General features: G+C 42.7%; 1 protein-coding gene and 2 pseudogenes across 3 annotated transcripts; all 3 read left to right on the top strand.

Annotated features, from left to right (window-relative positions):
- Positions 1–7,248: 7,248 nt before the first annotated feature.
- PMP22 (peripheral myelin protein 22) lies at positions 7,249–39,004 on the top strand. Of its 3 annotated transcripts, none has more exons than XM_037070941.1 (5): positions 7,249–7,409; positions 11,977–12,088; positions 13,348–13,447; positions 29,425–29,565; positions 37,680–39,004. In XM_037070941.1, exons 2-5 carry the CDS (start codon positions 12,011–12,013, stop codon positions 37,841–37,843), a joined length of 483 nt encoding a protein of 160 aa, XP_036926836.1. In that variant the 5' UTR covers positions 7,249–7,409; positions 11,977–12,010; the 3' UTR covers positions 37,844–39,004. The 3 variants fall into 3 exon arrangements, with proteins under 3 accessions (XP_036926836.1, XP_036926838.1, XP_036926835.1); XM_037070943.1 differs by lacking the exon at positions 7,249–7,409 and adding an exon at positions 10,026–10,234; XM_037070940.1 differs by lacking the exon at positions 7,249–7,409 and adding an exon at positions 10,027–10,239.
- Positions 39,005–52,848: 13,844 nt separating this feature from the next.
- On the top strand, positions 52,849–53,088 carry LOC119004205 (cytochrome c oxidase subunit NDUFA4-like; annotated as a pseudogene).
- Positions 53,089–58,656: 5,568 nt separating this feature from the next.
- On the top strand, positions 58,657–60,380 carry LOC119004216 (rho guanine nucleotide exchange factor 7-like; annotated as a pseudogene).
- The last annotated feature ends 4,812 nt before the right edge of the window (positions 60,381–65,192 follow it).

The following is a 65,192-nucleotide window of genomic DNA, read 5'->3' as shown; positions in this document are numbered from 1 at the left end:
GCTGTGGTGGCTGCTCCCACAGCCCCACGCACAGACTCACCCAGCAGTGCTGCCACCACACTCAGAACAACACTGGCCTTCATAGTAGCATTATCATCGAGACTGATTCACAGTTCATTGTACAACAATGCTTCTTAGTACCAATACTTTTTCTAGCCAATGAGCTGCTATATGTTGAGTTATTATTTTTATTATTCAGTGCCTTTCCCAAGAAAAGGTTCTTTCTACTTGATCTTGCAGCAGGGTTTGAAGAAACACCATTTGGTTCAGTGTTCAAAGAAAAATTGTAATAGTCAAGCTCACGCCCCAGCTGAGAGTGTGTGGTTCTAGGCCAGGACTGTAGCTGGTACCACAGGGCCAAACTCAGCCCTCTCTACAGCTATTAAAAATGTGGTCCACGTTCACAACCGGAGCCAGTTCACAAGCTGTCACAGGGCTGCTGTGACATAATACAGAACTCGAGAGACAGAACTTAGAAATGTTTATAATAATTTTATGTAGCATGACACACTCATGCATGATTAGTGCACATGTCCATCTTGCATGTCTAGTAGGATCATGTAATTGACTGGTGGATGAGGGAGAAATGAAAAAAAAGGGAAGGAGGGAGGAAGAAAGGAGTTTGAGAAGTCCTGTTTCATGCTGCACTTCAGAGCACTCCACAGACATCTAGGACTCTTCACAGACCCACAGGCTTCTCCATAGAACCACAAGGTTCAGAAAAAACCTGAAAGTCTCCACAGAGTCAAGCAATTTCTATGGAACCTCAGGAATCATCTCAATCTCCTTCACCTTACACCTTGTTTGGTATCCCTTCTTGTCTGGGAGTTCAGCTGTTCTCTCCAGGGGTGGTTCACATGTATAGGGCCTCACTGGGTTGGTTGGGTTGGTCAGATTTGCTCTCCACGCTGTTGGTCAAAACACAGCAGGCCTCCCTGAGGCCTCCCTGGGCTTGTCACAATGATGGGGGAACCATCTGCAGCAGCAAAAGTATAGGGAACCAATCAGTGTGGCAATGGCGAATGTAGCCAAGTATTGATCTGGAAACCGATCAATGGGGAATCTAGCTTTCCCATGGGGAATCTAGCCTGCATTGTATCTAGGCTGCTATGAGACTTGCTTTTGCTAAAACTCCCCACTCTGAGTTAAGACTGCAGATATTTAATGTATCTCTCTGAAGCAACTCCCTAAAGTTTGTGCTAAGATGTCCCAAGGACAGAATGCAACCAAATCAATCATTTTTACCATTCCCTTGCATTTGTAACTTTTTCTCCTTTTTTGTTATCTGTAAGAAGTAATCACTTAACTAAATCTAGAAATAATGAGAACCTTCTTTGATGTAATGTGACTGGAAACCAATAAAAGCCTGTCCAGGCAAGGGTCGGCACACTCTCCCCTTGATAGAGTGGCCGTGCCACCCCCTTTTCTCCACAGGACTCAGTAGTCCATGTGGATTTTTTGTATCTCATCCACAACATGCAGACTCTGGGGGGCCAGAGTCTGCATCGTAAGAGGGTAAGCCCTGAGCAAGTGCCATGCAAGCTCTGCTTACATCACACTCTTAATGTCCCATTAGCCAAACCAGGTCACTTGGCCAGGTCCAGATTCACGAAGTGAGGGAATAGAGTGCACCTTTTCATGGAGGAAACATAACAGCCACATTGTAAAGAGGCACACATATAGGAATAAGAGGTTTTTGTAGCTTTTTTTGCATTTGATGAAGACTGAAGAAGCCAAGCGACATTGTTCACTCCTGGCCTACACATAGTAGCTGCTTAATGAATAGTTATTGAATAAATATTTTTTAAGAGGACTTCAATTTTTCTCCCCCTCACATAGTTGAGGTTAAGTTGTCCAAAATACACTTCTTCCAGAGTCTGGATTGGACTGTGGATGGCCTTGGGTGACAAAAACACATAGTCATCTTCTGTTTATTCTGTCATCATAGAGAAGCCAACCCAGTCCAGGGACCTTAGTAAGATTAACTGTATGGCTTTTGTTTCCTTTATAAAAGCAACCACTTGTGCAAACTGGGAACTGAAGCTTCGGTGTGCAGTAGTTAAGACTGCACTGGCTGGTTTCAGCACTACTTCTGTATTCACACATAATTTGTGCATAGAGTAAGGGTTAGGGACCAACTGCAGTAATTGCTGAATGAAAAATGGCTCTGTCAGTCATCTGAGTGGGACATACTTAATTAGTGTAGGGCCCTGCCAGGCCAAGTGTATGTACAGATTTATGTGTAGGTTATTGTTTTCCATTGCTTCATAAATGAGTTGTCCATGCATTCAGCCTCGTACCAGATCTTCTCCCTCAGGCTGAAGCTGTGAAGGATGTCTTCCAGTCTGGGGGTCCATCACTGGCAATTCATGTCTACCACATTCACCCCAGTTTCTCTGGAAGAAACTCTTCAGCTGAATTGTTTGAGGAAGCTGGGAAGGCCTGTGTGATGATACCACCAGGATGCTTCTTTTTCTCTGGGGGATTTCCTTCTCTGCATACATGAATCTGGGCCATCACTGGGTTTCTGTGTACCAGTTCCAATACTCCTCTATATCTTACCTCTCCCTACATGTGGGGGTTTATTAGAGGGTCCTGGGGATGATCTAGGAAAAATATGACCACAAGAGGCAGTCACACACAACTAGCTTTATAGGTGGCATTCAGACAGGGTTGCATGAGGGGCAAGGTGTCTCACACAATGAGATTGTTCAGTGGCCACAGTGAACAGGGGGCCTACCATCCAGAAAGGGAGGAGGGAAAGAGAAGTCCTGGAAAAGAAGGGGGTCTGAGGGGGATCACCTGTTTAGGTGATATTGCTCTGCTGCACAATGGAGAGTCTCTGGGTCAGAGAACCCCAAAGGACTGTAGCAATTTGGGGTCCTATAACCACAGGGCTCTATTTCATCAAGGGTCAGCAGATGTCAGGTTAGGCTTAGTCAGGTATGCAAAGCGTACAGGTTCTAAATGGCTAAAAATCATCTTGTTTGGGCTATTTTTAAGATAATTGGATGTGTATAAATTTGAGTTAGATGCCAGCAGGCTTTTAATGTTATGGGTCTCAGCCTGCAGTGAAGAAATAAAACAATGCCCAGGCCAGTACACAGAGTTCACCTCTGAATCATTCATGTAGCTTTATAATGAGTTGGAGGTGTTCTTCCAAAAACCATGATGAGGCACACCCTGAGCCGAATCCCTGTGGTGCTCCCACAGAGAGAGAAGAAAAAAAAAAAACATTTAACAAGGGAAAGCTTGAGTGGCCTTTGGGAAGTATATGGCACAGTGCAACCTCAGACCATACCCACCCAAATCCTTACTTGGGATCACAGTGACAAATCTCTTCCTACCTGGGAAACGTTACCTGACCTGGAGCCCCTTAGCTGGCTCCTGCCTTCACATATGCCTCTTCATTTCTTGAGGCATCTATGCTCAGTTTGAATAAATGTCATTTCTTCCATTTGCCTTCACCAATAGAGACTAGACTGTTGGGGCCAGAAAGGTCACAGGAAGTGCCCATGTTTCCAGTGGGGAGTTTCATGGAAATGAAGTATTGGAGAAAATCTGAGAACAAAAGTTCCCTTGTCCAATAAATTTAGAGAATGATTCATAATCTAGTTCCCCTCCTAGGGGCCCACAAGACAGGTACACATTCAATGATCCATGATTATATGAGTGAGAGGTGAGACCATCTTGAGTAAACCATCCATGGGAAAACTGTTGAAAATACCTTGCTGGGAAGGAAGATTCAAAAAAGTCTTGAGGTCCCCCTATCATTGAGGAGTTCACAAGGCAGTGAAATTCAGATATTAATGGTATTTTGAGTTTGTTATGCTTGCACATTGAATGAGGTGAGAAAGAGAGAGGGAGCAAGAGGAGTAGGTGATAGATCATTGACAATCATGCAGAGTCTCCCCCAAGGCCAAATGGACCATAATTTTCAGTGTATCATGACTCTTTTGTACTATGTGCCATCATGTTCATGGTGTGGGTTGTAGGGATTCTCGGATTCAAAGTCATATAACTCTGTCAATGAACTGTTGGCTCAGTCAGGGTTCCTCAAAATCAGTAAAGGTCTAGGCTACTCCCTCTCTTCCAAGTCTTCTGGTGCATTTAAATATGCATAAAATAAGGTTACCAAGCTCATGATCCATGTAAGTGCTTACGTTTTACTATCAACATTATAGGATGCACAGCTTAATTAGATCCTGGCCTGGACGTGTGACTCCACTTGGAGACAGCACAAAAGATGAAGCAAGGCCTGGCTTGTGACTGCCCGGCCCCTCCCTGAGGCAGGTCCTGTGTCTCTTTCTTCCACTTAAGCCAGGAAGTCACAGATTCATCATGATGAAGGCATGAGGCTAACAGGTGTGTTTATTAATCCTGATTAGCCCCAATGATAGGTTCAATTTCCTGCAAATTTATTTTCCCCTTCTATGTTGAAAACAGTGTTTAAAAATTATTTTATGCTGTATCCTCCAAGCTGTGTAGCCTTTCAGGTTCTGCTTTAATTTTTGTCACTGGAACTTGGGCACGGCTCATAGTGGAGTTCAGTGGTTAAGAAGACAGGGTCTTGGTCTCAGATGTCAAAGCTTACATTTGGCTCCACAATGTGTCAGCTGTGTGCCCTTGGGCACTACTTCTACCTCTTGATGCCCAGGGGGCCACAGGAGCACACTCCTCCTGGGATGCTGTCAGTGATAAATGAGAGACTGAGCATAGTGCCTGGGGAATATTGCTAGATTGCAGGTATAGTAATCTGTAACATTTTTCTAAGTAACCACATTGTTGATGTTCTCATTTCATTAAATTATCTTCCTCAACATTATTTTTAGTATCTACATAACATTTCATCTTATCACTATCCCAAAATTTACCCAATCATTTTCCTATTGCTTAGGATTTAGAATGTTCATATTTTTCTTCATCATAAAGAGTGCTGCAGTAAATACCTTTAGAGCCACATTTTTGCATATCCATGACTATTTTAAGATACGTTTTAAAATTTCAATTTTGAGTCAAAATTCTAAGGTAATTGTGCCATGAGGCCCACGGTTACCACTGAAGTCTCCTGGATTGGTATTTCCTAGTTCTTTTTTTAAAAAAGATTCTATTTATTTATTATTTTTATAGAGGGGGGTAGGGAGGGAGAAAGAAAGGGATAAAAACATCTGTGTAAGACACAAACATTGATTGGTTGTCTCTCTGAGGTGCAACTGAGGCATGTGTCCTGAATGAGAATGGAACCGGCAACCTTTTGCATTTTGGAACATCACCCAACCCACTGAGCTACGTGGGTTGGGGCAGGTATTTCCTAGTTTTTAACAATAAAAAGTAAATGTACTTGACATTTTGCCCAGTGTTGCTTTGAACCTCATAAAGGGATTTGGCTTTTGTCTCTGAACCTTCCTGGCTTTGGCTGAGGTTTCATACTTGATGAGTGGTTCAGGGACTCAGAGACAAAGAAAACACCTGCAACTGCTGTTCCTCTAGCTTAGAGCTGTGCTCAAGGGACCACGGGCACAGTGGTGCATCATAGGAATTGTTCTCCCAGGTTCCCTTCCAGAACAGGTTTTAGGGGCCTTCTTTTTGCAGGAGATTAGTGTCCTAAGACATCAGAGAGGCCACATTCAAAGCCAGCAGGTTCTCCAGGGCTTCGCTGCCAGAGATGGGCAGTTGAAGGAGTTCCTAAAAGATGGGGTTCATGGAAGGAGGAAGAGCTGATCAGAAGCAAAATGCATGTATGCCACCCCCACTCTACTCCACCCTTCTTCCTCTGGGCAGAACCAGTCTTCTCAAACGTCTCCAGGCTTAATCCTGGCCTGCAAGGCAGCAGCCCTCAGCATCTCATCGTGGGGGGCACTGTAGAAAGCAGCTGTCTGGGGAGGCCCCCAAACCATGCTCACAGGTCTCCTCCATGTCAGGGTAGGATTGAGGGAGGCTACTCTCTCTCCCTCCCAAACACATACACATACCCCACTGTGTACATACCCTTGATTTGCCTAACAGGACTGTGAACTATAACTTATAGAATACTGAACCCCACACTGGGCTTGCCTCAATTTGGGCTTCACAGCAGAAGGCAGTTGGAAGGAAACCAGAAACCATGTGACACCATATGACAATCTGGCTGGACACTGGACCATCCTGGGGAATGTTAACCACACCTGAGCCCCATCTCAGACCAGAGTGGCACCTGATAGAGGCACAGGCCTAGGAGAGGCCATTTGCAAAGCTCTTGGGAGATTCTAAAGGGCTATTGAGGCCTGAGAACTACTGTTGGCAAAAATAAAAACGACTTACCCAAAAGAAAGAGGTCAACTTCTTTCACTGGGGCTGAGAAAGCTGGCTGGGAGCAGTACAGGGGAGAGGGTCATTTGGAACCCCCACCCACCCCAACTGCCTGAGCAGCCCAATAAAACAGAGTCTGTGGCTGAGGGCACTTCTTTAAACTCTGCAGGATACCCCGGAGTGGGAGTCTCTAACATAAGAGGTGGGGAAATTGCCAGAGTTTCCAGAAACTTGTTTAATAAAACCAACTCCCCTTGTCTTGGAGTTTCTACCCAGAAGAACTTGCAAAAGATGGAGGACACTTTTTGAGAGCCTGAAGGAGTATAAACTACAAAAGGCCTAAGGAATACTATGTCTTCACTTGTCCATGTCTCTATGACTTCTTAATTGCTCTCCTAAGTCTATCCTGCCAGAATGTTTCAATAGAGGATTGCTTACTTGAATTGGACTATCTCATGAAGATCAACATTAAATAATGACTGGGTAGCAGAGATATTTGGTTCTGTGGGGTGTTGCTATGAAAGATAATCTTCACAATGTCTGAGCCCCTTAAAATGATGCTGTTGATTAAAAGTATCTGTCTGTGCACATATAACACTATGGACACGACCCTTCACACAGTATACTTTGCCTTTGCAGAAGTCACTGGGAGTGGGGGGTGGGCACAGAGAACTCAGGAGACCTCTTTGCTATTACATAGGCTGGCACTTCCAGCAAGAACAGCCTCACCATCACAGATTAAGGCATACCCAAAGTTCATCTCTTTCTTGATTTCAGGTTCTACATGCCCTGCAGAGCCTCTTGGGATCACTGAGTTCTGGAATGTGCACAAAGCTGGTCACTGTCCCTTTAAATAGTAGAGGCTGAGACACTCTCAGGCCACCATGACATATTCCAGCGTTGAACCAGCCCCTTAATAACTGGAAGGATGCCTGGTTTGGCTTTCAGTGACAGGGAGCACTACCAGGGAACATCTTGCGCAGCCTGGTTGGAAGCAGCAGGGTGTGGTCTGCCAGTTGCTGGCCTCTCTGTTGCCCTGTGGAGAGAGCCTTGATTTTGCATCTTTTGCATTTGACTACAAACAACACTGCGAGGAGGAAGGGGTAACACTGTTTGGCCTGGTGAGTTTTATTGCAAACTATGCCTCTGGGTGGTGTGTATTTATGCTTCACAGAGTATTTGCTGCCCAATCCCCCACCCGCCAGCAAACCACAAATGGAATTGCAGTGGAGATAGTATATTTGTGTTGAATTGACTGGGAAGTCAGAGAATTTATTTATTTAAAAAAATTTTTAAAGATTGTATTTATTTACTTTCAGAGAGTGGGGAAAGGGGAGAAAGAGAGGGAGAGAAACATCAATGTGTGGTTGCCTCTTGCACACCCCATACTTGGGGCCTGGCCCACAACCCAGGCATGTGCCCTGACTGGAAATCAAACTGGTGACCCTTTGGTTCACAGCCCATGCTCAATTCACTGAGCTACACCAGCCAGGGCCAGGGAATTTTTTTAAATCCTAGGTTAGGATCTGGATAAGCTAGATATGTGTTGAGAATGTCTGAGGGCACCTAGAAAGACCTGTATACCAGATCTGAAGAGATAACAGGGTCTAGATGCTCCTTCCCTGGTGAGAAACACAGCTTTACATATATGCCTGCAGGTGATCTCACAGCGGTAAGCAAGTCAAAGAGAAGCTTCCACCTGTAGCTGAGCCCTGGCCCACCCTGGGTGTGGCAGAGCTTACACCCAGTGCACTGCACTAAGCAACAACATTTTGCTCCCCACCACTTCGGGGAGACAGAGGAGGTATGAGGGATGGAGGGGTTCATGGGTTCTGCAGCCCATGCTGTGGCTTTGACCTGGCATTGATTAAAATGTTGGATTCAAAAGAAAGCAAGATATGTACACTTTTGTAGGTGTATATACTTCATTTAAAAATTTAGTTGGGGGAAAATCCTGAGTTAAATATGCTAACGTTTGTAAAGTGCTTAGAGTAGTACTGGTACCTAGCGACCACATAAATGTTTGTTAAATAAAGTAAATAAAAGTCTAAATAGCATAAAGCAAAGCAGTAATGCTTAGGGCAAACCTCACTATAAAATGACCCCAGGAAAAGAAAAAAACACTTCTGTTTTTTAGTCATGCCACTTGCATGTGCACTTTCAACCAATGGGAGTTTGGAGCTGCTTTGGTCTAGGGGCAGTCAGACTTGCTCCTGAGCTTGTTGCAGCGGTTAAATGTGATATCATAGTAAGGATGGTGACAAGTTACTGGGCACTGGTTCCCTGTTATGTTTCAGATACTGTGCTCACTGCTTCACATCTTTTAAAATAGGCACTTTTTGTCCTGTTTGCAGAGAGTAAAGAGAAGCTCAGTGAACTTTAGCTGATTGCCCAAATTCATAAACCTTGAGGAAGCAGGGTAATCAGGTTTGCTGAGCCCAGGGCCTAATCACTGGACCAAACTACCTCTCACAGACCATGTGTAAAGTCCTGTTAATGTGCCTGTCACATGGGCACTGAACAAATTTTTACTAAGATTCTTCTTTTTAATCTGATAATGTAATATTTTTAAAATGCCACGTTGGAAAAATTCTTTGAAATAACTTATTTTCACTTAAACAATACACAATTAGCAGCTACTTTCAAATAGTAAAATAACGTGAATGTGACTTGAATCCTTTAGAGTAATGCAGTTTTATAACACAGTTCACTAACAGGTAGATGTGTGTTGTGCGTGTGTGTGTGAAGTGCAGTAGTAGGCAAAGACGTCTAACACGCACATTTGGGCTCTCTATTCATGCTTCCAGGCTGGCCTTCCGGAGTGTTTTATTTGAACGCATCTTTGCCACGCCCGGAAAGGCTAGCCTCTCTCCCAGTGACGCTGGGCGGGCCAAATTCAGGCAGCTATGAATCAGCTGATTTCCCTGGCTGCTCTTCCCCGACCTCCAATGGCCAACTCCCCACCTCCTGGCAGGGACGCCAGCCCAGCCTGGGAGCCAAGCCAGGCAAACTTTGCCAGGAGCTTACCGGGTTGTGTTCCGGTTTTGCCCAAGCTAGGAGGAGCTGGACCCCAAGACAGGCTGTCTCATAGTTGCCAGGACTCTCCTTCCGCCGACTGATTCTTATCCAAAAAGTGACCCCTAGATCCGGTCCACTCCAATCCTAGGAACCCTACGCAAGGAACCAGACGCACAGCCTGCTCGCAGACACAGATAACAGCCGCGCTGGTTGCAAACGTGCACTGCGAAGGACATTGGGCAGGCCGGGTGCTCCAGGCCCTGAGAGGATTGGGACATCTTCCAGGGCTGAAGTGTCAGCGCCCTTCCCCTCCTCCTCCACCTGTATAAGAGAAATCCAGCCTCAGCCCCCAAGGGAATTCAGTCTGTGTGAGCCGCCCCCCCCCCACCCCCCAACCCGCAAGCCCAGAGCTGGGCACCCGTGGGGGCAAACTGGCTAGATTTCCCACTTGGGCTGAGGGGTCAGAGGGGCCAGTTTCTTGGTCAATGCTTGGTTTCCACGAACTCGGCGGATCGAGGGGAAGCGGAGGTGAGAAAACTCAGCTGCCTTCTAGTTAGTTTCGAGTAAAAGTCGCAACGGTTTTGCAGGGATCAGCTTTCTCCTGTGGCGCGTTAAAGACCAAGTAACTGTCTCCGGCCCCCACCCGCCACTTTCTGCCCTTTCTCCTCCCAGAGTCCCGCCCTCCTGCACACGCTGACCCAGGGACACACCCTATTGCAGCGACGCAGACAGGGCGTTGTTCCCGTTAAAGGGGATCGCCAGGAGCCTTCCTCTCGCCCCTAGCTTTGCGATCGCAGCCCCGCGGTGCAGCTGTCTTTGTCCCCAAAGAGAACGCGGCGCAGCTGTCTTTGTCCCCCGCCAGCAGCCAAGAGAACGCATCAAGTTTGTGCCTGAGGCCACTCTGAGGATCGCGGACAGCTATCCCTCTGGGCTGTAAGTGCTTTGGTTCGAAAAGTGGAGGAGGTGGGGGAGAAACGTGGGCATCTTCTGTCGATGGTGCCAGAAAGCGTGGAGCAGGCGCAGGCTTGAGGCTGGCCGGGTCCCTGAGCTTTCTGTATCGGGCGCGGGCGAAGAGAACACGGTCTGTCCTGTGTGGTTCCAATGGGGTTTGTAGGGATACAGAGTGGGGTGCCCTGCGGTGTGTAGAACGTAACGGGCGCGGGTGTTGGTCAGAATGGGGGGCAGGGGCGGAGCAGTTTTCGCCTCGCTGGAATGGAGGCTACTCAGGGACTCATTGGCAAACCAGTGCCTGCCTTAGAACTCCCGGGGTACTGTACTTCCCCACTTTCCAGCTCTATGCCCGATCACCCTTCTCTTGCCGCGCCCGGGCACTAGGAGCCACCGGACTTAATTTAAACCTTCTGGGAGACATCAGAAAGCCATGCTTATTTATTCTACATACATTCCTGGATGTATGTATGTATGTACATTCCTGGATTTCTTTGAATGTGTTGCTTGTGGAGGAGAACGGAGGGGCCTGGGACTGGGTACTTTAAAAAGAGAGTTATGAAACGTCTCCCTGGCCCAAGACTCCATCCTGAAATGGTCCCCCAAGACGTAGCTGGTCTCCCAGCTCACACACACTCTAACAGGCCATTCCGGTCTTCCGTTCCCCAAGGTCTGTGAAATGAGGGGCGAGGACCGCACAATTTTTTGCAGATTGCGCCCCACTGCAATTCTGGGACTCCACCCTCCACCCTCCCCCCCACCCCACCCCCCACCCGCCTCTCCTTCCCACCGGACATTAGCTCCTTTCCATCCACATGGGAGGCTTAGTTCACAAGATACCCTTTAGGACTTAAAACTGGAAGGTTAAAATTGGCTTTTTCATACAAGAGTTCCTAGTCCCAGGTCTGCTGGACCGGGTAGCATCCCGGCTCCTCCAGCAGCCGGCCCTGTGAAGCCTCTCGGGCAAAAGTGTTGCGTCGTGCAGGCAGTGAGGGCCCCGCCCACAGGGGTTGCGGGAGGCCCCGGACTGTGGGCGGGAGGAGCAGGGTCCCGGTACTTCTCTCTGACCACTCTTTCCTCCTCACACTGCCCTGCGCGCTCTCCGGAGCTCAGCGTCTCTCTCTGGCTGTTCTGGGGCCAGGACGGCCCGGCTCTGGCAAAACTGAGTTGAAACTTGGAGATTCGTGGAATGATGAGCGCGCGGGGATCTGGGAAACCAACTCCCTGCAGCGCGCTCTCCCTCAGACCCTGCCCTAGGTGACCCCAGGCCTCTTGCAGACTTCTGGGCGCATAGTCCCTCGCACCTACCTTCACTGCGTGAGGGATCGTGCGCTCTGTCTGCTTCCCCAAGTTGGGCTTTCTCTGGGAAGCGCCCGGGGTGCGTGGAGGCGGGCTATGGCCTCTGCTCGCCATTCTGGAAAAACCTCTCCTCCTGCGCTGACTTACCACACTTTTTTTTTTTTTTTTCCAAAAGCAAAAGTTGTTCTGTCGCAAGGGGACACACCCCTCAAAAACCCCGCCACCCCAGCCGCCCTGCTGAGTGCTGGGCAAGTATCCTGTGGTCTGCGGCTGCCTCTTTTTGGCTGGCCTTGGGGAGGTGGGAGGGCGGGCGTGGCACCAGGCCCCGGAAACGTAGGGACCTTTCTCCGCACTGCCCCTCGTCCTGGCTCACTCGTGCCAGTTGGTTGGGCCTCACGTCTAGCTTTGGCTCTCTCCTGACAGGCAGAAACTCCGCTGAGCAGAACTTGCCGCCAAAATGCTCCTCCTGTTGCTGAGTATCATTGTTCTCCACGTCGCAGTGCTGGTGTTGCTGTTCGTCTCCACAATCGTCAGCGTGAGTGCCAGCAGGACAGCCGGGGGGCGCCGGGCACCCAGCACTCACCCGGTGCTGGGGCCTCCGGAAGCCCCAATCCCACTGGTACCCCGTCTAGCTCAGTACAGCGTGGTTATTTGCAGACAAGAAGGCTCAGATGTCCCAGGGCATTTTGCAGTTTCTGGCAATCTTCGCCTTTTCAGTTGTTTTGAGAAAACCGGAACAGATTAAGGGGTAGGAAGGAAGCAATCACTGGACTGGGTTAGCCGTCCAGGCCTCTTTTTAAGACCTGTAATTTCAGTGGAGGTCTAGGGCCCCAAACCTTTATTTGGTAAAGTTGCTTAGCGTTTTTTCTTGATGCAGATTTGTTGAGGAAGAGGAGTATTTATGAAGGTTTGCTTTTTCCAAGTGGCATAGATCAGATGGGTGGCTTAATGCACAAAACAGCCTTTAGGACTTAAAGTTGGGAAGTTAAAATTGGCTTTTTCAGAAAAGAAGTCACAGTCCCAGGTCTGCTTTTTGATGTGGACAAAGCACCTTCTTAGACAAACCCCCACTACATGGACAGGCCAAGAGGATAACTTGATTACAAAGCCAGCAGCATCAAGTAGATTGGATTGTAAACTTATTTTCTTGGCTGCGAAGATGAGCACAACCCTGGGCAGTTAGGTACTGTGACTTTAACTTCTTCATATGAGGTGAATTCCAGGCCTGATATTCTCCTCTGTTTAAAAGATTGAGAAGTAATTTAGTCCATGAAAAATAATTATGTCCCAGATTTGTGAATTTTATAAGCATCTGAGTTTACCATTTATAAGCATTTTACAACATTCTAATTGTGCCTGACAATCTTGTCAGATTGGTAGGGATTATAAATAAGGAAATAGGCTCAGAGAGGTGGTGGGTGGGGAATGACACCCAGAAGACCCAGGGAGGAGAGATGGCTTGAGTACTGGGGCCCTGAGTAACTCCTTCTACTGTAGTGCACACCTCTGCACATAATGGTAACTTATGCACGTGTGTGTGGTACTTTTCCATCGACAAAGTGCTTTTTACTTGCAAAAACTGGCCTCCTCAACATGATGTTTGAGCCAGGCCAACATCTCTCTCCTTTCTCCGGCATGACTGTGGCCTCTGGCTGGGCAGGGCAAGGGCAGGGCAAGGGCAGGCCGGGTAGACAGGTTGGTGAGGCTGCTCTTTGCTCTGCCTTCGTCTTCTCCCTCCCCTTTCTGTCACTCCTCACTACCTCAGCTGATGTATGAATGTCCGGTTCTTTCCAGGAATGGATCGTGGGCAATGGACATGCAACGGACCTCTGGCAGAACTGTAGCACTTCTTCCTCAGGCAGTGTCCGCCACTGTTTCTCATCATCAACAAATGGTGAGACTGGCACTTTGCTCCACAGGCTTGTCCTTATCAGCCCTTGTGTTTGGAAGACATAAGCTTGAAAGTTGTTGCTGGGCTTGGGTGGAATGTGACTGGGGCCGTGAATGAAGACAAAAGGAGAGAGGGGCAGTAGTTTCACTGGCTAAGCTAAGTTCCTGGGTATTATTATTCATTCTCAGTACCTACAGAATGGCCTTGTGGTCCCCATTACTGCTTCGGGTAATGCTTCTTGTGAGTCAAGATGTGTGGACACAGATAAACAATAAAGGATGCATGATAGCAAACATTGGAGTAACCCCTTGGGACTTTGGTTTGGTTGCTGCCTCACTGTAGAAATGTCCTTTCTCTTCCTGTTGTGGTGACAGTGGGGCTGTCCCAGCTTTGGTCCCCCAGGTATTGAACTGCCTCTCCAAGTCTTAGACTCAGTTCATTACTGAGCTATTTGCAAACCCTCAGCTGAACCCAGGAGGGTTCTTTACCCAGAAGAAGATGAGAGGGTTTCTCGTCTGTCCTAGCATCATTGCTTGTGAGATATTGGAAATCGGTCTCTCTTGGTTTCAAGTTAAGGGGCTAATTGGCAGTGGAAAAACCTGCTAGATGCCTGAAGTTCTCAGAGGGGAGAGGAGTGCTCAGCAGGGGGCCTTATGGAGGGATGGGAAAGGCTGAGGTAAATAGGACACATTCCTTTGTGGCGATTGGGTGATGCTTAGTGGCAACATGGACCCTGGAAGGAGCCGCAGTGCTTGGTGCTAAGGACACAGTGAGCCTGACTTGGCATACACTGGTGTTCCAAAGGAAGTGTCCTCGTCCTGGAGAGGGCAGTAGGTACAAATATGACAGTGCTTTGCTGACATAGGTTTAAAAGACCAATAACATACAGATTTTGATATGGCTGCAGTGACTCATAAATCCAATATTTCTGTTGAAGATGTTATTCCATTTCTGTTACGCTCAATGGAAGAAACCAACTTAGATCCAATTCCTCAGAGCAGGCAGTGAAGTAGCCCTTATGTCAGGCTTTGCACAATCCAGTTTCTTTGCTGGACTTTGCCTCCTGTCCGCTCCATACCCACTAGCACCTAAGCTGTTGCTGAAGCATTCCTGAACCTCAGTATAAAGAGAAACTGCTGGAATAGTCATTTGGTAGTTTATATGGGGAGAATAGGGAGGGAGTAGAAAACCCTGCTTTATGTTTCCACTTTCCCGGGGGAAGAAAAACAAGACCCTGTTGTGTATTGAAAGAAACAGCCCTTCATCTTTTGTCTAAGAGCATGAAGGCTATTGAATTAAAACCATCCTACAAATTGCATAGTGAGGTTGCATGGTGAGTTGCAATAGTCACAAGAGTGACTGTCTGAGAGTCTGAAACAGTATTGCTTGTCCCCAAAACCACCAGGAACAGTGTCTCCCCCTTCAAGGTCAGCTGAAGTGCCCTGAAAAGTCAGGTGGGTATATACTCCCTCGCTACTGACACCTGGTGGTCACAAGTGGTGGTACAGTCTGGAAGGCAGGCTTTCCCTGAGGCCGAACCCTGTCCACCAGCAGTTCCCAAGTGGCACGTGGCCATGTGGGGCTGATATTGAATCCTGGACGCTTAGGCCCGGAAGGAGGCAGGTTGGGCAGGCATGTTGAACCCCAGCTGGTTTCAGCAGAAACGAGGTGGTGGAGGAGCAGCCATTTAAATTGTGCTTAAACTGTCTGTAGGAAGGAAAGCTGAATTTGCCTCTTGGCCTGTTATTGACCCGCATTCAACATCTGCAGTTTTAAATAGTCATTATTCCATGCGTCCTCCACCAAACTCACTCTTTGACCATTCCTTGTAAGGTAGTGAGTGCTGCTGCACTGGCCAGCAAGTCCACCTCCACATAACTCCTGTCTCCCTTCTCAGAGCCACCATAGGTCCTGCAGGCATCTCTAGAAGCATCTCTCAGAGAGGCACTCATGTTATTGAATCAGAAAGTTTCTTATCTCTCAATTGGCTCTTTATGTGCCAAACATATCTTCTAGGGTTTATTTATGAGGACTTTGGTGTTTCTAGCATGGTTACTTTCTGTGGGGGTCCTGGAGTGTGGGTTCTCCTCATCTGTGTTCTTCGGGTAGGGCATATTGAGGAAATCTGGACACACCCTTAAATAGACTGGTAGTATTTGGGCTTGGGCTCATGTACTAAATTAGAAGTTTCCATTTCAGTGTCCCCAGTTTTTGTTATCTCCGATGACATCTTGCTGATGCTTCAGCATGTGTTACAAACTTCGGCTGTGGTGGGGGTGAATCCTCTGGGCTTTGGTAGCCTTTTTGTTTGGGTTTAACCATTTCTGTGGCAGACAATAGGATGAAAAATATATAATTTTTAAAATTAGACTGGTTTTAGAAATGAACTGTATCAGTTGCAAACCATTTACCTTGGTCTGAACTTGCTCTTACAATATTTACAACATGCTTTTTGTTTTACTAAAATCAAAAGTAATTTGTTACTGATAAAGATTTACGGAGAACACGTTGCTGGTATGTTCTGTGAAAATACATAGGTTTACATGACTTGTTATTTTTTCTGAAGGGCTCATTCTGTGGGGCCATAGCATGGCACCTCTCTGGGGGCTGCTATCACTTTGTTTTTATGTGAATCGCACCCCTTTCCAGGTTAACCATATGGCAGGCAAACAGCTATGTTATATTATCGGAAGGAGCCATACCAGGTCTTTCCCCCAACTTGCCTCTTAATTAGAAGTGGTTTTAGATTTCTTACGAACTACCCTCAACTCTGCCTGTTCTTCCATATTTAGATTTACTTACTTCCTGCTCCCATCCTGATTCTGGCTGCCAGTAGAGGTGAAAGAGGTTTACTGGGGGCACAAGCATGGCAACCTTGTATTGGAATGCCTCTCAGGTCCAGGGAATCCAAAAACCTAGGAAACAGGCCTGTTGCCTTTGATGGTCCTGAGCCTCTTGGATCAGTCAGGAGGTCCATAGTGAGGGATAAATCACTGTGAAGGCAGCTTAAGCCAGATGCCCAAGGAGTGGGGGCAGGCAGGCAGTAACAGAGTTCAGGGAGGAAGGGGAAGGGAAGTCTTGTGTGAGAGGTGGAATTTGGTCCATCCTCCAAAGCATGGGTAGGGTTTAAATAAATACAGGCAAAGAGGAGGATATTCCCTATCAAGGCAATGGTGTGACCTAGAGCAAGGGAAAGCAATGCTGGAGATGTAATTAACCAGCCAGCTGGCATTCCCACTAGGATTCACTGCATACAACAGAACATCTTCAAATGACAGTGATTTAAATAAGATGGTCTATTTTTCTCTCTTTTAAAAGAAGTCTGGAAGGAGGCAGACCCAAAAGAGGTGAGTGAGGCAGTTTCATGAAGTTGTCAGGTGCTTTCTTGCTTATTTCTTTGTCATCTCATGAGTTTGGCCCTCATCCTCACAGACCTAAAAGCTGCTAGAGCTCCACCATTTCATCCTTGCTTGAAGCAATAGGGTGGAGAAAGGAGGAGGAGGAGAAGAATGCCCCCCCCTTCCCTTTTAATGAAATATGTCCAAATGGACTACACACTTGTTTCTATCTCGTACTGGAACTTAGTCACACAGCCACACCTAGTTACCAGGGAGGCTGAGAATCCAGTCATTTGGCTTTGTGAGATGCATGGCTTCTCAATCCACACAAATGTAATAGCTTGCACTTTCCAGTAAGCTGCTTAACATACATCCCTCCTAGGCTTTGACCATCCCTCCCCATATCCAGTCATACTTTTTTTACAGTAGCTCTGCTGGGTCCCATGCAATTTCAGAGCAGATTTGGAATTCTCAAATATTTCACCTCCACTGCATCTGGGGCTCCATAGTAGCACCACATTCACAGTGACCCATATCAGAAACTGTAGCATCCTTAGATGTTTCTCTCTCTTTCTGTCTCTCAACCCCCACCTTCCTAGACATTAATACATTAGTCTTATTATTTCATGCTGTCTCTTGAATCTTTGTTGTCTTCCAGTCCACATTGTCTTCTGAACCCCAGACCTGTACAGCCAATGACCTACTAGACAGGTCCACTGGGATGTCTCAGGGGAACCCCAGGCTGGTCAGTATCCAACGTCCTCCACCAAACTCACTCTTTGACCATTCCTTGTAAGGTAGTGAGTGCTGCTGCACTGGCCAGCAAGTCCACCTCCACATAACTCCTGTCTCCCTTCTCAGAGCCACCATAGGTCCTGCAGGCCCATCATCATCCCATGTCAGTTGCCAGCCCTCCTCACTGGTCAGAGCTAGTGTCTGGTCTCCTAACCTGCATGTTCCCTTGTAGCTCATTTTTCATATTGAAGCCATGGTGATGTTTTTTATTACTCTTGAATTAAAACCTTTCAGAGACCCCTAAGTGGTTTTAATCTTCAGATGAAAATCTTTACACAGACTATAGAAATCTACCTGAATGATCTGTTCATGTTTACCATGAATCTCTCTCCTCCCTTTCATCTCAGAATTTCAGCCTTCTCTAAGTTCCTTGGTCATGAACTTCCTGCCTCAGGATTCCTTCTCTGCCTCTGTTCTCTCGTTCAGAACTACTCACTGAATGCCTATCATATACAAGATACCATTTGTAGACATGGAGGATACAAGCGTGAATAAGGGCTTATATTTTCATGGGTGAAACTGCCAATAAACTTGGATAATTTAGGGCACTTATAGGAACTACAAAGAGAATAAAACAGGGTACTGTGATAAAGTGGGACTGGGGTGGGGCAGGGAGAGGGCCTCTTGGAAGAGTGACCCCTGGAGGATCAGAAGTAGGTCATAAGAGCATCTCGGAGATAGTCCAGGCAGAGGGACCACCAAGGGCAAGGTCCCTGGGCAGGGACGGCACTTGGCCGAGTTGAGGAGCTGAGGGCAGGCTGGAATCATGCATGGGAGCAGAGAGCAAGGGATAGGATATCCGGTCTGCCCCTATGGCCTTCTAGACCCAAGTAAGGAGTTTGGTGCGTATGGATTTCACTTGACCTGCTCTGTCTTATATGTGTCTCTTAGCTTTCTGTTTTGGTCCAAGTTAGAATAACAGTCCAGACCACTTAGAAGGCAGAATATATGAGAAATCTTACAAACTAGAATCTCACCAAGATAGTTCCAGTGATTATCCTAGGTCATGGATTCTTGGCACTTTGGTTGTATTCTTTTCCTCTGTTGCCTTACTCATTCTCTTCATTAAGATCTTTTCTTTTCACAGTCAGAAAATAGCTATGAGCAATTTTAGGTTAAGAGGTGAGTACTGAGTAACAGGTTCTCTTTGCCTTGGTTGAGAAAGTGGGATGTCATGGCATGGCAGGTGGGGCCCATCAGGTAGCATCCACAGTGGACATCCCTCCAGAGACAGGTGAGGCCAGTCCCTGAAGCCTTGGTTTTCAAACTAGTAAGATCTAAGAAGCTCTGTCTAGGATCTGTGAGGTGGGGTGCACCAAGCCTCCTCCTCAAGTCCTGAAAGAAGGAGCCCATCTTACTAGGGTCCCTACACCATGGGTGAGTTTCAGATTCACTGCCCCAGGAGTTAACAAACATTTGCCTTGCACTGAATGAACTAATGCTTTGGTTTCACAATCTCAGAATTATCCACATTTTAAATCCAAGTATGCATAAGCGTTCTCCCATTCTATATTTTATCCATGTGGACGTGGTATGTCTCAGAATAATCAGAGGGCTGGAGTCTGGCTGCCTCCACTTGGAAGCCTGGAGTTGGAAGGCACAGCCCTGGCCTTGCTTGACTTCAGAGAATCAAAGGGAGGCAGGGCCCAGAGAGAGCTTGTCTTTAGCAAAACCCACCTTCCATTTCCTGTCCCCACTTACAAAGTCCTCTCTTGTCTCAGAAGAGAGTCAATAAACTTTTTCATACTGAGATATTAGGCACATGAAATGTGCCTAATTCTTGAACCATTTTTGTTTTTATAGAGGAGGCTTGTGTGCAACACAAAAGCATGAAGGAAAACACTGGGCCTTCCTCCAGCCTGTTCTGATCCTTTGTTGCCTCTTGTGTCTAAAGGCAGCTGTACACATGCACCCCCATATCCCAGCAATAGCAGGCATGTCCATTCTGCTGCAGACCATGGGCTAGAGCCAGGGTCAGAGGCCCAGAAAGGGAGCCTTCATTGCCAGTCCTTCCATTGTAAACAGCAGTGACAAGCTCATGGCCATCAGCAGGCTGTGGGCAGTATCAGATCCATGCTTTGGACTAAAAATTATTTTTAAAAATCTTGCCAGTCTCAGGAGCCCCCAACTCTAGCACTTAGTGGTGGCCTGGTGTCTCTGTCTCCTACAATTCCAGACTTATCTCGTTTGTTCCTCCAATGGAACTGTCATTTCATTAAGGGCATCAAGGGACCATTTCCTCATTTGTGGCTCAGCTTTTGGTCAGGTTTTAGAAAACATGGGAGGCCCTCTGCATTTATGGTTTGTGTTTTGCAACTTAAAAATCTCTGTGGCACCATGGGCCAGCCCACAGTCTTTTCCCAAGTAGAGGCTCTTGATTCATAGGCCCTTGTGGCCAGTGACAGAGGTCCAGAGGTGAAATTCGGTATCGTAAGGTTGATGTTTCAACCCTTTGACTTTCCCATCCAGTGCTGTAGCCAGAAGCTAATTTGGTATGCTTATTCAGACCTGTGCCTGAACCAGAAGGCCCTTGAAGTTCACAGACTTTGTTTTTAAATAATTTAATGGATTTCCTAGGATTTCATCAGAGTTGAGAAAGTACCCTTGTGTGATTTCAGGAGCAGGGACTGGCCATGATACAGCCTGAGGGGGCAGATGTCAGTTTTCAATGAGAAGGATATCTGACAGGAAGCCTCTGAGTAGTCAGTTATTGACACACACACGAACTCCCAATGCTGACAGGACCCTGGCAGGTCTCAGGGTCCATCCTTTCGTCCTATCTTACCCAGCATCTGACCCTTCTGCAGTATGCCTACCACGTGTTCATCTCACCAGGGCTGGGGAACTCACTATCTTTCAAGAGAGCCCCTTTCATGCAAAGAGCTAACAATGTGCTCTATTCATTTATTTTTCAAATTGGGCACACAGAACTAAAAGACCCTGTTCTTGTGGAGCTCAGTGACTTGGGGGAGAATGAGAATATACAAAATAAATAATATGGATGGTGGAAAATGCTCCTCAGGATGTAAATAGGGTTACGGAGTAGAAAGTTGCCCCTGGGGAGGGAGCAGCTAGTCTCCCTCTTTCATAGTCATATGGGTTGAGACTTAAAAGACAGAGAGGGACTGTCATGTGAAGAGCCACAGGATGAAGACTGCTGGGTGGCGGGGGTGAGGCAGTGATGGGAAGGGCTGAAGCTGTGAAGAAGGAAAGAGCTGATGTGTCTCAGTGGCAGGGCCAGTTGGGTGACTGTGCTGGCTGGAGGGTGGTATGGGGGTAGCTGGAGAGGAAGGGGGTGATTGCTAGGGTCCACAGGCTTTGGTGCTGAGAGGCACAACTGGGGCTCCACTGAAGGGTTTCAAGCAGAAGAGTGGCCTGATTTGGCTTGTGTTTTGCAAGCTTATTCTGGAAATTATGTTGAGAGTGTGGGATGTGAGCCATGCACTTGGATTTAGACACTTGTAGCTCAAGGCAGAGGTCTGGGCTGGAAATTCAAATACAGGAACCCCTAGTCTATATAGGGGGTGTTGCATGCCATGGTACTGAATAAATTGAGTAGGGGAGCCCATGAGAGGAGAGAGCAGGATGAATGGGGTATGGTCCAGAGTGAAGTCTTGTGCTACTCCAGGAGTTCACGGGGTACGGGAAGGGGTGAGCAGGTAAGATCAGGAACAAGTGGCCAGTGATGTGGGTGGAATGCCAAGAGATGTTGTCAGTTCAGAGATGACTTTGTTCAACCCAGTCTGTCCCCTTTTTGGTCCAGCCACTTCTGGTTGTCTTTGTTCATGTCTGATGCACCAGACCAGGGCTTTACTTGGGTACGTGGCTTGTCCTTAATGAGTTAACAAGTCTTCAGTGTCCCTGAACTATTTCTTCAAAGGTGTGGAGACTCCAGTTTTATCTTCCAGGGGTCTTCTTTGTCTAGATGATGCCTCCTTCCTGAACAGCGTCTCCAGAGCTGCTGAGATTCTTCTGAAGGCCTGCTGTGTAGGGCTTGCCTCTGGAGGGCAGGCTGGAGCATGCCCCGCCCCTCTGAACTGAGGGTGGTTGGCTTGGCAAGTTGATGAGCAGGGAATTGGGTAATCTCTTTTCCTTCAGCATCCCTTTTTCCCTCTTCACTCTCTGCCTTTTGTGGATTCTAAGCATCAAGAAAGTCAGTCGCATCATTTAGTTTATTAGATATCAAACCTACTGTTGAACTTATCAGTACCCGCAGTGTGTTGTAGTGGAAACCCCAGTAGACTGGGCATGAGAAGTCCTTGTTTTTCTGCACTGAGGCTGCCTCTGAAAAAACTGGGAAACTGGGGCAGGGGCACTGGCAGCCTAAAAGAATGGGCTTGGAGGTAGGACCTGGAGTTGGTGAGCACACCCACGAGTCCTGGAGCCTCTTCCTATTCAGGATGTACTTGGGACATTTGGGGATCCTGTGTGGAGGCAGCCGCTGAGCTGGGCCATGGAAATTGAGTACAGCTTAGGTGTGGGGAGGAGAGAAGGGTGTTGGTTGTGTTTAGGAGGAACATATCAGGGGTTTACTGTGACTGGTCAATGGGGCTGTATTAATTCTAGCTCTTAGTTTGCATGGTGCTTGGCCTTTTTCATACATTAGGAATAAAAAGGAGAGGGGGCCTCTGATTAATTTTATATGGAGAAGGCCTTCTAAACACAAATATCTTGAAGCATCCCATAATCCCCTCTGTATTCTGCATTAGTACAGCCTGTTGCTGGGCAATTAAGTGTCTTTCATGTCTTCACTGTCATTTTCCATGGTCAAACCTAGCATTTCCCAGTGAGCTATTCTAAAAAAAAACAATTCTCTGATAAATTTAAAAGTTAAGCAGGCTCCCCACCTCCACCCAATGGCAAAACTGCTTTATTATTTCATTGTTCATTGTAATGTCCAAAGAGGGAGGTTCAGACACTTGACCATGGAACCCACTCCCTCTGTTTGTCCTCCAACAATAATTCTTTGGGAAACACAACCTAACCTGATCTTTCTGTTACTATAGAATTTTCCAACAGGGAATAAAAGAAGTCTTAATTATCAGGTAACTTCAGGTATATCAGTGGTAGCATTATATTTCCTTTCAAGTTCAAGTATTAGTTACCAGAACAAGACTGTTGGTGTCAAACCACAAATACAAATTAGACTGAAAAACTGGTTCCTGTGCCTAACAGGAAGTCTCTTAACTAAGTGCAGTTAGTTGGATGATTGTATCAGGTTTAGCCGAAACACCTGGACATGAAGATGCCTTCCACCTGCTGAACAGTTTGTGCTTGCAAGCTGCCAGCCACAGGTTTTGTGCTAGTTCAAAAGCCCCCCGCTGCAATGTGGTGACAGAGCCTCTTGTGTGGCTTCCCTATCATTGTGAGCTCCAGGTCCATGCCTGTGGGCTGAAGGCACACCTGTATTGTAGCTTTCTACGGGGACTTGCATTCTGCAAGGGCCCCAGCAAAACTGGCTTGAGACCTGAATCTTATTTCAAAGCCAGCAGCTGGTCTGGATGGGGAGGAAGCTGCAAGTCCTGGGGGAAGAGCATGCTGGGCCCTGCACATGTTCCAGCTGGTGGGCGAAGCTGAGTGTAGAGGCCACATTGTTCAGGATGGAGGCCTCTCTGCCAGCCAGCTATGTCTGGAATGACATTTCCACTGAGAAGTAAGGAATATGGGGATCTGTGGGAGGGCAGTGGGTAGGGAGGGTGAAGGTAGTGGCCAAGCTGGTGAGTCATGTGCTTCTGAGGGCAGCCCAGCATCTGCACACAGGTGGTCCTGCCTCTTGCAGTTGGGCTCATCCCCTCTTGTGGCCTCTCTCGTCAGGGCTTGTTTCCCTCATGGCCCCTTCAACTTATTTTCTGATTATTCTGTAACTTCCTCTCTTTCACTTTCAAGAAAACCTATTCCGTTCATTGAATCATAAAGCTTTCAGGAATTGACCAGAATGGGACTGGAGGGGCTTCAAGGGCAAGGGCAGGGGGTGGCTCCATGCTGGTGAGGAAAGACACAGAAGGACCTGGAAGAACTGGTACATTTAAAGGTGCCTTGTCTTTTCAGGGTTCTTAATTTATTAGATTATAAGCCCCAGGCTAAGAATACAGCTGAGGGGGCAGATGTATTTCCTTCATTGCCTCGTTGCCAGCAGCAGGAATCTGACCTTGAAGTGAGCTTGGATCATTGTGTCACTCAACCTTCCCCTTATCCTCTGGGGAGCCAGGTCTGCCTGCAGCCATGGCCTGTGCAGAAGCTGGCAGCAGCCCTTTCTCCTGACATTCCTATTGGATCAGCAGGTCTGCAAAGAGTTGTAGGGCTTTTCATTCCTGTGCTCAGCACCAAGGTTGGAGATGAAAACACTGCCCTGAGTGGAGCCTGGAGGAGTGGGCACTGGCCATGGGCCCTGCTGGTAACTGCAAACTTGTCCCTGGGGCTTGGGCTGTTGGCTTCACATTAGGTTTGCTCTTTATCAAACAGGTTTGGGGTTGACAGTGTCTCCATGGCATCTGACTCTAATAATTCTCTTCTGTACATCTGATTTGTTGGGGTATAGCAGAGGTTGGCAAATTGTAGCCTGCAGCCTGATTTTATAAATAAGATTTTATTAAATGAATGGACCACACCCATTCATTTACATATAAGGCAATTTTGTGCTAAAAGAGCAAAGTTGAATGCTGCCTGAAACATGTCATCTGTCAAGCCTAAAATATTTACAATCTGACTCTTCACAAATAATTTGCCCACTGCTGTGGCGAAGATTAAATATGAATTGATGTAAAAGTACCAAAATACTTTTGGGATTCTGGTTGGTGTCCTAATAATATGGTTTATGTAAACATGGCATCCCCATTCTTCCATCACTTGTAGTGGCCTACAGGGAGAGGCCCCAGAAGCCATACCCTGGAACAGTCTGTAAATGTCATTTACCCTGGCCCCCAACACCAGCCAGGCCCATATTGTCCTTCAACAGAGCTCTCGCAACAATTCCCCTATTTGACTAAGACAACCCTGTGACATAGTTATCTCCTGTCAGAGAAGAGGGGGTCAAGGCTAGAAACACATTAAGTTTTGAGTTAAAAGGGGGATCAGCAGAACTAGGTAGCCAAGGCAGGTTCACATACTCTCGTGTGGGATGATCTGCCACACTTGGAGTGTGGGGTGTCTCTCCTTCATTTCTGTTTGCCTGAGTCTAGTCCAGCTTGGATGCAAGATTCTGGCTCTGGAACAGCATCTTCTGAACCTTGGTATGTTCTGGGGCCTTGTGGGCTTCCCTTTGGAACAATACCAGCTGGGCTTTTCGGGAGTAAGCCAGTCATTTGGGGCTGGACTGGCAGCAGCTTCCTCCTGGCTCTCCTTGCTTTTCCCTCTCTGCCCTGTGTAGCTTCTGAATGGACAGCAGTTAAGGGAAGGAAGAACCCTCTACTCTTTGCGTGTGAAACCCAGTCCTGCCCATATTTCAGTAGTTCATTGAGTTTTGGAATCCTAACTTATTGTTCACTGCCATATCTTCTTTATCTTGTAGTCTTAAATTGGCTGTAATTGTTTGAGTAAGAAATGAAAATATTCCCTTTATTACAAATTAATCCAATGCTATAGATCTAAAGAAAGGCCTTCTGAACCAAACTCTCCTTCATTCCAGCTCCAGTTCCTGGCAGTAGCCATTGATGTTAATGTAGTATGCCTTTGGCTCTTTGTTGAATGAACACACACACATTCATGTGTGTGTATGTGCATATACACATAGAATTATTTGGTGTGTGTTTACATAATGGCATTATGTTGTGTGTATGTGCCTTCCTCTTTTCATTGTCTTGGAAATCTTTTAAAGGTTGTTTGTTTTCTAACTCATGATTTTTTAACCACTTCTAAGGATATACCCTAATTTATTTTCACTCATGGGAATATTACAATGAATATCCTTATTCATTTCTCTTTGAGTTTATGTGTAAGTATTTATCCAAAATACAGTGATTAAATTGTGGAGTCATAGGAGTTTAAAATTTTAAATATATTTTGTCAACTTGCTGGTTTCAAAAAGATCATTATATTATTATTTCTGTGAACAGTGTATAGAGGTATCTGTCACACATGCTACTCTGTTGGTATCAATTCTTTTGTCAATTTTTGGTGGATAAACATTGATATTACATTCCTTGTGGATTTTACTTGCATTTTCTTGGTTACTAGTGAGGCTGAGTATCTTTAAACATGTCTATTGGCTATTCATATTTCTCTTTTGTGAATCACATGTCTACATGGCTTTATAATTCTACACTTAGCTCTTTGATGCATTTGGAGTTGAATTTTGTCAGTGATGTGAGCTACAGACCTGATTTTATGTTTTGACAAATAGATCACCAACACCAGTTATTTGTTTGTTCTGTTCTTTCCCCAATGATTTCTATGCTGTGTTTATTGTTTACTAAACTCACATGTATACTTCCAAAGTTTTCATTCTGTCTCATTATTTTTTATTTAATGACTAATACCACATTGCTGGAATTGCTGAGACTTTACCAAGTAAATATAATATACACTTTGTGTATCTGTATGCCTGACATCTGGCAGGTGACATCCTGACTCATTGGTTATGTTTGTTTATTTGTCTGTTTTTGGTCTTTGCTGTTGTGGTTGGTTCAAATTTTTTCTTGGCTATTAGTGCACATTGTTTTTTAGATAAATTTTGTGACACATTTGTCAAGGTTTTGTTGAGGTATTAAGATAACATTGAATTTTGTAGATTACTCTGTAGAAAAGTAGCATCTTTACAGCTTTTAGTGTTTCTTCTGGAAATGTAGTATATTCATTTATTAGCACTTTTCTTATGTACTTTAATAAAATTTAACTACTTTATTGATCCCCTCAAATCCAGATTCTTTAATCAATAATATTTTTGTCATATTTTTCTCTGCTTATTAATCTCTGCTTCTATTAATGTTGTCTATTAATTTTGGATTTAATTATTTCTTTTCTAACTTCTTGAGTTCAAAGTTTCATTCATCCTTTTTCAGTACTTTCTAGTGAATGCCCTGTGGCTCTTCTGATTCCTCTTCACTGGCCATGGCCCACAGTTTAATTAGTGGAGTTGTTCCTTTCTGAAGAAATTTTTACTTCTCATCTTGATGTCTTTATCCAAGGGATTATCTGGAATGATATTTTTAAATGTCCAAATTTATTTTGGCTAGTTCATGTTTAATTTCTACTTCTCGTTTTCTTTTAGTTGTGCTTATATTATGTCTGTTATCTTTGAGATTTATTGAGATTTTCTTATTGCCTAAAATATAGTTTGTAAGACTGTCCCATGTATGTTTGAAAATAATTTATAGTCCTTGTTACATGGACACAAATTTTCTATATGTCTATCAAATTGAATTGGTTAATCCTGTTATGTAAATAACCTATATCCTATCCTATATTTGATCTACCTGATTTATCTATTCTGAGAGGTATGCTAAAGTCTTCCACTGTTATAACTTTATCAATTTTTTCTCATGCTTTAATTATTTTTTGTTTTATACTTTTTCCAGGCCATGTTATATGCATAAAGGTTTCTGACTATTATTTCTTTTTGGTAAACTGGATTTTTCCTCACTATGAAACATCCCTCTTGGGCCACTTTCATCCGTTTCAATATAAATTCTGTTTTGTCTGATGCTATTATTACTATACCTACTTTCTTTCTGTTAATATTTGCCTGGTGTGTCTCCTTAAAATCTTTGCTTTTTGACTTATTTGACATAGGTATATCTCTTATATGAGACTGTAGTTAAGAATTATGTAATTTACGATAAAATTCTACATCATATGACCAGTGACTTCAGTCCATTCCCATATGTTGGAACTGATGATATAATTGGACTCAGGATTTCCATTTATGTGTTTCACTTATTGTAATTATGATTGAAAACCTTCTTTTTCAACTCAGGATCCCAAGAACCAACCAATGAGCCTGTCTCACAACAGTGGGTGTTCAGCCAGTGCTCATCAAATAAACACTTCCTTGATCCTCTAATTCTGATCTGATTTGAGGAGCAATTGTTGGCAAAATATCTTAGTTGTAGTGGGGTTGGGACTAAAGTTTCAATGATTGGTAAATAAAGTTTCAGGAAGGATTTAGTTGCATTATTTAGTCTAAAGGACTTTCTCTATTTGTGTAGATTTAACATGTGAGATTTTGAGTTTTCTCTAAATATAGCAGTGGAGGTAAAGATTGAGGAAGTCCTGGTGGCATCTGCACCAGCCACACTTCTGCTGCTCGTGCAAATGGAGGACGTTCCCCAGCCAAGCGGGGTCACTGTCTGTTCCAGTTGTGGATTTGTGTCTCAGATCTGTTTCTAGCTTCACTTACTAGAGCACTGGATAATTGTTTTACTTTTTAAAAATAATATTATGGCAACACTAACTTTATTGCAGACTGTTATTCAAGGAGAACTGCTATGCTGGATACAAACACATTAAATTAGGGATATATATAAATGAAGTCAGGATGGCTCACAACTCATTAGACATCAGTTTCTTTCTTAATTGACAAAGAAATTGAACAAATTTTAAAAAGCATATGTTCTGTCACAGTGAAAAGAGTACTAGACTACAATCGAGGACCTCCTGGTTTGGCTGTGCCAATTGGGCTCCTCCAAATATCCCTGGAAATTTCTTTCACTACAAAGTTGCTGAATTAGTTGATCTCTCATGTTTCTTCCAACTATAAAATGCTTCTAGCCTGTGCCTGGAAAATCTTATGTGACTCTCTAGTAACAGTTAATCTAACCAGCACCTTGAAAAATGCTGCCATGGTCTACCACTGGTAACTCAAGCCAGGTTTATTATATTCAGTTATGATTATAAACCATCCATGTCATAGCTTTGAGTGCTATGTTAAGCATTGATGGGTTTTTCTACAAGGCTCTACACATTAGCCAGTTACTGGGCAGTGTGGCTCCTCCAGTTGCTTTTCCTTGTTTAGAGCAGTGCTTGCCCCAGCACTCTTTTGGCATTTGGAGGAAAGGACACAATGCGATAGGTGGGCAAGGCCACTTGCAGCTCTCCTAAGTGGATACCATAGGTTTCCTTTTGAAGTGCTGAACCCAGCCAGTGTCCTGTTCTCCATCCTTGTGCAAATGACATAGTTTTGCAGTAGATGGTGAATGACAGTATTCCCTTCCTTGCTTGAATTTCAAATGGAGGCCTGGAAATGTGATCTAAGGCTGGAGGCTTCAATGAAGAAGTGGAAGTGTAATTCATAATCACCAGGCACATGATTTGACCAAGCACAAATTGCTCTGTGCTGAGTTTGATGATAAAAATCAAGGTTGACCAATAAAAGATAGAGCTTGGCTGAACAAATGGATTTTTCATAGCTCCTCTCTATCACCATTTTCTTCCAATTTTCTACCATTTTCTTATTTTGATCCATCCCCAAGATATCTATATCTCTTTGTGGGATGCTGACATTTTGAACAGTGATCTTAAACTACTGTCACAAATGGGATTCAATAAGCTCTTCAAAAACCTCTGAGGACAAGAAAAGAGAAGGCGGTGGACAGACTCAAACCCTCTTTAATAGATACATATATGTGTAAGTAACACATCTGGCAAAAAGACTGGAAGACAATTTAACATATTTTAATTTAACTGCTAGTGATGTTTACTATACATATTCTCTTACAGTCCTTTCTCAAAATGCCCACAGTTGACTTTTAAGAGTACAAAAGTGAATTGTCTGATTTTGCTCATAAAAGAGGGTTGGTGCTTCCTGGCAAGGCTGTGGGTCTCCAGGGTCATGGTGCACCAGGCCGTGCTCTTCACGATAGCCCTGCCCTGGCCATGTCAGGCTTGCCCTAACCCAGTGTCTCTTCCCTCCAGAATGGCTGCAGTCTGTCCAGGCCACCATGATCCTGTCCGTCATCTTCAGTGTCATGTCCCTGTTCCTGTTCTTCTGCCAGCTCTTCACCCTTACCAAGGGGGGCCGCTTTTACCTCACTGGAATCTTCCAAATCCTAGCTGGTAAGTGGAGATGATAGAGTCCACATGGAAGCTGGGCCCATCCGAGACTGAGGAATGATCAGTTAGTAGAAGGATGTGGCCCCAGAATGAATGCTATTTCTGGGTCTGCCCATTGGATGGATTTCTTAAAGTATGGGGTGTGTGTGTGCATATACCTTAAAATTTGGGAACAAGCCACTTCTTCATGGAATGATGTGCACAGGAAATAGGGGTTGGGGTATCTGGGAGAAAGGTCCCTAACTAAGCCAGACCTACCACCTGGAAGGAAGCTACAATCTGGACACCTAATCAGAGGTAAATGATGAAGATATCAGTTCCGCAGAAGCTAGAATTGAGGATGGATTCCTACACATTATGTCATCATGTCAGCATAGAAAATGGCCTGATGTGCCACTGAGAGCTGCCAAGGTTGTTCTCAGTATGTGTCTGTCACTCTAAGCAGTGCTGAAGCCACACTGACAAATTCTTACTTCCCTTTGCTCCAGCTCCTTGGTCCCACTGGGCTTTTATTTACTGTTGACATTGGCTGATGTCTTCATTTTGAAATCACTGTGTAACCTGCCATCATTTCCAAATGTGGGAGCCTGACAGCACACAAGAGATCTTTATCTCCTTCCTATTCTGTCTTCAGGTTTCCCCATTGAATAGGTTGTCCACATATATGATGTGCAGAGTCCTAGAAGCTTCTACCATAGAGGGCAACATCTTCCAACTTTGTCTTTAGGTTCTGGCCAATGTCTTACTCCATCAACTCATCCATTTGTCCACTGACTGCTAATTTTCTGGGTCAGCAGGACACTAGTGAGAAGAGGAAAAAGTAGTGGTGGATTCTATAGTCCAAGTTTATAAGTCACCAACTCCATGTGGACCTGAGTACATTTGGGTACCATGAAATGTTCTAGATTCTGGCTGTCTGAGTAGGCAAATGGCATAGTATCTCTTGTTTTAGTTGGTTATCAGAATGTCCATGGTGCTGAGTCACCATCTTATGCTTAGAAACAGTCATTTGGAGGGTTGAAAACAGCTCATGTGGTGTGTCCTGGATGGATGGATGGATGGATGGATGGATGGATGGATGGATGGGTGTATGGGTGGATGGAGGGATGGTAGATATAATGGCTTACACAGGGCTATATCATAAGATGCAGCCTGAGGTTGGATATTGATAACCTTCTGTAGAAACCAGAGAGTTACCTTTCTTGGGAAAAAGAAGTAACCTGGGGACCCATTTTTCATTAAATACTTAAATATAACATTTTAATATCTACAGTTTTAGACTTTCAAAACAAAATAGTGTTTCACTCCTTACATAGTTTTATTATACCAAACCCAGCTCATGGGTTGTCATGAGCTTTGTTAAATTGCTAATTATGCAGTAAAAGATCATTGCTAGGTTTGTCAGAAGCAGAGTTATCATTATTCACTCCATTTTCAAGCAGAGTAGTATAAAAACCAAAATGTATTCTGGGGTTTCTTTGGCTCACCATTGAAGTTTGATATAAATGCAGATTATCATATCTATGTTATCAATGGCTGTATCCCCAAGATAAAGTAATATAGATTTAGGAAGCAGAGTTTCATAAAATATTTACATTTGATTTTTATGAGCTTGTTGCCTTACTGATAAATAAACTGGCATTGGGAAAGAATAAATTGAATGCATAAGGTCACACAGCAAAAAATTGAATGCTTCCATGCCCTCTCACTGCACAGGCACTGAGCCTAGCTAGGTACCTCTTTATACTTAGAGATACAAAATATACTCAAATCTTTAAGGAATGGAAGATCCAAGGTGGAAACTCTGATTTTTGTATTATTTTTTGTTGAATCTGACTTACAGTGCAAGCTCAATGCCAGTCTCCCTCATTATATCATCCCTAAGTTCCCACACAACTGTGAGGAATAAGAGCCTGCACCGTTAAAACTGAACTGAAAGTAGTGGACTGAGAAGAGCTAAGTTACTATTGAAAGGGCTCATGGAGCAGACAGTACTTTCCTCCTCATGTTCCCCACTAGATATTTCAGCTTTAAATCCTGTAACAATGCCTCTTTAACAACATCATTTTAGGTCAAAACCCAAACTCCAGAGATAAGAACCATTGAGTCACAAATTCCATGCTGTCACTGTACCATGTGTTAAAGTATTTCATTCAGCAACAAACTCTTAGGTGTTGACATTTTCCCTCCATGTTCACTTCACTGTTTTGATTCCTCTCTGAACTCAATACAAGCCTTTTAGAACTCTGCTATAAAAACCTCTGAATTTAAAAGCACATAAGTTGTTCTTCCTTTATGCCCTTCGAATCTAGCTGCTTATCTCTCACAAGACCTACTTTTCCATTATCAGTATGTCAGTTTAACTGTCCATATTTGAACAGGACTTAATCTTGGATAAGAACCATTGAGCCAAAATAGCGGTTGTAATTTGTTAGTCCTAAGGATGTTCTGCTCTTAATTGTTAATTCCAGTCAGTATGATCTGAGCGTTTGTCTTCTAGGAACCTCAGGTCTCTGCAGTGTTGCATTTGAACTTGCTATAAAGTCTTTTCCATTAAAATTGAGAACTAGAAGAGTTAGGAATTTGACTTACAGATTTCCTGACTCTTAACATCTGACAGTACTAAATCAACTTTGTTATGTGTGTTTCTTAGGTCACACCCCATTAAGAAGCCAGTGACTAGAGAGAAAATTAGGGAAGGGTTGCTGGAGTTGAGAACTGGTGACAGCCTGAGATGTTACAGCTTCATATTGAAGAACAAATCAGAAAAGCAACAAACAAAAAGAGGAAAGGGGGGGAAGGGGGGCAGGCGGAAGGAAGAAGAAAGCAGCCTCACAATCATGGGATGTAAAATGTAAATGTTTCTGCCACAGCAGAGACAGTCCATGAAGGGCTAGAGTATCCTCAGAACCTAAAGCACTTGAAGTGGAAGCATCAGAATCTCCGCTGAGTCTTCCCAGTGACAGTGGCAGGCATTGTTTCTCTTTGGGGGACCGAGCTGTGATCTTTACAGATCTTATACCTAGGGGTGCAGGAAAGGCAGGTGAAAGGTCAGGGGAGGGATGGGGCTCTTGGGACTAACTAGAGATGTAGGATCTGTCTCTGCCTTGCTCCAAATTACAGCTCTGCATGTGGTTATAGGCCCACCTGCTTTGCTGAGTCATTTCTTCTCCATTTCATCATAAGCCACAAGTCTTACCTTTAAAAGCTATGTTTCCTTAATTACATACTTCGTAGGTTGGCTGCTTCCTAAAGACATATTAAGAGGTGGCTTCATCTAGTTAAGTGCTTTTTTATCTTAGCTGCGCATTGCAATTACCTTTCAAAAGAAGGGGTGCTCTTTTAAAAAGGCTCCACATTCACCCCTGGAGAGTCCTGCTTCAGAGCTCTTAGGTGGGGCCACTCCCTGGCTGGCTCTGATCCATTCAGGGTTGGGAACCACTGGTGTAGCCCTTAAACTGCCCCCAATCCCATCATCAGTTCTAGGACATTTCTCCACAGGCTGCTTATCCTATTCTTGAGCCATTGATTCTCCTCTTCCCAGGGAAGAGCTATCCCAATCCTGTAGGATTCTCACGGTCAGAGCCTATAGACAGCTATCCCCAGACAGCAGTTACCTTGCCCTCACTTTGTTGGGTTGGGATGGGTTAGGTTGGGTTGTACTATATGGGAAAACCTCAAGAAATTCTAATAGATGCAGACGTGAGAGAAAAATATGCATGTTTTATTTATTTCCCTACTGACACCTGGCAGTGAGCTCTTTGTGTGCCACATAAGAGAAGGCCCTAGGCCACCCACTTGTCAAATGATTGCGTAATCATGTTCTCTCAGCAGCATCAAACTCAGGGCCCATGTGTAGTTAGTGTTCATTGCAATTAAGAAGGACAGGAAACATGGGAGAAGGAGACACCTGAGTGCGTTTTACTGTTTCCATTTCTTTTGTCAAACAGATTGATTTAGCTATAGATAATGGAACTTTAGAATAAAGTAAGTTGGGGGGCTGAATAAAAGCATAGTGCCTTCCCTGTATAGAGTGCTTCAGGGGCACCCTCAGTTGGATGCCACATTTGGAAACCCTCTAATGAAAGAGTCATTCCAGATGTTGCCCTGGCCACACCCAGGTCAGAATCTTGAATGCTGTGGGTGACTTTCTAGGCTGAAGGGTCATTTGGATGCTAAAAATGGAAACTGGCCAGCATGACAGAGAAGGCTGTGTGTCTCACAGATGTAGAGCCCAGTACTTTCAGGATAACAGACCTTCCAGCCTCTTCCTGCCCCCTCTTACCGCCCCAAAAATGAGGTGGGGAGAAAAAGGTATTCCCTCACTCATCACACCAATGGCACCCAGGCACCTCCCATGGGCTGGCCCAATGGTCTTGCCTGGTGGTCACTCTCTGTCAGCTTCACTCTGGATTCTGCTGCAGGCTCTTGGAGGCACTGCTTGACAAAGTTACCAAGGTCTACATTTAAGTCATTTGCTGAATTCTTCCACTCCTCTCAATACTGTTGACTGTCTGGTACTTGAAACTGTTTATTTCCTCAACTTCCAAATTTTACCATTTTCCCAGTCACCTAAGTTAACCAGACAATCATACCAGAGTATCCCCTCTCACCTCCCATATGTAGTCCACCAGTCCTGCCATTGCTCAACCTCGTGCAGAGACATTGCATCCATTTCTTTTCTTTTACTCACTGATAGCATTATAGCTGTGCAAAGCCAACTCATGTACCTTTCTGTCCCCTGCTTTGTCCCCACTCCTAAATGCGATTCCCACACTGCTGTTGGGGTGATCTTTCTAGACCAGATTGGGTGTACTCAGGGTGGTATGGCCATAGACCGGGATAATCTTTCTAAAACACATCTGGTCCTGCTTTCTCCTCTGCTGAAGCTGTACTTCCCAACAGCTTCACCATGCATTAAGACCCACTCTTTCCTGGTCTGAGTGAGCTCTTAGCTTCATTGACTGCTGCTCACCCTTGGTCACCGGACACTCTTACCATGACCTGCTGGTGGTTTCCACCAAGTTCTCTGTTTTCCTTGCCTTGGTTGTGTTCTTCCTTCTACCTGGATTCCCTTCCTGGGAACCTTTCTTCACTTGGCTAACTCTTACACACCTTTTGTCCCAGGCCAAAGACTGTCTCCTAGTCAGGCTTCTCCAGGGCCCCAGTTTGGGCCCATCCCTGCTCTCAGAGTACTGGGTGCACTTCTTTCTCCCTCTCTTGAAATCATATCATGTAATATTTTACTGACATATGTTTTTGGGTGATGCTCATTTTTTGAAGGTCACATCCATGTCTGTTTAACTGGGCACTCTCAACATCTAGAACAGTTCCTGCACACACTAGGTACTTGTTTTTTTGAACCAAACAGAATGAGATAAGGAAGTTTAGAGAATTCCCACCACCTCTTCCCTTGCTTTTGGCTCCTTGGTTTCTCCCTTCCAAAAGCTTCGGGCTCTACTTAGTCACCTGCAGTTGCTGTCACTGTTAAAAGGGGATTTTATTCCCTGAATAAAATATTCAAGGAACCAACAGTGACAGGAAGGAAACCAGGACTCAAATCAACAATTTGGAAGAAGGCTTTAGGGAGCATTTTCAGAGAGTTGCTTTAGATCCAGCCATCCTGAGACAAGTGGAAACTCCTGGGAACACTTGATGTACTCTTATTGTCTGAACAGGGCCTGGGCCCTTCCACTTGGTGAGGGCCTGTAGTACCAGCCTCAGGCCCCTCCTAGTGTGTCCCTGTCACCACCAGGGGACAAGATGCTCATCGGTGGGGAAGGCAGAGCACCTGCCAGTGTGCCCATAGTGTCACTCACCTTCTTTGTGGGAACCTCCAAATGACATTTCCTCTCACTGCTTGCTGAGAACACAAGTCACTTGAACACAAGTCAGTGAGCTTGTGGGAGCGATTTTGGACTTATCGGGACTATGTTATAGCATTAATGCTCTGGATTTCAGGGCACATCTCTTTCTGTACATACAGACAGGCTTGTAGTAATGCATTCCCTAAAACTTCACTCTCCTGAAAGCAATCATTATAAAGTGTATATCCTTTCTTTGACTTTGTAAGAACCTACATTTATTGCTTTTTGAAGCAAAACTTAAATTCATTTACTTCTGAAATTCCACTTGGGTAAATTTCATATAAGTTAATCCACTTAGTCAGTCATGGCACTGTGTACTCTGTTCCTCTCTGCCCCTCTTGGTCAAAGATGGGATGTTTCTCTCTGATGTTTTCTTTGCTGCTGAAATCTGGGCACAGCTGGCCTTTGTGGGTATGATGGCATTTTTCATGTCAGTGCCGGTTAGACACACATCCCATTTGGACGCCCTGCCATACACAAGAGGCATTCTCCTGGCCTTTTAGCCTTCTGTTTATACCTACCTCTCTCCTTTAGCTCAGATATAGCCTAAGAGACCACATCAAGCTTTCTTAAAGATAAGGATGAGCACTTCTGAGAGGGAAGCCATGTGCTATGGGGGAGACCACTGGGGATCATGGACCACCAGACAAGTTGAGTGTGTTTGTAGCAGATCAAAACCATATTTCTCAAACAAAAGCTGGCCAGCTGCAGTTTCCCTTCTGATACAGATGTCTTCACTGTCTCTCTGACTTTCTGTAAGTAGCAGGGTTCTGGATCTGGTCCCACTGTAGTTCTAAGACTATTGTGCAGCTTTCTCAGGAGGGGCCGGTTAAGTAGGCGTTTTCTGCTCTGATTTGCAGAAGGACAATCTTATCAGGGGAGTGAATGTGACATATTCCCAATGCTGCACTTTATTCAAACAAAGTTGCAGTGTCTTGCCTAATAGCAGCCTGAATAGCAGTGAGGTTAGCTGTAGGTGGTCCAGATCATCGGGAGCGTGGGCACCACAGGAATCCCACAAGGCCTGCTGGCTTCATAATAGAGTCACTCAGAGCCTTTCAAAGATGCTACTTTTAGGAGGGAACAGAGCAGGCTTTGTGCAGCTGCAGGCTGGGTGCTGACAACACCAGACCCCCCCACTACTGGATCTAAAGCAACTCCCTGAAAATGCTCCCTAAAGCCTTCTTCCAAATTGTTGATTTGAGTCCTGGTTTCCTTCCTGTCACTGTTGGTTCCCTGAATATTTTATTCAGGGAATAAAAGCCCCCTTTAGCAGTGACAGCAACTGTAGGGGATTCTGATGGTCATGATGGGCATGGACTGTCACGCTTGAACATGCCCGCTTCACAGGGACCAAAGCAGAGGTTTTTCTTCTTCCCACATCAAAGAGCTGCCATAGAGGGCAAGGGAGCATGGCCTATCCTACCTGTGCATATGCTATCATTCCACCCCTCTTTGAGCTCTGAATCCAACCTTGGGGGCACCAAGAACTGTTGAAAGGGACCACATGCGATGAGCTTGCCCTGGTGGTCTCCTTCCTCTGAAGCTCTGCATCCCACTCAGACTCCGGCCTTCCTCCTGGCTTTCTGTTCACTTGTTCATCTCTGTGTGTCCTGCTGTCTTCCTGGGAGTGCCTGTCAGCATTGCCTGCTCCATCTCCTACGTGGCCATTCTTCTAAAGGGACTCATGGGGTTGTCTGCCCCTGTGTTGTCCCTGGAACCCAGCACTGTGGCCATGACACCACTCTGATGATAATAAAGGGCCATTTCACCTCCACTGGTTCCAGATAGCTCCTCATGTGTCTGCATAGTGGCTCACAGGTGTTGGGGAGCTCCCACACCCAATCATTCTTGTAAAGAGATAGGAAGGTTTCTCTTGCAACCTGAATTCACTGACTACCTTGTGTCAAGTGGGAATTGGTGGCAGTCAAAGCAAGAGAAATGGGACAGAAAAGATGATGGAGATGATGCCTGGGGTCACATGGATTGGAAGTGTAGTGTTCCTGTATCTACATGTCCCCTCTTGATTCTGATCTGTCAGTGGACTCCTTGCAGAGCTATCTGTGCTCTTCTCACACAGCATGGTCTGCCCTCCCTGCATCCCTCCTAGGCAGCTTGGGGGGGTGTGGTCTGGAGCAGCAGGTTATGTAAGCAGGCACCCAGAGTCCTGGGGATCCTGCCCTGGGGGTGGTGGGGAGGGGTCCCCACTGTGATCTCTCCCTCACTCAGATTGTCCCTCTCTTTCCCCAGGTCTGTGTGTGATGAGTGCAGCATCCATCTACACTGTGAGACACTCAGAATGGCACCTCAACTCTGATTACTCCTATGGATTTGCCTACATCCTGGCCTGGGTGGCCTTCCCACTGGCTCTCCTTAGTGGCGTCATCTATGTGATCTTGCGAAAACGCGAATGAGGAGCCCAGTCTGTCTGAGGCTCTGAGCAGACATAGGGAAGGGAGGAAGGAAACCTGAAAACGGAATTTAAAAAACCCACAAAAAAACCCTAAAAGCTAGCCAAAAAACCCAAACTCAAACCAAACCAAACAGAAAGTAGTTGGTGGGTGGGGTTAGTGTTGATTGAAGATGTATATAATATCTATGGTTTATAAAACCTATTTATAACACTTTTTACATATATGTACATAGTATTGTTTGCTTTATATGTTGACCATTAGTCTTGTGTTGAAACCTTAAAGAAATAGCTAAGGAACTTTACATCCTAACTATATAATCAAGCTCAGTATTTTTGTTTTGTTTTTCATTTTTTCCCCAGAAATAAAATAACTCCATCTTACCCCTCCCCTTTCATCTGAAAGAAGATACCTCCCTCCTACTCCACCTCATTTAGAAAACCAAAGTGTGGGTAGCAACCCCAACTGGCTAAAAGCTCTGTTATTGTGGGTGACCTAGTGTTCTCACAGGGACATTCACTGCCCACAGCCCATGGGAAGACTTGTTCATGCATAGGCAAAACCCTAAAACTGGAGCCCTTAGCAAGAAATCACAGCTTGTGGCTTTGACCACTTGCCCTTGAGGGTAGGTGACCTAGTCACAGATCTAGATGAGAAATTGGTGACAAAAAAAAAAAAAAGCCTGTGAAATGGTGCTATGTATTTACCATTCCTTATTATCACTAATCTTCTAAACTACTCACTGGGAATTCAGTTGACAGTTTTACACCACGAAGTAGAATGGAGACCTGAATAATTCTGTGTAATATAAATGGTTTATAACTGCTTTTGTACCTAGCTAGGCTGCTATTATCACTATGATAAATAAATAATAAACACAGCCTTTAGCACTCCCACATTCTTCTTGCGGCCGGAGCATCAGGATGAGTCTCTAGACCCCCTGGGGCCATGAGTTTCCAGGGCTCACCCAGGTCTAGGTTGTTCTCTGTCTCCAAGGACTGTCTGGCAATGACTTGTATTGGCCACCAACTGTAGATGTATATATGGTGCCCTTCTGATGCTAAGACGCCAGACCTTTTTTGTGTGTGTGTGCTTCACTTTTCCTTATTTTATGCCAACTGTGTGGACTAAGATGCATCGAAATAAACATCAGAGTAACTCACTGATCTCTGTTGGGTTTTTGTGGGGACCTGGGTGTGAGAGTGAGGTATATGTCCAAGTAGAGGAGAGCACTTCCATGGGAAGCCAGATTGAACAGATGATCTGGTTTACAGTTTGGTGTGAAGGGAGCACAAACCTAGATTTTGCACAGGCCTTTGAGAAGTCTGTGCAAATGTCCACTACCGGGAAAGGGCTGAGAACTGCAGCTGAAATGGAAATTGTAAATGGACCAGAAGGGGCCTCTTGTGTTCTGCTGTCTGCTGACTGGCATGGGGACCACAGAAGTATCCATGCAGCCACCCAATACATGGAGAATGTTAGCCTGAGCAGCACAGATCCTTCCCTAACCTTCAGAAGGAAGGGAGATTTTCCTGGCTGGTGTGGCCCAGTGGATTGTTGCTGGCCTGTGAACCAAAGGGTTGCCAGTTCAATTCCAAGTCAGGACGCATGCCTGGATTGCAGGCCAGATCCTCAGTTGGGGCAGGGGACACATGAGAAGCAACCACACATTAATGTTTCTCTCCTGTTCCTCCATTCCTCTCTCTAAAAATATATAAATGAATAAAATATTTTTTTTGAAAAAGAGGGAATGGAGATATGATATGGTGCAAAATGTGCATGATAGCAATTTGAGGCCAGACTTTCAGATTAAACATGGGTTGGCATCAACTGAGCTCTTACCACAGTCCCAACAGAGATGGAGGGCTTTATGAGGTTGGATTGTACTTGAACTCCAAGACTCAGTTTCCTCTTCTGCAAGATGAAGATGCCAATGCCACATTTATATTTTAGAGGTTAAAAGGAGATAAGTGTAAAATGGTTGGCATAGGAAGCATTCTATAAAATAGTGTTTATCACAAATGATAGGACAGAGGTGTAGTAGAAGGAGATACTAATTGTCCTGGGGAATCTTAAGGACATACAGACTGCACATTAGAATCTCCTATGCTGGGGCCACCCTAAGATTTGGATTTCTTGTGTCTGTGGTGGGACCCACCTGCCTTGGTGGGTATAAAGAATGCTACTGGAGAGTACAGTGCACAACCAGGGCTGACAGCCTTGGAACTTTCCATTGCTTATTAAATTTTAATGTATTACCTGTAAGATCCAGACTATGGCTCCTGGGGTAGAGATTTGGGTTCTATATTTCTGGTTAGTACCTGAATGACACTGGTACTGCTGTTCACACCTTGAGTAGCAAGGACCTAGAGTAATGAGGACCTAGAATGAAGACACTCTTCAGGCTCCTCATGCTTGGTGCCTTTGAACATCTATGATCAAAGGGCTCCTTCCTTATGAGGTTCTCAGGAATGGCCAGTTTACTCTGCCTCTGACTCTGATCCCCTGATCAGGGTGGTACAGGTGGTCATGAAGTGCACATGAGACACAGGTCACTGAAGAAAGTGGGAACTTAACTTCACAAGCTTGTACAGGCAAACTTCAGAGATATTGTGAGTCAGTTCCAGACCACTTCCATAACTCAAGTCACAACCCTTCTGCTAGCAGAGGCTCTTGACTTCAATTTGTAAAAAACACAACATCCGTGAAGTACAATAAAATGAAGTTCAATAAAGTTATGTCTGCCTACACTTGTATTTCATAAACTTTCTTTTATAACTTTAATTAAAAATTGAAAATTAATACAGAAAATACTAGAGATAAAGAGGGACACTTTATAGTGATAAAAGGGTCAATATGCCAGGAAGGTTAAATCTTATAAACAAATATGCACCTAATATTAGAGCACCAAAGTATATGAAGCAAAAGCTGACAAAAATGAAGCAAAAATAGGTAATTAAACAGTAATAATGCCCTACTTTCAATCATGGATAAGAAAACTGAAAAGAAAATCAACAAAGAAGTAAAAGACTTGAAAAACCCTATAAACCACCTGGCCTAATGGAAACCTATAGAACATTCCACATAACCAAAAAATATACATTCTTCTCAAGTGCACACATATGCAGCCTCCAAGATATCTCATATGCAAGGTTATAAAATAAATCTCAATAAATTTAAAAAAGATAAAAATCACACAAATAATGTTCTTTGACCACAATAGAATAAGAATAGGAATCAATAGCAAGAAAAAAATTAGGAAAGAAGTATGTGGAAATTAGTGTTCCAGCCAAGATGGAGGCATAGGTACAAACACTTCACTTCCTTGCATGAGCAATAGGAGGATAACACGCAATCTAAAATCAATAAACAACCAGAAGTGCCAGAAAATAAAACTGCATGGAACTCCAAAAACCAAGGAATTAAAGAAAAAATCAACCAGAATAACTAGACTGGTAAGAACCTGTGAGGAGGCGGGGAAGCATGTGGGCAGGGCTGGCTGAAGGCGAAACTGAGACTCAGAGATGACTGTAGACTACAGCAGTTACTGCAGTGGGGGAAACTCAAGAATTTGTTAAAAAGTGGGCTGGAGAGGAGCAGGCAAGCTGCATTGTTCCCTCTCAGGTCCTTGCCCCACAGGCAGCCTCAATGCCTAGCAAAGAGGTTTGCCGTGCCCTGGTGAATACCTAAGGCCCTGCCCCCTTACAACTTAACAGGGGCTCCAAACAAAGAAATAGGGCCAAAATGAAAGTACAGAGCAAAACCTCAGAAAGAGAGCTAAGCAATGAGGAGATAGTCAACCTGTCTGATGGAGAGTTTAAAGCCCCACTAATCAAACTGCCCACAGAACTGATTGAGCTTGGTCAAAAAATGAAGAAAACAAATGAAAGATACCCAAAATGAAATAAAGCAAAACATTTAGGGAGCTAACAGTGACCGGGGGAAAAAACAGGACTCAAATCAACAATTTGGAAGAAATGAACATCCAGCCAGAACAGAATGAAGAAACAAGAATTCAAAAAAGTGAAGAGAGTCTTACAAACCTCTGGGACAACCTGAAATGTTCCAATATCTGAATCATAGGGGTGCCGGAAGGAGAAGAACAACAGCAAGAAATTAAAAACATATTTGAACAAATGATGAAGGAAAACTTCCCCAATCTGGCAAAAGAAATAGACTTTCAGGAAGTCCAGGAAGCTCAGAGAGTCCCAAAAAAGTTGGGCCCACGGAGGAACACACCAAGGCACATCATCGTTAAGTTACCGGAGATTAAAGACAAGGAGAGAATCTTAAAAGCAGCAAGAGTAAAGGAGACAGTACTCCTACAAAGGAGCACCCATTAAACTATCAACCGATTTCTCAAAAGAAATCTTGCAGGCAAGAAAGTGCTGGAAAGAAGTATTTGAAGTCATGAAAGGCAAGGACCTATGTCCAAGATGACTCTACCCAGAAAAGCTATTATTTAAAATGGAAGGACAGACAAAGTGCTTCCCAGATAATGTCAAGTTAAAGGAGTTCATCATCACCAAGCCAATATTATATGAAATGTTAAAGGGACTTATTTAAGAACAGGAAGATAAAAAATGTGAAATGTAAAATGACAACAGACTCACAACTATCAACAAATGAACCTAAAAAAATAAAAGAAAGAAAAACAATGAAAACAAAAACTAAGCAAACAATTAGAACAGGAACAGAATCAGAGAAATGGATATCACATGGAGGGTTTTCAGTGGGAAGGGAGAGGGGAGGAATGGGGGGAAAGGTACAGGGAAAAAGAAGCATAATTGGTAGGCATTAAATAGACCGGGAGAGGTCAAAAATGGTATAGGAAACAGAGGACTCAAAGAATTTCTATGTACAACCTATGAACATGAACTAAGGGGGAGATGCTGGGGGTTTGGGGGATGCAGGGTGGAGGTGGGTAAAGGGGGAAAATTGGAAAAAGTGTAATAACATAATCAATAAAACATACTTTAAAAAGAAATATATGGATCCCTAAATCCCAGGTAGATTAATTTTTCCCCCAGATTAGAAGGGAGTCCCAACAACAACCCCAGGATATAGCCTGGCAGAACTGGGAGGAGAACCAATCAGAAGTCCCTAAAACCCCCAATAATAAGCAGCCAGTGTGGGGCCCTTCTTTCCTGCTGGATCTGAGACTACTCCCTCATCCAAAGACACCGTGCATCTAGAAACACCAGCAAAGGGGAAAGTGCACCTCAAATTGCCCAGGTCAAGAAGCACTCTCCTTCCATACCAAACCTGAGACTCCCTGCACCAAGAGACGTGGCATGGTCCGGGGCTAGAGTGAGAAGAATCCCACCACAATAAGCACCCAGCCTCTGAAGTGCTCTGTGGGCCAAGAGGTCAGAGTGTCCCACTTAGACACCCCTAGAGGCCTGGTCTGAGAAGCCCTCCCGCCTCCTCAGGCAGTACCAGCAGGGGCCAGTGGGAGGCATAGCAGCATCAGATAAACAGAGAAGATAAACATAGCACCACAAAGCCTTTTACAACTAAATAGGCTACAAAATGAGCCAGGATATGTGCGTTAAGCCTAAATGGTGTGGGGGCAACTTTGCCCGCAAAGTCCCCCTGTTTGCCACGGATGAAAGTAAACACTACCAAGACATGATCTGCTTGGGGAGGAAAGGTGGTTGATCCCTCAAAAGGGAAGAGCCAAGAGCCCCCTGCTCAAGGGGCTTTTACTGGGATCATTTGCACAAGAATACAGGAAAGGATCAAACAATAGATATCATTCAAAAAAGTACATCCAAGGTTGCTCTATCCAGCAAAGCTTTCATCTAGAATGGAGGGACAGATAAAGTGGTTCTCAGATAAGATCAAATTCAAGGAGTTCATTATCACCAATCCCTTATTATATGAAATGTTAAAGGGACTTATCTAAGAAAAAAGAAGATAAAAAATATGAACAGTGAAAGGACAGTGAACTCACAGTTATTAACAACCACATCTAAAACAAAAGCAAAACAAGAGGACAGCTAGATCAGGAGTGGAACCATAGAAATGGAGAACACATGGAGGGTTAGGAACAGGGGAGGGGGAGGAGGAGAAGGGGGGAGAAGGTACAGAAAATAAGTAGCATAGATGGTAGGTAGAAAATTGATAAGAGGGAAGGCAAGAATAGTAGGGGAAATATAGAATCTAAAGTACATGAGACACATGGTCATAAACTAGAGGGGGGGAATGGTGGGGGAGGGAATATGCAGGGTGGAGGGGAATGAAGGGGGGAATAGAACAACTGTAATTGCATGATCAATAAAATATATTTTTAAAAATGAAGTATGAGGGCTTATTCTCAGTCAGGGTCAGATAGCTAACGAGCCATAAAACTTTGAGGAACAAACTTCTTGCTTGGACCCTTATAATTTAAATTAGAGCATTCTAAACAAAGCAGGTTTCACAGGATTTTTACATATTCTTTCTTAGGCCTGATTTACCCCTCATACCTGCCCTTTCCAGCACAGGGCTGCACTGCTTTCCCCATCATAGGTTTTCAGGCTTCAGTGGATTAGAGCCAGGCAGTGCTTCTTTCAGATGGAAATGGGGACTCGGGCTATGTCACAATGGCCAGGGGGACGAGAGTCCATTGCTCCCTCTTTGTCTCAGCCCCCCAAGTCCTTCCATGATGGTCACCCAAGTGATCATGTCTGGCCTAGGTTGCCCCTCTCTGAGGAGTCATATCCACCATGGACATTGACCATGTTTTGGGAGCAGGGGAAGAAGTAGAAGCAGCGCTTGCTGTCAGAGACAAGCTTTGTCTCCTGTGGCCCGCATTCTGGAGGTCGCTCACTTTGCCATGGAAGGCAGTTACAATTCCTGAAACCAGGCAAGGTGGTTCCCAACATCACGGCATGCCTTTCTGACATAATTTAAGCAGTTAGAGATTCTCCTAACTTAATGGTCAACATGTCTAATAATTCAAAAATTTCTGTCATACCAAGAGCCAGGAAAATCACAGCTTGAATGAGAAAAGACAGTCAACACCAATGTGAAGAAGCTCAGTTGGATGTTGGAATTATCTAACTAGTATTTTAAAACAGCCATTATAAAAATGTTTCAACAAGCGAGTACAAATTCTTTTATAACAAATGAAAAAAGAAAATCTTATTAAAGACATAAAAATGTTAAAAGAACCCATACAAATTATAGAGCTGAAGCATAATATCAGAAATCAAAAACTTGATGACAGGCTCAGTAATAGAGTGGAAATGATAGAGAATAAAAGCATTAAGCTTGAAGACAAAACAACATAACCAACGCCATCTGAACAATATAAAGAAAATAGACCACAAAAGAATAATCAACCTCAGGGACCTGTGGAACAATAGCAAAAAAATCCAACATTTGTATCATTGCAGTCCTAAAAGAAGAGGAGAAAGAGAGTGGACTGAAAAACTTAAAAAAAAAAATGAGTGAAAAGTTCCCAAATTTGACAAAAGACCTAAGCCTTCAGATTCAAGAAGCTAAACAAACCACAAATAGGATTAACCCAAAGAAATTCATGCCAAGATACATTATAATTATTACTTTGAAAATATATTTTATTGGTTATGCTAATACAGTTGTCCCATTTCCCTCTCTTTATTCTCCTCTGCCCTGCAAACCCCCTCGCACCTGCACTCCTCGCCTTTAGTTCATGTCCATGTGTCCTGCATATAAGTTCTTTGGCTTCTCCATTTCCCATACTATTCTAACCTTCCCCTGTCCATTTTGTGTCTACAATTTATGCTACTTATTCTCTCTACCTTTCCCCCATTTCTCCCCCCCACCCCGACTGATAACCCTCCATGTATGTGATCTCCGTTTCTGTGATTCTGTTCCCATTTTAGTTGTTTGCTGAGGTTTTTGTTGTTGTTGTTTTTATGTTTGGTTGTTAATAGTTGTGAGTTTGTTGTCATTTTACTGTTCATATTTTTTATCTTTTTCTTAGATAAGTCCCTTTAACATTTTATATAATAAGGGCTGGGGGATAATGAACTCCTTTAACTTGACCTTACCTGGGAAACACTTTATCTTGCCTCCCATTCTAAATGATAGCTTTGCTGGATAGAGTCATCTTGGGTGTAGGTCCTTGCCTTTCATGGATTCAAATACTTCTTTCTAGCCCCTTCTTGCCTGCAAGGTTTCTTTTGAGAAATCAGCTGACAGTCTTATGGGAACTCCTTTGTAAGTAACTCTCCTTTTCTTTTGCTGCTTCTAGGATTCTCTCCTTATTTTTAATCTTGGCTAATGTAATTATGATGTGCTTTGGTGTGTTCCTCCTTGGTTCCTAATTCTTTGGGACTCTCTGAGCTTCCTGGACTTCCTGAAAGTCTTTTTTCTTTGCCAGATTGAGGAATTTTTCCTTCATTATTTGTTCAAGTAAGTTTTCATGTTCTTGATCTTCCTCTTCTACTTCTGGCATCACTATGATTCTGATGTCGGAACATTTGAAATTGTCCTGGAGGTTCCTAAGACTCTCCTCATTGTTTTGAATTTTTGTTTCTTCATTCTGTTCTGATTGAATGTTTCTTTCTTCCTTCTGCTCTAAACCATTGGTTTGAGTCCTGGTTTCCTTCCCATCACTGTTGGTTCCCTGTAGAATTTTCTTTATATCACACAATGTAACCTTCATTGCTGCCTGGGCCTTTTTTGCTGTTGAAGTACCCAGTGAGTTCCTGGAGAACCCTGATAACCAGTGTTTTGAACTGTGTATTTGATAGGTTGGCTATCTCTTTATTGCCTACTTGTATTTTTTCCAGAGCTTTGAACTGTTCTTTCATTTGGGCCATTTTTTTTTTTTGGTCTCAGTGTACCTATTAGGTAGTAAGGGGTGGAGTCTTAGGTGTTTACCAGGGCAAGACAACCCACATCACTACGTTGTCATGCTGTATATGGGGGAGGGGTCCAAAAGGGAACAATGCTGCTTATTCCACTCTCTACCAGTTTTCAATCATTCCCCCACTACCCACAATCAAATTGGGCACTTTTGGTGCTGATTCCCCATGGGTGGGTTTGTGTATATTCTAGGACCCTGTGTATCTCTCCAGTGAACTCTCCTGTGAGCCTGGGAGTTTCTCATGCCTCACCAACCCCCCACTGGTGTTTTCAACCAGAGTTTTGAGGCTTTATTTTCCTGCACTGGAATCCTGGGTTGTTGTTCCTCTGCAATTGAATGCAGGACCCAGTCCACCATCGGCTCCCTGGCTAGGTCTGCCAGCTTCTGCCTTGCCAGCCCCAGTCCGCCAGCCACTGCCTTGCCACAAGTCCTCTCCACCTGGCTTCCCATCTCTACCCCTTCTACAGGTCTGGATGAATGTTTCTTCTTTAACTGCTTGGTTGTTGAACTTCCATACAGTTTGATTTTCTTTTAGTTCTGGTTGTGTTTTGTTTTTAAATTTGTTATTGTCCTTTTGGTTGTGCAAGGAGGCACAATGTGTCTACTTATGCCTCCATCTTGGTCAGAAGTCTAGATACATTATAATTAAACTTCTGAAAATTAAAGACAGTAAAAAAATAAATCTTGAAAGCTGCCCAAGAGACATGGTGCATTACCTAAAGGAGAATGTTGATATGAATATCAACTGATTTCTTATCTGAAACCACAAAGGACAGAAAAGAGTGACAACATTTTTCAAGTACTGAAAAAAAACCCCTTGCAATCACAAACTCAATATCTAGAAAAACTATCCATAAGCAATGAATATAAAATAAAAACATTCTTAAATGAAAACTGAAAGGATTTTTTGCTAGTAGACCTACCCTTAAGGGTGGCCAAATGGAGTTCTGTGAACAGAAAAGTAATAAAATAAGGAATTTTAGAGAGCCAAGAAGGAAGGATAAAAACAACAAAAGAGAAAAATGGGCATGTATAATACACTGTTATTCTTTTCATGAATTTTATAAAACATTTGTGATGACTGAACCAAAAATTATAGCAAATCTAATATTCAAAATTTCAAAATGTGGAGGATGAAAAGACCTAAATGGAGGTAAAATTTTTACCATTCAAGTGGTGAAATGTTGATACCAGTTGACATCAGTAAAAAGTCATATATGCATATTTTAATACCCAGGGAAACACTAAAAATATATACATAGATATATATTCAAAAACACTATAAAAATAACCAAGAGAATTGAAAGCAGAATCTGAAAGAGATAGTTGTACACCATGTTCATAGCAACAGTATTAATAATAACCAAATGGAGAAGCAACCCAAGGGTCCATCAACAGATGAATGAATAAGCAAAATATGGTATATACATATGTCGAACATTATTCAGCCTTCAAAAGGGAGAAAATTTGACACATGATACAACACATATGAACTTTGAGGGCATTATGGTAAGTGAAATAAGATAGTCACACACACACACACACACACACACACACACACACACACACACTGTATGCTTTCCCTTATATGAGGTGCTTGAGCAGTCAAATTTGTAGAGACAGAAAGTAGAATGGTGGTTTCCAGGGGTTGAAGGGAAGGGAGAATGGGGAGTTACCAGATATAGAGTTTCAGTTTTAAAACATGAAAAGTGTTCTGGAGATGGGTGGTAGTATGGTTACACAACATTATGAACATATTTAAAATTGCTGAACTGTATACTTGAAAATGATTCAGATGTCAATTTTATGTGATATATATTTAGCACAATAAAAAATTGAAAAAACACTATATTATTGTTTAGGAAAATACAATAACAATATAACATGATGTCATATATATGGTGTATAACAGAAATAGCACAAAACTTGGGAAAGGAGAAATGAAAGTGTACTATTGTAAGTTTCTTATACTATGCATGAAACTATAATATCAACTAAAGCTAAGAAATTCTAAATTGAAAATGTATCTGGTAAACTCTGAAGCACTAAATATATAAAACAGAAAACAAAGGAAATAAAATCCTTTGATGGTTTTTGATGTGTCAACTTGGCTAGAATAAAATACAAGGACAGAAGGAAGAACAACGGTCATTTTGTGACAAACACATCCAATACCTTCTTTTGTTAGTCAGTCAACTAACCAGGTGATACAATAAAGGGATTTTGCAGATGTAATTAATGTTTCTAATCAGTTGACTCTAAATAAAAAAGATGACCCTGGGGAGCTTGACTTAGTCAGAGAAAGCCCTTGAGTCTGGCAGTTCTTGTGCTAGAGTTCACAATTGATCCCTTTTTGCTAGATTTTTCAATTTTGACTGCCAGTAGACAACAGTTCTGGTCAATGTCTGGAGGACTCTAGGCTGCTTTTTCAACTACCTTGCCTATGGATGCAGACTTGCTTAGCCAGTCCTCACAGCCATCTAAGCCAATTCCTTGTAATAAGGCTGTCTATCTATTCGTCTATTTATGTATGTATGTTTTCCATACTGGTTGTATTTTTCTATTTTTCCACTCTGTTTCTCTGGTTGAACACTGAATGATACAAATGGAACAATAAAAATAATCATTCAATCCAAAATAGCACAAACTTTTCCTGAAAGGACCAGACAGTAAACATTTTAGGCTTACAAAGCTGCAGTTTCTCATTACTTATCTCTGACATCTTATTGAAAAAGCAGCCACATACAATATGTAAACAGATAAATGAGACTGTGTTCCAACAAAAATCTATTTGCAAAACAGGTGGCTGGCCCACAGGTTGTATTTTGCTAATCCTGCTCTAGATAGATTGATCTGGAAAAGAAGAAAGAAAGCACAAATGATCAATATCAGAATTGAAAAGGATGATAGTCTGCATAATACCCTGCAGATAAAGAGGAAATTAAGTGAATTCATAGGTAAATCAATAATTTTGATAAATCATACAATTTAGATAAAATGGGCAGATTTCTTGAAAAATACTCACTACTAAAACTCATTAAAAATAATCTTTACAGCCCTATAAATATTTTAAGAAATTGAATTTGTAATTAAAAACCATCACACAAAGACAACTCTAAGCCCAGAAAGCTTCAATGATAAAATGTGTAACATATTCAAAGAATAATAATTTTAGTTCCACACAAACTCTTCCAGAAAATGGCAAAGGAAGGTATATCTTACTGATTAATTCCTTGAGACCAGAATTCTCTGACACCAAAGCCAGACAAAGAAGATACAAGAAATGAAAACTATATATCAATATTCCTCATAAATGTAGACATAAAAAGTCTAAATAAAATTATAGCAAATGAAATCCAACAACATAAATCATGACTGAGTAGGGTTTATTCCGAGAATGCAGGGTTTATTTAATATTTTCAAATCATTCAATGTAATCTTTCATACTAACAAACTAATAATGGAAAACTGTGTGATCATCTCGATAGTTGCCAAAGGAGCATTTAACAAAATTCAACAAACAAAACTCTTAGCAAAGTCATAATAGGAGAAAATTTTCTCAACATTACAAAGGACGCCTATGAGAGATGTGCAGCTAGCATCATACTTAACAAAGACTGAACGCTTTCCTCCTATAATTGAGAACAAACCACAGGTGAATGCTCCCACCACCTCTATTCAGTGTTGTACTGAAAGGTCTAGCCAGCACAATAAAACAAGAAAAAGAAATAAAAGACATCAAAGTTATTTATAAAGAAGTATAACATACAGATTAAAATTTGAAACTTGATATTGAGAGGTATATAATATTCTTTAGTTTGTGTTAGACAAGTACTCATAAGACTACATTATCATACCTCTTTTTCCCTCCTTTTCCTTAATTAAAAGAATAAGTTTCTGGTGGACTGAAGTGAGAAAAATCATCATCCCCAGAGCTGCTTCCTTGCTTTGGTCATGGAAGCTGTCTTTGTGGGCTTTGTTTTTAAAGACATTTTTCTTCAACAGCTAAAATTGGGTTTTGTGTTCATCATCTGTCCCTCCTCTCCCAATCATTTCCCTTCCCCACTGTATGTATTAACTATAACAGTTTCCTAACTATGCATCCCCAGTTGTCAGCAAGCTGCAAAAGTGAGGCAGAGCTGACAGGAATGAGGAAAAGAATTAGAGAATGTAAATGAAAGAATTTGGGACAACAAAGACAAAATGGGCCTAGTGAAAACAACACCAATAACATATATTAGACACTTCTTATTGGCCAGGATTATGCCACTTGAAACTCAGCCAATTCTGTGAGGTCAATCCTATCACTATCTTGGAAGGCTTGGACAGCGTGTCCAAGTTACACAGGCAGTGAGAGAGCTGGGGTTTGGACATAGGGTGTCTGATTCTGAACCTCAGGCTCTTATCCTCCACCTCATATATATAGATATAGACTCCCCTGTGCCTTCTGAGTCTGCATGGCTTCCAATAGCAAGTTACATCAGTTCCTACAACATCAGTTCCAACAATACAATTAGTCAATTTTCAAAGAATGAAGAATAGACAAGTAAATACCATTGTTTGGCACTATAAAAATGACCAGGGGATTGAATTTGTGAATATTAGCATTCCTTTACCTCTAACTCAGAGAAATTGCTAAGAAGTCACTTTCATTTTATTTCCCAGAGAGGTCTCAAAATGTTTCCCACCTGAGAGGAATAGATGAGCTCCAGGGTGAGGCTTCAGTGCCAGTCTTTGCCAAGGATCTATCCTTTTCACTACACTCGTCTGAGGCTTCACCTGAAACAGTATGATGGCTAAGAAGATTGAGCGAGGCCCTGACCCATGTGGCTCAGTGGGTTGGACGTTGTCCAAAGTGAAAGGTCGCCAGTTTGATTCCCTGTCAGGGCACATGCCTGGATTGTGGGTCTGGTCCCTAGTAAGGGTATGTACAAGAGGCCACCAATTGATGTTTCTCTCTCACATGATTTTTCTCTCCTTCTTATTCTCTGTCCCTTCCCCTCTCTCTAAAAATAAATAAATAAACTATTTTATTAAAAAATAAAAGAAGGTTGGGTGAACATGATTCCAAGTTGCAGGCCAGAGTTCATTAAAAGCCTCTTATCCTCTTAATAAGCAAGTCTATTTAAACTGCAAAGTAGGTGCTGTGGGACCAAAAAGCCCCTGGGACAGATGGAAAAGGTTCCAGACACTGTCAGATGCTTCACAGTCAATCACCAGTCACCAAAGCCAGGGTCCTGGGCACTGGGGGGCCCCTGCTCTGGGACCAAGGTACAAAAATGGTAGTCTGGTTCATTTCAGCCAAAAGAAATCTTGGGCTTGGTGCACAAATGTAACTGGGGATGAAAAAAAGCATAAAAATAAATTGTATTAAAAATCTTTAGTCTGTAAGTTTTAAAAGAAAATGGTCCCTACATTCTATTACCCAAGCAGGAGCTCCCCTGGCTGGAAATCTAGTATAAAATACATGAATTGTGATGAATTTATCGAATTATTAACCTGGCAGTAGAATAGGAAAAGCACTTGTGTAAGATAAAAATGTTCCTCTCACCTTCTAAGTTCTTCTATCTGGGCTAATAATCAAATAAAAAGAAATAGATTAACAGGAGAAAATGTACAGAGTTTATCATGGATGTGGCTGCTGGGGTGTCATAAGGTATGAGACCCCAGATGCATCACATAATTGAGATTTATATGCCATTCTGGATAAAGGAGAAGGGGCAGGGCAGGGGCCTGGGAATCTGAAGGTGAAGTTGATAATTCACAATAGCAGAAAAAAGCAAGCAGATGGTCATTGAATTCTCAGGACACAGGGAACCAGGCTTTGCTAGATTTCTTCCTGCCCATCACATACATGCTAGTTCACATGTGCTAAGGTGAATATGCTAAAACAAATATGCTAAGAGTCCCTTTCTGAAGTAGATTTTTTTACCTGAATTCCTTTAGACAGGAAGGCAAGGTGGCCAAAAGGCTTCTTTCTGAGCCTTTTGTTTCTTAATAACCAGCTTAAATCAATTTCCCAAAAGGCAAAATTTAGGGAGGCAAAACTTTGGTTTCCCTTACATTTATAATTAGAACTTTCAGGACTGACCTCACCTGTCTACATAGGTAATAAAATTCTTTCTAGAGTTTTCTTCTTGTCTACCTACCACCCTCTGCTGCAACCATGTTCCATCAGATCTGCAGTCAGGACAAGAAGCATCCAAGCTTGATCCCTGTTTTGTAATTATTAGAGCCAGAAGTAATTCAATCCAGATGTCTGTTTGGGACAAAAAGAATAACCCAGAACCCTGGAACAAGTTGAGTCCCAATGAGCACTACAAGTTCTACTCAGTGAATGCAGATCATAGCAAACTGAAGAAAGAAGGTCCAGACTTCTAAATGAAATGTTTCACTCTAAAGCTGCTTAGAATGAAACTCTTCCAAAAGTCATTCACACAATTTTCGACCTACCCAGGAAATATTTCCCCTCTAAATGCACAAAATCATGTTGGTGTATTCTGTTGGGGTTTACACTGGTGAATAAATGTTTGAAACTTAAAAAAAAGTCTTTCTAATACTTTGAGGGCTAAGTCATGAATTTAGTAAAGTAAAAAGAATATTTGTCTGCTTTAGTATGAATAGGATGAATATAGAAAGATGCTTCAAATTTAAAGAAAACACTCCTAGAGAATAGAATGCTTTAATGTTGTTATTGGTGTTATTCTTAATTTGCTAGAACAATAAAAAATTTTCTGGAATATTACAACTCAATGGAACTTAAAATAAAAAAAATGAGTCAAAGGAATAATTTTCTACTCAACAGCCTGGTGGACAATTTGAAACTGTTTGCTGGCTGTGGTCCATCTGAGATATGGACCCACCACATATTTCTCAAAGATTAGGTCCTAAAAATTGTTGTTTGCACTTCAAGGTGATCATCTTCTCCCACCCTTAAACCTACATGCCTTGTCAATACAGATAGGTACACTGAAGATATTATATTCTAAATCAATGATGTAGTAATGAAGCTTGTGCATTTTAAAATCTTATATTGCCTTCTTGGCTCCATTTGGAATTTTTAAAAAATCACTATAAATTCCAAACAATATCCATTTGAAATTCTAAACACTTAGAGTTAAATTTTGGAATTCACTGATTAGTCTGTGAATTATAGGGTCTAAAAGGCATTACCAATTTTGTCAAATCAATAGATCAATCAATTGTGAATTCCCAGCAGTCCTTTGCACAGAAATGCACATGAAGTGAAAACTGCTGAGCATAAAGGAAACAAGTCTTTCCATATAGTGGCCAAGGAGACAAATGGACACTTTCTCTGTACCAACACAGACTGAGTTCATACACGAACACATGTGCTTGCATACTAACCATAGTCATGTAGTCTAACCAGCTGAGCAAGCTTGACCATCAATGTGAGGAACTGCAATTCAATTTAACAATAGTCACAGAGTAACTTCTGTGACCTCCATGGGAAATGTGTAAGCAGAAGCCACTTCTAAAAGCTTATAAAAATGTGAATTATGGAGTTTATTCATTTATACATTGAACTGGAGATCCATGACTATGTTAACACTGTGGTTTGGGATACAAACCAGTTTAGAGAAATTCTCCTTCTTACAAAGAATATAGTCTTCCCTGTATCTACTATTGTAGATAATCAATAAAAAAGTGTTATGTTGAAATGAGTATACTTACATTAAAATACTGTCTTATAGCAAGCTTTCTTCATTTTAGAGTGCATTGTGATTATATTTCCATTTTGATAAATTTTTCTACAACTACATGTTTACTTGTTTACCATAACCTGGTATTCCATTTATGAATGCATCATAATTTCTTTAAAAAATCTTTTATTGATCTTTAAGATTCCATTTCAATTCTATGGAAATGGAATCTTATTGATTCCATTTTTTCCTATTTAAAAAATTTTGAAGTGGCATTGTCTGGGTGGCTCTGTTGGTTGGAGTGTCATCCTGTACACCAAAACATCATGGGTTTGATGCTTGGTCAGGGCACATACCCAGGTTGCTCCCCAGTCAGGGCCACATGGGAGGCAGCCTATCAATGTTTCTCTCTCATATCAATGTTTCTCTTTCTCAAATCAATAAACATATCCTCAGGTGAGGATTCAAAAAAGTCTGAAATAAGCACCTTTAAAGCTAAATCTTTGCATATAATCTTGATTATTCTATTAGAATAAAATCCAAAGTGTAAAATTGCTGAGTCAAAAGTAGGATAATTTTGATGCCTTTTAACAAATTGTTCCCCAGAGAGGTTACTCCAACTTATACTTCTCTACTAACTTTTCTTTTTCAATTTAGTAGACAAATAATTTCACTCTTTTAATTCAGAATTTTTGATTCATGTTTAGCACATTTTATAATTCATTATTTGCAAATTGCCTGCTTATAACCTCACCTATTTTTCTATTGGTATATTTATGATTTATTATTGATTGGCAAGAGATTTCTAAATACTTTATCAAGAATAAAACCCCCTTGATATATGTGCTAGAAACTTTTTCCCATTTATCTATTCACGTAACAAATATTTATGAAATGTCTACTATGTGTGACAATTATGCTAAAACCCATAAGGAAGAAAATTAAGTCATCTTTATAAGAAAAATCTGTGGCTGCCACTAGGCTCCTAAGATGCTACACTGAATGAATACCAAGAGGCAATATTTCTTCTAGCATTTTAAGGAGAAAAATCTGTGAGCCAAGCTATACACACATATGGGGATCTCCAGATATTTTATGTATTCAGATAACAGAAGGTCATTCTCAGTTATTCACGGATATAGAAAACTGTTGTAGACCACTCTGCCTGGTTTTAGAAATTGTATCTCAACCCCTTGTGGCTAAGGGCAAGGGATGACCTTTGGAATGCCAGCTGCAGGAGACAAAGCTTGTCTCTGGTAGTAAACGCTGCCTCAGTTTCCTCTCCCTGCCCTCAAAGCTTGGTCGGAAGTCAATGACGGATAAGACCCCTCACAGTGGGGGGCAATCTAAGCCAGACTGGATCACTTGGGAGGCCTCCATGGAAGGACTGGGGTGGGGGGGCAGCTGCAACAAAGAGCAATGGACTCTTGCCCCCGCCCTGCTTTGACATAGCCAGAGTCCCCATGTTCTCTGGGAGAAGCACTTCCTGGCTCTAATCTCCTTAAGCCTGAATACCTGATGGGGAGAGGTGCAGCTCCTTGCCTTGCTAGAGTGTGTCCTGGGAAAAAATCTGGCACCACAAAGACTTCCTGATAAACCTGTGAAATCTGCTCTGCTAAGAGTGCTTTCATTCATACGTTAAGGGTTTGAGCGAGAAACCCTAAAACTCTGTTCCTGACAGACTCTGAAGCCCTCAGATTTCTTTGAAATGTTATCTACTGTTTGATCCTTGCTGCCCTGTATTCCTGTGTATTACAACCCAATAAAAGCCCTGGAGCAGGGGGCTCAGGGCCTTTTTCTCCTTGGAGAAACTGGTCGCTGCTGGCCTTGTCTCCCCTGAGAAACTGGCCACCAGCCCAAGGCCTTTTCCCAGCAGGGAAAATGGTCACCACTCCTCCCTAAGAAGATCACATCATGTCTTGGCCACATTCACTTTCATCCATGTCACACGGGGGGACTCACAAGAGAAGTCACCACCGCAGAAAACATTGCACCCATGTTTTCTTGAAAACTTAGTTGAAAATGTCTTCCAACAAACTTAGAAATAAAGCTCATTTAAGAATTCAAGAATGGGGCAGGCATGGCATAAAAATACTGGATGAGCTCTAAAAGTGGGGAGAACAATAATAATAAAATAATTGGTGACACAATTACAATGTTACCAAAATGATTCCTAGTGTTAAAACCTATATACAAAGCATATGTATAGGAGAAATGGTAATTATATGAATTATAAAAACCTAATTCACATTACTAGAAAATGAGAAATGGTGCATAGAGGAAAGCTATATGTCTATCTGGAAAAAAGCCAAACCATTGTTCTGTTATAACAAGAATAGTTGGTGCTACATCGATGTAACCTGGCAGCAAGGTTACATCCAGTCCAAGGAGAATGGACTGGAATGTGCATGAGTGAATAATGCTGACTTCACTGTATTAGTGGGGGCAATAGACATTGTTGAGTGAGCATGTGTGCTGTGTGGCCATCACATGCAAAATGACTGAGTGAATAGAGCAACAAGTCTCCGTCACATTTTGTGTTAAGCTTGAACATTTCTTGGTGGAGAATAAACTATTTGAATGATTCAGAATGCCACAGCTATGGGTGACTGGTGATTGGCAACTTCATTACAACAATGCACCACCAACTCATGCATCATGTCTCCTGCAGAGTCTTTTGGCAAAAAATCAAATCACCCAGGTGACTCAGTCCCCCTACAGCCCAGATTTGGCATCCTGTGACTTCTCACTTTTCCCTACACTAAAATCACCTCTGAAAGGAAAGACATTTCAGACCCTGGATGAGATTCAGGAAAATACAACAGGGCAGTTGATGGCAATTGGGGGAACTGTATGAGGTTCCAAATGTCTACTTTAAAGGGGATTGAGGCATCATTGTCCTATGTGCAATGTTTCTTGTATCTTCTTCAATAAATGTCTATTTTTCATAGCACATGGCTGGATACTTTCTAGAAAGACCTCATAGTCTGAATGTTTTTGTCACCTCCCCCTGCCACTGACCCACCCCTGCCCTGCCAATTCATATGTTGAAATTTTAATCCCCAAGTACATGAAATTAGCAAGTGGAACCCTAAGGAGGTGATTAGGTTGGGAGGGTGGAGTCATCATGAATGAAATTAATGCCTGTATAAAAGGGAAGCAAGGGTTTCCCTCCCCTATTCTGCTATGTGAGGACACAGCCAGAAGGTGCCATCTATAGAACAGAATGTAAGTGCTCACAAGACATCCAATCTGCCAGTCCCTTGATCTTGGGTTCTTGGGCTTCCAGAATGGTGAGAAATAATTTTCTGATGTTTATAAGTCACCTGGTTAATGATACATTTTTTGTAATAGCCTGAACAAAGATAGGGAAAAGAAAAGAGTACTAATATAATGAAATATTTTTAATTTCACACCATATAAAATTAAGTAAATATAAATTCAAGGATTTAAAAAATCTTCAAATGCTAAAAAAATAATAAGATATAAGTATTCCAAAACATTAAAAGACAGAAAACAATAAAGAATATGTATCGTGTGCTGAAAGGGAGCATTAAAAACTGCTGCATATTAAAAGTAAAGTAGAAGGCATATTGAAGAAATGTAAACAAAAACAAAATAGCAATGAGATATTCATAAAAATTAAATCCAGTTAAAAAGCATTGATTTGGTCAAATAGTGCTATGTCATATTCTAAAGGCTATAATTCAAACTGATATAACTATTTTAATTCTTTATGCAACAGGTGTCATAGTATCAATATTAATAAAGCAAGAAATCATTAGAGATCAAAAGAGAAATGGCAAAAACTAATATAAAATAATAAGCACAGGAATGAAAAAACAAAAAATTAGAGTCATAATGAATTAGGAAAAATATGTGAAATTGAAAAATATAATATTTTTAGGAAAAAAAAAGAGATAAACAACTATTAAGACTACTCAAGAAAGCCTGATGAAGGAAGGAGCCTGAGACTGGTGCCACCTGGAGGTGGGGAAGAAAAGAGCATCCACTCAGAGCCCAGGAGAGAGTGTGGAGCATGGGCCTGAGCCACATCTGGGAGTTCCTGAGAGGCTGGGGGGCACCCTGCACCTGGAAACATTAATGCAAACAATCTGTACTGGGGGCAGCATTTTAACAAATCCTCCATTCCTTAGTGACTCTAAATATATTAAAAACAGACATTGGACTGGGAAGTGAGTCTGTGTGTGCCCAGCCCTCATCTCATCAAATAAAGCCTTCTGACTCCTTGAGACCCCAGCTGAACTTCAAAATTGTTCCAGGGCTGGTGTTGAAGTTTGGACACAATAATGAATAATAGCAGCAGCCAAGTGGTCATAAGAACAAAGTTTAACTTCCAGCAGACAAATGACAAACTACTGTTTACAAAAGGAGATGTCATCCTTGCAGTTCTGGAGGAGGAAAGGAGCTGTGTGAAGCCTGGAGAAAAGCCTATGTCTCCCAAATCCAGAACATTGGAGAGCCCTCCCACAGGATTCCATTAAACTGCCATTAACAAAAGCTATTATAATGTGGTGCTACAGAATATTTTGGGAACAGAAAATGAATATTATAAGAACTCCAGATTGTTCTTTCAACATGTCCATGGCCATTGCAGACCAGTGAGAAGCGAGGTTCTGTGAGCACTTTATATTTAATGGAAAATCTAGAATATGTTCTTCCCAGCAAATGCTTGTGCAGTCTTTAGAAGAATGCAGCAAGTTACGTGAAGCTCAGCAGATGGTTGGAAGCTGCTTTTTAAATATGATGCCACAGATAAAAGTCTTGTACCTCATTTATTGTGCCATCTGCAGTGAATTTTCTCATGGAAAATTATTGTCCAGGTAGATGAGATATTCAAAAAGCCATGACTGCCTTCAAAACCCTTGCAGCCCAGGGTCAAGACCTTCAGAAAAAGAGTTTGCAATCCTGAGGGAAACTATCTGGAGCTGAGAGGGAGATTACAGTGAGACCTTGGGCAACATCATTTACATGTCCCAGGTCATGCGTCAGTGTGTGGGAAGTGAGGAAAAGAATGAAAGATATCTTCTACCCTTCCCAAATATTTTGGTAATGTTGTCTGTCAGTTCCAAGCTGAATGGTTTTCTCTATCAGGGAAACCTACCAATGACAACAATGACAATTGCAAAGCTTGAGGACAGTAAAAATGACAGAAATACATTTGAAATATCAGGGAGCATGAGTGGGTGGAAATGAATGCCATACAACAACCAGCAGGATCTCCATGAATAGGTGGATCATCTACAGAAGCAAACAAAAGCCACCATCTATCAGCAACCTCACCATTAAGCCTCATTCTGGGCTGTCTCATATGCTCTCTTCCCATCCAATCACCAATCCAGCAACCATGTGGAAGCATGCTGGTGTAGCCGATGCCCACCTACCACACACTGCCCCACCCATCCCAGCCTAGTGCTCCACACACTGCCATCAACTAGGGCATCAGAGCCTCCAAAGACTGCCACAGCACCAAGCCTGAGATCTCTACCACCACACCTTCCCTCTGGCACTTAGCTCCTCCCTGCCTGAAAAAGGATTGTAAGTAACTGAGTCCCAAGCATGTGAAAAGATGCCATATAAGTGCAAACCTGAGTGGAAGCCTTCAGACACTGAGTTTGTGCTGGGAAAAATCACAGCTGCTTTGGTAGGAGATGCACAAATTCTGGAAGTCATCAAAACTTAATGGCATAAGTGCCAAAATACTACAAACACTCAATTCAAGTTCATACAAAGAATCTGCTCCCCAAGCTTTGCTTCCAGAAGAAGAGAAAAACAGAGTCAAAAACACTAGAAGCATTGGTCAGACAGCAATAGAACGAGTCTTGTTGACACTGTCTATGCACCGAGGGAATAAGTCCAAGAATTAAGACAGGATAGCAAGATGAAATCTATGGAGGAAGAAGAGAAAGCCTGCAAAGACCTGGAAAAGCCAATGATGAAAGGTATAAGGAACAGAAATGGCCCTGTTTGGGACAAGGCCAGCTTCCAAGGAACAACCTTATTTCTTTCTTGAAGACCAGTTGCGAGACCAAGCTGGGAGTCCTGTGACCCCAGCCATTGGGACATTCAGGCCCCCAGAGCAGGGCTGGATGAAAGTCATCTTGTTTTCTGTGCTTAAAAACCTGAAGTTTATCACAGGACTAGAAATGGTCACACTGTTCTTGAAGAATCCAAGCATGAGGTAGACAACAAGAGCCAAACGGTGTTCATCTTACTCTAGAAACATCTCAATGACCTCATGTGAGTGCAGGGACTGACTGAAAATCCTGGTCTTTCAGGCTTTTATGAAACATATATAAATATTATATATTCATGGGTCATGCAAATACCCCATTTTGAATGTATGTCCCTGATTGTTCTATCTGGGCTCGTTCCCATGCTAGAACTTCCCTCTATTAACCATTTGGTCCCATGAACTGGAAATCTGTTCACACACACATGGAAAGCCAAAATGTATAGGGTGCCCAAATGGCATTTGGTAGGTGCTCTCCAGCATAGTTTCCACAGTACTCTAAACATACTTCTCACTTTGTACACCTAACTAATGTAACCTCACTATAGCTGCAAAGGTACCTTAATGCTATTGGAGAGTCTTCAGTTAAAGCAAAGTTGCAGTCACCCACTTGTGCTGGTTCAAACTGCAGTGCTCTGGCTGATTGAGGGAGAATCTGGACCTCAGCCATGAATCCAAGAAGCTCCCACCCAGGCTACCCTGTCCAGCTACAGGGGTGTGCTCTCACCTGCTTCCTGTGACTGCTGTGATCACCAGTGTGTTCACTGCACTTAGAATTACCATGTCGGCTCTAAGCAGGCTAGTTTTTACTAAGTTGACAAAGTGCACTCTTTTGTCCTCCCAGCTAAATTGAGAAAGCTTCACTAGAACCTGTAAAGAAAATGCATTGTTCATTACATACCACTACAGTGATGAAGACCAATCAAGGTGATGCTGTGAGCTGACTTGGATGGGTTGGATTTTCTTTGTCAGGCCAACACACTTCCTGAGCTCTGTTTTACCATAGGGTACCACAAGCATTACTGCAGTGCTCAGTGGGAAAGAGAAATGTTTCTCTTCAGCAAGAAGAAAGCAATATACATCTTAAATTCCACCTAAGTATGACAGTTTAAATGTGTGTCCATTCCCTCTCTGTATGCAAATGACAGAGTAGATGGAGTGCTCTAGAGGCCTCAGCAGCCTAGGAAGGAGATCCCCTGGAGCCCAGCTTGTCCTTCAGCCTTGGAGAAAGAATCACGGTGTCACAGGGACTGTGCTTTCTGTTCTTCTCCTCTGAAGATGTTGGTTTTAAAGTGAGATAACCTCTTTATAGAGCAAGTATTATATCTTTAAAAACCAAATTTGTTGTACCATGCATTAAAGACTTCTCAGAAATATCCTTTTGGCATCATACCTGAGTTTCTGTGATTTCTGTTCTATTTATTGGTCAAGGGACCCTTTCTATTACATCGGAATCTTCTGGTGCCCATGAACTGGGCAACTTTGGAACTAGGTTTTCTGGCTGGTTTTCATGGTTCTTTTTCCATGACCTTGCTAACAGTCCTCATGCCTGCCCATCTCCCAGTGGAGGGCAGTCACTGAGACTGCCCACACTTGACCTTTTAACTAGTATTGTCAACTTTCTGTAGTTAGCATTTTGTTCATTAGTGTGAGGATTCTAAAAGATTGTCATTTTTTTCTGTAAGCCCTATTTTTACAGTAGTATTTTTCAGGTGCTGGCTAAGACATTGCAGTAAGAACCAATTAAATTTGAGGGTACTGGAGTTTGCTGTCCAAAGCAAGTCTTAGCTCGGGAATAGCAACCAACTCCTGATCTCCCCACCGCCTTGTGATGGGCAGTTTTGCCGGCAGCATCCTGGAGGTCTCTTACAGAAACTGCCTTAACTGTTGATAGAAGCATCAAGTGAGAACACAGGATTTTACTGTCCCTTCCCTTGATGGGGTGATGGTCGAGATGATTATGTGATGCATTACCCTTTCTTCCTTTGGATCCAATATTTCATTAAGCTTTTTTAGGGAGCAGAGAAAATGCATTTGAGAGCAATTCTTTCCACAAAGCTGCCTTAGTTTGTAAACAGGCTGCATTCATTTCTCCATGTGACCTTCCAAGGAGTTGGGAATTGATGCAACCAGTAGACAGAGGCACTGTTTATCCCAAGGCTCACTTCTCTGTTATCACTTTACATGGACAAGGGGACAAAGCCATTGCTATCCTGACATGTGAAGCACTTTCTGTTGCACATGGTGTTGAGATGTGGCACTGGAAGCTCTCTTCACTATGCAAGAGCCAAGGAAGTTTCACTGCCAAGTTCTATCAAATTTTCAAAAAGCCCAAATTCCTACATTGTATAAGTCCCTTAAACACATATATAAAAGATAAAATAGCCTCCATTCATATGAAAGCTCTACCATAACCCTAAAATTAAAACCTATTAAAGAAAGCACACAAAAGCCCTAAAAATAAATTCAACAGAAAGATAAACACCAAAAAGCTTTAATGAAGTTCTACCAAAAATAATCCAACAATATGTCAAAAGAATAATGCCCCATAAAAAACAGTTCTTAGTCCATTAATAAAATGATGAGTCAATATTAAGAAAACTATTAATAGGGTTTGCCATAGTAATCAGTTAAAGGTAGAAAAAAGTAAACAGTATTTTTAATAAAGACTGAAAAAAAATTGGTAACATCTAATATAAATTCTTGGTAAAATTCCTGTTCAGAATCAAGAAATATGTACACATATTTCTTGAAGTAAATTATTTTAAAATAACAATTATAAGCACTAGCATTTTATTATATTCAGAAAAATACATCTACTACCAAAGGTATTATTTGGCATGTTTTAGAAGTTGTAGATAATCAACAAGGCAATAAAAATTGAGAACTATAAATACAAAAAAAGGAAGAAAAAAGCACATTATCTTTATGTGAAAAGCAAAGATAATCAATTGGGGAAATATTGAAGATAATACACCAATCCAGTAAGGCAAACAAATATACAACTGGTTTAGAAAAACTAATCATGTTTCCAACATGCCCACAATGACCAACAATAAAATACAATAGAATAAAACCAAGTCACAAAATGTGTAAAGTACATAAATGCCTAGAAATGAACTTAGTATAAAAGCATAGGACCTACATAAAGAAAACTAAATATATTACTGAAGTATAAACAAAAAAACTATAATTAAAGTTTATTTGTACTATGTGCCTGCTCGAACATACTGTTTCCTCTGATCAAAATATATAAATGTAATGTAAACTTTTTCAAAATAAATACAGTTAACCCTTGTACAACATGGATTTGAACTGCATGGGTCCATTTTTTTAAGGAGTTTTAAAAATAAACGTATAGTCAGTCAGATGTTGATATTCCACATTTTGCTTCCTTAGATTCAACCAACTGAAGACTAAAAACAGTATTTTTTATCTGTGATTGGGAGTCCACAGATGTGGAGGGCTGACTGCATGCATTATTCTATGTCATTTTATATAAGGGGCTTCAGCATCCTAAGAATTTGGTTTCCTGGGGTCTTGGAACCAATCCCGTGTGGGCAGACACTGAGGGACATCTGTAGTTAAGTTTTCTGGGAGTTAAAACTTATATAGAAATTTTGACTCTGTGGAAGGTGTTTGGGAGGGTGAATGGAGCAGGGTCAGCACCCTAATCCTTGCACTATTCAAGGTTCAACTGTATTGAATTTTTGTTTTCAAAATAAAAGGCTTTTCTTCACTATAGGGTATAGCAAATAAATTCTTCTGACTGAGAACTACCAGAAAATCTGGATAAATTTTTTTAAAAACTTGTTTGAAAGCATCAAGAGATGCCAAAGCCACCAAAACTTGAGGAGCCAGCAGATCAGAGAGAAAGAAACCCTTTGAGGTGAGCCCAACACTAACTCCTAAGTTTCCCCTTAATAGGAATTTGCCAATTAATACACATCAGACCAAGAGGTTGAAAATTTGTCCAGAAAGCAGATGGGAGGCACAGAAATGCTGAGGCTTGAAGAGCTGGGGAGACAGAAGAGTTCAGTTACTAAGGCATGAGGGTACGAGATCTGGCGAGAAGAGAAACGCAAAGAAGTGGGCCTGATGTCTGAGCTGCTGTTTCCTGCACCACCCCCATGGCGAACGCAGAGCAGACAGCAGCTGCTAAGAGGGCAACTTCTAATCAAAACTCCATTTCTATAAATTTCTGATGTTGAACTATTTCTCAGAAGATCCCTAGGAGAAGAAACAAATTAGCTTGTTATCAAGCTAATCCCCTGGGAAAACTCCAGCTTTTGTTAATGAAAAAAGAAATATGTTAATCGTTCATCTACAATATCTTTCTTGTTTTGCTTTGTATTGCTCAGAAGGGAGAAAATCTTTTTCCTCAAAACTAATGAAAACCATAAAAATAAAAGGTGTATTACTTTTCAAAAAGAAATAATAGATTTAGTGAGAGAATTAAAAAAAACTGGAACAAACAGCTTCTTAAGAGCTTTACTGTGAAATAATTCTCATACTATACAATTGACCCACTTAATGTATATAATTTTTTTAGTGTATTTACATCTGTGACATTATGTGCAACAATGACCACAGTGGATTTGAGAACATTTTCATCACCTCAATAGGAAACATTGAATCCATTAGCTACTACAGCCCCAGTCCCATAGCCCTTCCCCAACCCTAAACAACCTCTAAGTTACTTTTGGTCCCTAGACATTTCCCTGCTCTGAACTGTCATAGAAATTGGATCATAATATACAGACTTTCATTTAGCACATATTTTCAAGGTTCATCCATGTTGTAGCATAGACT

This window comes from Sturnira hondurensis, unplaced genomic scaffold (genome assembly GCF_014824575.4).
Source record: "Sturnira hondurensis isolate 20B ecotype Veracruz unplaced genomic scaffold, ASM1482457v3 Scaffold0019186, whole genome shotgun sequence".
Classification (NCBI taxonomy): Eukaryota; Metazoa; Chordata; class Mammalia; order Chiroptera; family Phyllostomidae; genus Sturnira; species Sturnira hondurensis.
This window is presented reverse-complemented; position numbering and strand designations above follow the sequence as displayed.

What these genes read in the sequence shown, in the direction of transcription:
- PMP22 (XM_037070941.1), top strand. Translation starts at nt 12,011, where the DNA reads ATGCTCCTCCTGTTGCTGAGTATCATTGTTCTCCACGTCGCAGTGCTG. An exon ending in TTTCTCATCATCAACAAATG is followed by an intron (nt 13,448 to 29,424) that starts GTGAGACTGGCA and finishes TCTTCCCTCCAG; the next exon opens with AATGGCTGCAGTCTGTCCAG. An exon ending in AATCTTCCAAATCCTAGCTG is followed by an intron (nt 29,566 to 37,679) that starts GTAAGTGGAGAT and finishes CTCTTTCCCCAG; the next exon opens with GTCTGTGTGTGATGAGTGCA.